Raw genomic sequence first — 72,089 nt, forward strand, 5'->3', positions numbered from 1 at the left:
ATTCAAAAACTGTTAGAAAAAAGCGATGATCTGTTAGGCGCTGAAATGACTCGATCTGAGTCCTTAATTGAAGACATAAAAAATCTTCACGTTAAGTATGAGGAACTTGAAAGTCATCATGAAACGCTCTCAACAACTCATGAAAAGCTTTCCTATGATTATCTTCAAAGGAAGCAAGATCTTGAGAAATTGAGAGCGGCTCATGAAGATCTTCAAAAGGAAAACGAGTCACTTCACGCCGAACAGATCAGTTCCGCTCAGGAAGGATTTGAACCACCATGTCTTAAATGCATTGAGCATGATAATGCTACTTCTGTTGCTGAATGTTCTACTGCTGCTACTGTTGCAATATCTTCAACTGTTGATGTGGTAACTAACCCCTCTGCTGAGGATACCACTGCTATTGCTGATGAGAATGCTAGGTTGAAGACATTGCTTGAAACAGGGATGTACAAAAGTCTTAAAGGGCATCAGACACTATGTGATGTCCTCAAAAGGCAGATTCTGAACCGAAACCCGAGGAAAGAGGGTGTTGGGTTTGTAAGGAAAATGAATGCTGATGGCTCTTACTGGAAACCTAAGCAGTACCCCAAAACCACATGGGTTGCTGCAAAGGAACCTTCAGCAGATCCATCCAATCTATCTGGCTTCACTTGTGCTAACCCCATTGTCATTGATGAATCCTTTGATGCAAACTATAAACTGTTTAAGAATCAGAATGGTGAAGTGTTTACCAGGTATATTGGTACTAACTGCAGGGATGGGCCGCCTATGAAGAAGATCTGGGTGCCGAAAAAGTGTTTGGAAAATCTTTCTGTGAATGTCATCATGACACCACAAGTGAAGAAGACTAACCCTAGACCACAGGCTTCATACGGTCCAAAGGCTTCATACAGACAGAGGACTCACCTGAGTCGCACTAACGCAAATGTTTTGCAGGGAAATCATACTCAGGCCTATGAATATGAGCGCGGTTCATCGAACCGCCATGTTCATAAGACCAAGGACTATTCTGCTTATTCTTATGAGTACTATTGTCCGCCTGCAAGACTTTTTGCTAGGGCTCCAAAGCCAAAGTTCTTAGAGGCTGCACTTAGACTTATTACTTCTAAGCCATCCTTGAAGATGTGGGTGGCTAAGAAAGCTTAACTCTCTTTTGCAGGGAAAGGTCTCCAGCAGAAAACCTAAATCATCTGACGCTATTGCTGGGGACCTTAAACATCTTGTAGGGCACAAGATCAAATGCCCGAATGGTCTTACTATGTACTTCGTTCCTGAATCGCTTGCTACTCTCCCTATGAGCCCTAATCTGGATCTAAGCTTTCATAACCCACTGGTTCGTCAAATGTTTTTGCTTCACAATTCTCTTCGTGAAGCCTATCCCCCTAACTGCACTATAGGGTATGACACCAGCGTCTTCAGAATGGATTACTGATAGTGGGTGTACCAATCACATGACTGGCAAAAGAAGCCTTCTTATGGACTCAACCTTACGTCCATCCAACAAGAGTCACATTACATTTGCTGACACTGGTAAAAGTAAGGTATTGGGTCTAGGTAGAGTTGCAATCTCAAAGGATCAACACATGGATAAAGTCATGCTTGTTGAATCCCTTGGCTTCAACTTAATGTCTGTCTCAATGCTTTGCGATTTGAACATGATCGTAATATTTGGAAAATATCGTTGCCTTGTTCTAATGGAATCTGACAAGTCTCTAGTGTTTGAAGGGTATCAGAAAGATGATTTGTACGTGGTAGATTTCTCAGCAGGACCACAGCTTGCCGTATGTCTTCTAGCAAAAGCTTCAGAATGCTGGCTCTGGCATCGGAGGCTAGGGCATGCCGGCATGAGGAACCTCCACACCCTTGCAAAGAAGAAGCATGTCATAGGCATCGAGGGCGTCAAGTTCAAGAAAGATCACTTATGCGGTGCCTGTGAAGCAGGAAAGATGACGAGGGCCAAACATCCCTCGAAGACAATCATGACTACTACTCGACCCTTCGAACTGCTCCACATGGATCTTTTCGGTCCCACTCATTACTCAACTCTTACTACTACTGCTTGTCTCTATGGTTTTGTCATTGTTGATGATTATTTTAGATATACTTGGGTGCACATAATCCTCTACAAGACTGAAGTACAGGATGTCTTCAGACGCTTCGCCAATCGAGCTATGAACAACTATGGCGCCAAGATAAAGCACATCAGAAGTGACAATGGCACTGAATTCAAGAACACTAGCCTTGATACATATCTTGATACCTTGGGCATCACACATGAATTCTCGGCCCCATACACGCCACAGCAGAATGGCGTCGTCGAACGCAAGAACAGAACACTCATTGAGATGGCCCGAACAATGCTTGATGAATACAAGACTCCAAGAAAATTCTAGCCTGAAGCCATTGATATTGTATGCCATACAATCAATCGTGTTTATCTTCACAAGCTTCTGAACAAGACATCTTATGAGCTCCTTACTGGCAAGAAGCCAAATGTCAGCTACTTCAGAGTATTTGGCGCCAGGTGCTGGATCAAGGATCCACATCACACTTCAAAATTTGCACCAAAAGCACATGCGGGTTTTATGCTTGGATATGGAAAGGATTCGCACTCCTACAGAGTCTTCAATCTCTTTCATTATAAAGTGGTTGAAACAGTGGATGTGCGGTTCGATGAGACTAACGGTTCACAAAGAGAGCACCTGCCAAATGTGCTAGATGAAGTTCCATCTAGTGAATCAATCAAACTAATGGGAACTGGAGAAATCATACCCTCTGAAGCTCAACCTGAAAAGGAACTTATCATATCCGCACCTGATCAACCTGAAGACAATGCTCAGCCTGAAGACAATCCCTCTAACAATGACAATGATCAGCAAGATCAAAATCTTCGCCCTATACATCCTCGTGTTGCCAATGAAGTGCAGATTGAGAGAATAATTGATAGGATCAATGCACTAGGTCCGCTCACTCGTTCAAGGGCAACTCAGCTAGCAAATTTCTGTGGGCACTTCGCATTCGTCTCAATAACCGAACCCAAGAAAGTTGAAGAAGCCTTCATGGAACCTGAATGGATTCAAGCTATGCAAGAAGAGCTTCAACAGTTTGAGCTGAATAATGTATGGGAACTGGTTAAGCGTCCTGACCCTCGGAAGCACAATATAATAGGCACCAAATGGATATACCGCAACAAGCAAGATGAGAATGGTCAAGTTGTCAGAAACAAAGCTCGTCTCTTGCTCAAGGGTATACTCAAGTGGAAGGGATTGACTTTGATGAAACATTTGCTCATGTGGCTCGACTTGAAGCCATACGCATACTGCTGGCCTATGCAAATCATCATAACATACTTCTTTATCAAATGGATGTGAAGAGCGCTTTTCTCAATGGCAAGATTGAAGAAGAAGTGTATGTTGCACAATCGTCTGGCTTTGAAGATCCAAAACATCCTGACATGGTATACAAGCTCAACAAGGCACTGTATGGCCTCAAACAAGCCCCTCGGGCTTGGTATGACACACTCAAACACTTCCTGAAGAGCAAAGGCTTCATACCTGGTTCCTTCGACCCCACTCTCTTCACGAAGGCATATGATGGTGAACTGTTTGTGTGCCAAATATATGTGGATGACATTATCTTCAGCTGCACCAATCAGAAGTACAGTGAAGAGTTTGGATATATGATGCAAGAGCAATATCAGATGTCCATGATGGGTGAGCTGAAGTTCTTCCTCGGTCTTCAAATACGACAGCAACGCAACGGCATCTTCATATCTCAAGAGAAGTATCTCAAAGATTGCCTGAAGAAGTTCGGTATGCAAGACTGCAAAGTCTTCACGACGCCAATGCCAGCCAAACATCATCTGGGTCCCGACAACAATGGTAAAGAGTTCGATCAAAAGGTATACCGCTCCATGATTGGTTCTTTACTTTATCTATGTGCATCTAGGCCAGATATTATGCTTAGTGTTTGCATGTGTGCTCGATTCCAAGCGGCACCAAAGGAGTCGCATCACTTAGCTATGAAGCCAATTCTTCGATATTTGGCTCACACCCCAACTCTAGGATTATGGTATCCAAAGGGCTCAGAGTTTGATCTGGTTGGATTCTCGGATGCTGATTATGCTGGTGACAAGGTGGATCGCAAGTCTACATCAGGCACATGTCATTTTCTGGGACGATCACTTGTATGTTGGTCTTCAAAGAAGCAGAACTGTGTATCTCTCTCCACTACTGAATCTGAATACATTGCTGCTGGATCTTGCTGCGCTCAGCTTCTGTGGATGAAGCAAACACTCAAGGACTATGGCATTCATCTGAAGCAAGTGCCACTCTACTGCGACAACGAAAGCGCCATCAAGATTGCCAACAACCCAGTTCAGCACTCGAAGACAAAGCACATTGAAATTCGTCATCACTTTCTCAGAGATCATGTTGTGAAGGAAGATATTGATATCATACACGTCAACACTGAAGAGCAATTGGCAGATATCTTCACCAAGCCCTTGGATGAGAAGAGATTTTGCAAGTTACGGTGTGAGCTAAATATCTTGGAATCCTCAAATGTCCTATGATCAGGCACACATCCTAACACTTATGCATATTGATGACTTAGATGTGCAACACACGAAGTAAGGTATATCTTCAATCAATGAAGACATACATTCTAAGTGTGAATACATTAATGTGGAATTTGACTTCGGAGCGCCACGATAATTGTGCGCCGTGTCTGGGTCTAATACTTCCTATACGGTGGGTAACGCCACCACCAAATGTTCTGTTTGAAGTGTTTCACTCATGGCGTTATATTTGCTATGTCTTCACATTTGGTTTGGCTTCAATCTCAACATGTCTTCATGGTTATCTTCACTATGTTGAATATATATATACTAGTGTTCTGTCCTCTACAGCATTCACTTATAGCTATGTCTTCTTGTTGAATCTTTTGAACTAAGTGAATGTGATCGGACCCTAACCTCTCTATGCTTCCTATCTCAAACTCTATCTCTCCAAATCATATGCATTCTATTGAAACCGTCGAATGTCTTCTCTGCGCCCTTGTCAGCAGAAGATACAGAGACAAACTTTAAGTCTGTTTTCAATGCTCATTCCTTCACTTGAAACCCGGAGAAGTGGGAACGACCACCCGACAATCCAGGCGTGCATGGGACGTGGAACAACCCCCGATATGCTGCATGATGGCCACGTGTTCCTCAGATGTGAATCGCCAGGGGCACCTGTGTAATAACACTGAGCCGCCCCTGTCCCTATAAATACACGCCTCACCACAGTCATTATCTCTTCTTCCACTCTCACACGAACCCTAGAGCCACCGCTAGCCCTCGACGACGCCGGCGACGAAGCGCTTCACTGCCGCAACCTCTCCGACGCCGTCTTCACGCCGACCGCGGACATCGTCCTCTCTGCCGTCGCCGTAGGTGTCCTCCGTCGCCAAGTTAGGGCACGGACGATCGAACTGCTCGGACTCCTCTTCCACTCCGTCTAGCAGTTCTACGTGTGGTAAATAAAACTTCCTTTTTACGGCCCCTTTGATCCTATAGATTCGTCACTTTCTACCACAAGTGGTTTTTGTTCACACATGTTGGATCCACTTCAAACTGTATCTCATAATATGCCTAGTATATTCACTTATGCTTCACAAAGTAGTTAGATTCCTCACTTGTACTGATCTGTGGATTCGTACAAATCTGGAACCAACTCCTTATCTATGAGTGAATGTCTTCGCACGATGAGGTCAATGTCTTCTAAACTGATTTATCTTCAAAATCTTCTGAGAATGCATATGACGTCTTCCCCTTCCCTCGAACCTTAATGTTGTCACAGGTACATGTCCGTGGGAGAATCCCTTGGTTCTCATAGTCTGCATTCATTTGCAGAATTCTTACAGTATCACATAAATTCTCCCGAAGCCAGTTCCTGTTTGTCCAGCAAGCGAAAGCCCTTGAAGCCTTTGAACGTATTGAAGCCATTCAATTTAAAGTTCATGGCTTCAGAGAAATCAGCAAGGAAGGGTGGCAGAAAGCGTCGAGGAGAAACATCAAGAGATCTGCCCGATGACCTCTCAGAGCTGTACAAGATAGATCCTAAAGAGGATTACAATCAGCGCAAGACACGAATCCAATGGATTCGACGCTATTGGGCAGAACAGTGGTTCAAATACAGATTTGTGACAAAGGAATATGCTGAAAAGAATGCCATCAAGCGACCATGGGGAGACATCCTCTACAAAAATCTTCAACCCAGGACCAGAGATGAAGCCATTGAACAAGGCTTCTATCCCTGCATGGTCCGTGGACCACAGCCTGCGGATGCTGACCCATCGTCACTGCTATGGTGTCGTGACGACAATCTGTTTAAGCGCAATTTCCAGTTTGCCCAAAACTCAGCGAAGCAGAACAAGAAGTCTTTGGGATTAGATTTCAACCCTGGTCCCTCTGCTCCCCGTGCCGATGGAACTCGTGAAGCTGAACCCAATCTTCTTGGGCCCTTCTACAACTTGGAAGGTCTCATCACTCACATCATAGTTCAAGAGACAGCCGTGCATGAGCCTGCAGATGACGCTGAATCAGATGAAGCGCCTGCAGCGCCGAAGCCAAAGAAGCAGCCTAAAGCTTCAAAGCCTGCCTCTGCTCCAAAAATCTCACGGGTGAAGCCACTGGAAACTGCACCTCCTGAAGACAGTGTGCAGTCTGAAGATTTGTCACGCATCTCCAAGCCCAAGAAAGTCAAGATGCCTCTGCCACACACCGGCCAAGAACTGACAGCTGCTGCTATTCTGCATAATGATGCCATTGATCTGTCCAATGATGAAGATCTTGCAGATGACGCTCTTGAGCAACTGATCAAGAGCAAGATGCTGCATATCCCACGGAGTTCTTCGTTGAAGACCTTGAGTATCTGCCAAGGACTATTTATCACATCATAAGGCGAACTCTCTGGCCAATCAAAGGACATTCTCCACATGCCAAGCTGGAAGGTGCAATGAAGACTTTGGTCTTCTATATTCTTCATGGAAAATGCTTCAATGCACATGACTTCTTCATCCGCCAACTTGCTGCATCAGGCTCTGATCTTTTTGGCTTGAAGTTCTACGCTTCATGGATAATGTGGCTGATTAAACTTCACTCCGCTATCTCATATCAGCCATCTGCTCGCAATCATCGGATCTTTCTGCGTGATGTGGATATGTATGTTGAAGACATTTATCCTGAGCCTGCCAAGGAACCACTAAGTCTTCAGAATGCGGAGCATCAAAGTTTTTCTCAGAACATTGAAGGAGTTGAAGCTGTCACTCGTGTGTATCCTTTGGCTGGAACTACACGTGCACCACATCCTGCCCTTACTGAAGCCATCGATAGCACAATTGCCCAACGACCTAAGAAGCGCACTCGTGTTCTCAACGACCGAGAGCTTCTGGTGGCTCTTCATCAGAAACAGGATAGGCATCATGACTGGCTGAAGTGCCAAATGCAAAGACTCTTGGTGGATGTCAACCGTATTCGCAATCTTGCCACCAAGAATGCCTTTGCTGCACATGAAACCTCTCGACGCACATGGAAAGGGCTGACGCTTATGTGCTCTGAAGATGATCTTCAAGAGGATGAATTCTCTGAACGCTTCAAGTTTGACTCCACACCTCCTCGAAGGGCAGTGCTACGCCAAACTCCATCTCTTGAAGACTCTAAGTTCTCTTCCTCTGCTGCAACTGTGAATGCCAGAGTGATCGAGGATGAAGACGATGCTACTTCACCGCCACCTCCTTCAGCACGCTTCGACACTGCTCCAAGTTCTTCTGCACCGCCGAACACCACCGACGACCCTACTGCTTCACCTACTCTTCATGGGAACGAGTAGATGCTCTATGTCTTCAAACCTTTTTGGTCCTTACTGACAAAAGGGGGAGAAGCATATGAGTTTGATAGTCTTCAAGCGGGTCCATATGGGCGGTTGCTTTATATTTTGCTTCGTGTTTACAACTCTCGTTTTGATACATTTGGATTCTTTGAGTTGTAACACTTAAACTCGATGGTCGTCTGCTACTTATTTGCTACTCCGCATGTGCGACGATAAATTCCACACTTAGATCATTTTGCAGACATCCATTTTCCATTATGCATGTCATTATCTTCACATACCTTCTCATGCATAATGAATTGTCATCATAAGTTGAAGAGGATCTCCACGAGTACAACCTGCCATGTGCATTTGCATTCCAAAAGCAAATTACTTATATGCACATCTTCAGGGGGAGCCCTTGCAACTAATGAAGACAATTCCTTTACAATTTCACATATTATATTCCCCGTTGAAAACTTCAACTAGTTTGTCATCAATCACCAAAAAGGGGGAGATTGTAAGTGCATCTAGTGCCACCCCTAGTTGGTTTTGGAGTATTGACGACAAACCTAGTTGAGGGACTAATGTGTTTGTGAGAATTGTAGGATAACACAGGTAGAAGTCCCTCATTGATTCGGTTTTCCTACCAGAGATGACCCCTAAAAATGTATGAAGACATTGATGTCAAAGGTGGTATATGAAGATATTCACATTGAAGACTATGACAAGAGAAGACATCGCATGAAGCCTATGGAGCTCGAAGACTTAGATCTTTCGTAGTTCTTTTTCTTCTTTGTTGAGTCATAGGAACCACCGTACTGTTAAGTGGGGTCCAAGAGAACCAGTCAGAATGACTGAAGTGATGCTTAACCAAAACCTATGTCTTCGAGTGAAGACTATGAGAGCGAATCTTGTTCAGAGTCAGACAAGTCAGCTTTGCTTGTAGCCCAAGTAAAGTTGCCGTGTGTGTTTGAAATCTGACCGTTGGAACACGTGTCAGTTCCTTAGTGACCCAGGGTCATTTCGGACAAATCAGGCCGGGTTGCCTAGTGGCTATAAATAGCCCACCCCCTACAACCATAAACGGTTGGCTGCTCAGAGTTAAAGTACGGCTTTTGTCGTTTGAGAGCAACCCACCTCAAAGCCTTTGAGAGAGAATTCCTTGCGAGGATAAAGCCCTAACCACCCAGAGTCAAAGAGTGTTAGGCATCACTTAAGTCTTCCTGTCTGTGTGATCTGAAGACTTATTACACTTGAGGACTGTGAATCCTCTAGCCGGTTAGCGTCGCATTCTGAGCGTCCAAGAGACATTGTGGATCGCCGGTGAACGAAGTCTGTGAAGGTTTGGGAGTCTACCTTGAAGACTTACCAGAGTGATTGGGCGAGGTCTGGGTGTCCTGAGCTGCGTGTTCAGGACTGGGTGTCTGGGACTGTGTGTCCTCAGGTTTAAATACCTAGCCGCCCTAACCAGACGTACAGTTGTCACAGCAACTGGAACTGGTCCAACAAATCATTGTCTTCAACGAGTCACTGGTTTCATCCTTCCCTTCCCTTTACTTACTGTTGGTCCTTGTGAAGTCATTGTATGATTGCTCTATCTTTTGTCTTCACTGAGTGACTGCGTGTTCTGTTTGGCTTCATAATATCTTCCTACATGATCCTTACTACCTAGCTGCTATTATTCATTATGCTTTCACTTCATTGAATACTTGACTATGGTTTACCTAGTGTAGTCTACCTTCCGCTGCATGGTAATAGGTTTATTTCTACCGTTTGTCTTCGAAACTTCCACGTCTTGAAGACTTTCTTAAAAATCGCCTATTCACCCCCCTCTAGTCGATATAACGCACTTTCAACATCAGGCCTGAAGGAGTTTAACGGATACAAAATCACTCGGCATTCCGAGGCAAATTTAAGGCGAGGCATAAAGTTTTTTCACTTCGCAGGAGGAGGGCTTGCAGGCTCGATGAACTCATCCAGATCAATCCCGTCAGCAATCTGAGTGGCAGCAACAATGAAGGTTTCCATGAATGATCAGAAGTCATGCCTCTTGGTATTGGCAACTTTGATCACTGCCAGCTTCTCTTCTCGGGCTTCCCTGCAGTGGACACGAACCAGTGACAGAGCCACGTCAGCACCACATCGAGCAGAAGACTTCTTCCATTCTTGTACTTCGTGAGGGACCTCATTGAGTCGAGTCATCAGAGACTCGAGATCATTTTGAAGCGTCGCCCTTGGCCAGAGTGCTGTATCGATGCGCAACACATCCACCTTCAGGCGAGCAAGGTCGCTCGTAACACTGGCAACACGGGATTCCAGTCGAAGCACGTTCATAGCAGCATCATCACCGACGGGAGAAAGGAAAGGGTCCAGACCTGTCTCGACCCACCCAGTCTCTTCTTCAAAGTTTTGACAGAATTCTACAAACCCAATGAAATAATGAGTCGACGAATTCCTGACGAATCAACGACTGTTAAACAGTTGAACAAAGGGAAATACCTTCAAGCATAAGGAACAACTTTTTGGCAAGTGCCCCCAGATAAGCCTCTAGGTCATTTCTCTTACGAGAAATGCCTTCAATCTTCTCATTCAGAGCAACTTTGTCCTTCTTTAGACGGGTCGCTTCTTTGTTGGCCTCGGTGAGAGATTCCTTTAGCTTGGCGTTGTCTTCCTCCAGTGCTCCGACTGAAGCCAGCTTCTTATCAGCAAGTGTTGTCTTTTCCTTAGCCTCCTTCTGCGTAGCTGCAATGTCAATATCCTTTTGCGCCAAGGCTTGCTTCATTTTCTCTGAAGAATGTGCACTCGGGTCAAGGAAAGGAACGAAGAGATAATTCGAGAGATGGTCAAGATAAACAGTCGACAGGTCGTTACCTTCCGTACCAGCTACTTTGTCTCGAGCCTTTTTCAAGTTTTGATTGGCCAGTTCCAAATCAAGGATGAGTTGCCTATGCTTTTCCTCGAATTTGGCGAACTTGGAGATAAGCTCACATGATTTCTACAGTCGACAAAAGATACATCAATGAACAAGATCAAAGATCATTCGCTTCCGAGTGAATAGAACTCTAAGACTACTGCAGAATCAAACATTCTACAGTAGTCTCGGGAACTACAACTAGTGGGTGCACTTATCGTGCCCCCACTGGTTTCTACTCGACATGGCCTGCCCAGATTGAGTAAAAAAAGAGAAAGACATACTCAGACCCCAACCAATTGCCAGCAGTCGACTGCGGTCTCGGGGACTACACCCAGTGGGTGCACTTAGCGTGCCCCCACTGGTTCGGATTCCACTCGACATGGTCCGCCCAGACCAAGTGGAAGAGTGAAACAATAAAGACATCAAACACCGAGTGGGTGCGCAGATGCGAAGTGCAGAATAACAGGAAGTTGCACAGAGAAAAGTTTTCAGGTAGCATATCCTAACAGAACAAGCAACAAGATAAGAGTTCAGTCAGAAGCCAACTTACCTGGACATTGGCTCGAAAGGCCGCACTGGCGTCATAAGCAGTCTAACTATTTTTGTGCACCACCTTCACTCGCTCCATCATTGTGCCAGCTTGGTGAATGGCTTCTGTGGTGGCGGCGGCCTGGCTTTCTGGAACGTGATGAGTGGTAAAGAATGGGGTTGACGGTGCGGTCGCGGCAGCTTGAAGTTCCGATACATGAGGCTGGATAGTTGAAGCAAACACTAGTGCAGTCGATGATGTAGGGCGTTCACTTGATACTGGAGCAGCGAAAGTAACAGAAGTCCGAGTCACATCTTCAGGCTGTTTGGTCACTAGTTCTGCCACCGGCACCGATTGGGACGTCTTACCAGTTGATGCCTTCTTACTCCTCCTAGGCCTCAGCGGCACGTCCTCGTCGTCATCCGAAAGATCAATGACATGAGGAGGAGCTGCAAAGAAGAGTTAGTTGTTGGAATTCAGTCGGTCAACAAAATGGCTGAGAAAGCAAAGGCAAGTTTGCAAAAATCATACCCGGGTTAGAAGTGACCGTGTCTTCTACGCCTTCGTCATCATCCCTGTAGGCAGAAGTCCTAGAAGTGGCAGCTCTGCAAGTTTCAAGATTCAATCGGACAAATGAGAAAGAGAGTCGACAACATAAATCCTCGATTGAAAAGTGGAGACAAGACACTTACGCAGAAGCGACGGGGACGTCAATCTTGATCTTGGGCAGGGCCTTCCGAGGCTTTGTTTCTGTAATCTTTTGCTGCTTCGGGGCCTTCTCAGTCAGCAGAGGGGAAGAAGTCCGAGTGCGCTTGGAAGTTTGCCCGGTCGACCTAACTACTTCTCCACGGACACTCGCTGGGCCGTGCTTATGTTTGGAACGCTTTTCGGTGCGAGGCGGTGACTCGACTTCCTCACCACTGCTCGAGTCCTCGCTTTCCTCCTCCTCTTCCCCTCCGTCAGATTGCCAATCCATGCTTTCACCTCCACTCGCCCCCCCTTCCGGGTCCTGCTCCTATTCTCCGTTGGGCATCGAGTACATCTCAATGAGAGGCTGAAAGACAACAAGTAGAACAAATGTCAGTCGATTGGCAAAAAGCAATTACATGATAGATCAAAAAACACTAAGAAGATAGAATTGGACCTTGTCTGGTTCATATGAGTTGTCGAGTGGAGGGATTCTCCTAGACCCCCTGGGGTTATCTTTGTTGCCAGTGATACCCCTCAACCACTGCTCCACCGTATCCTCGCCGACTTCTTCTGGGTGGATCCGAGTGGTGTCTTCGAGGTCCGAATACATCCACATCGGATGGTCGCGAGCTTGAAGTGGCTGAATGCGTAGTCTGAGAAAGACCTCCAGCAGATCCATGCCAGTCACACCATCACGAACGAGCTAGACCACTCGCTCGACCAGCACCATCACCTTCTCTTTCTCCTCTGGAGTCACTTTCAAGGCAGAGGGCTTCTCGACTCGAGCCATGGAAAAGGGGGGAAGTCCAGTCGACTTGCCCGGAGTTGGCTGGTCTCTGCAGTAGAACCAGGTCGACTGCCAACCTCTGACTGACTCGGGAAGAATCATGGCTGGGAAAGTACTTTTTCCTCTCATCTGGATCCCAAGACCCCCGCACATTTGGATCACGTGTGTCCTCTCATCAGTCGGATTGGCCTTTTTGACCGACTAAGATCGACATGTGAAAATGTGTTTGAAGAGGCCCCAGTGTGGTCGACAACCCAGGAAATTTTCACACATGGACAGGAATGCAGCGAGGTACATGATAGTATTGGGGGAAAAGTGATGAAGTTGTGCCCCAAAGAAGTTCAAGAAACCTCCGAAGAAAGGGTGGGGAGGCAAAGAAAAACCACGGTCGACATGGGTGGCGAGGAGCACGCACTCACCCTCCCGCGGCCGCGGCTCGGTCTCGCCCTCCGGGAGCCGTGCTGACTTATGGGGAATCGGTCCTCCCTCGACCAAATCGTCGATGTCGTCTTGCCGGATCGTCGACCGAATCCAATCTCCCTGGATCCAGTCGCGCGGCAGGCCGGGTCTCGATGAGGATCCGCCCCGGCTGGTCTTCTTCCCCTTCGCCTTCGCCGTTGCCTTCTTCACGCGCTCCAAGGCCGCCGTCTTCTCCTTCCCCATTGCAGCGAACGGAGCTTGAGCGGGCCGGCGGCGCAGAGAGCAGAGGTGGATGCGGCAGAGAAACAGAGAAGAAAGAGAGAGAGAGAGAGAGAGAGAGAGAGAATGGGGCGCACTGTGCAAAAACTCCAATCCGGCGCCTTATATGGGGCCATTTCCGAGTGGCTGACTTACGGGCCCGGGCGAACCTGTCAAATCCCGCAATAGTTGTGCGCGCAATACATGGCGAAAAAGGTGGCGCAGAGATCGAGGCGACCCTACCTAATCCATCCCGATTACTGCGGCCTCCTCCGCCCCGCACGCTTCCCAAAATTCGAATCCTGCCAGATCCGCGAGCAGCAGAGCAACCTGTCAGACGGAAGATTTTTTCTGTATCAACACTCGAAGATTTTCAGTAGAAGTTCACTCGACAAACTAAGAATGGATCAAGGCGGCTGAAAAAGAAGTTGAAGTCATCATGATTGTTCATTTGATCTCAGTAAGATGCTTCCGAAGCGCGAAAGTTGAGTCGGAGGTATTCACTCCTTCTCCACTTGAACCCTGAACCATTTGGGCGCTAATGATGTAGCTATGTACCTAGGGTAGGGTCATAGGCCTGACCTAAACACCCTCCCCTAGGACATCACCCTAAAACCAGAAGCATTCAAGAGATAGCATCATCCACACGACCAGAAGCATTCCACTCGGAAGACCCGAAGACACTCGACCGCAAGAATTATCACTCGACAGATAGAAGATCTAAAGTCACTCTACACAGCAACGGTCAGGCGTTTACTCCATAGACTTAATAATCATTTATGTCACTTTATTACTGGAGTTACCTGTAACGACATCTCTTTATGTACCTTAAACCCCTTGTAACGTGGGTTGGCCGGGGTCTGGGCGCACTCTATATAAGCCACCCCCGCCACTGGGGGGTTCGCACCCCCTGTAACACACACACACATATAATCTAGTCGACGGCCTCTGGGAACCGAGACGTAGGGCTGTTACTTCCTCTGTGAACGGCCTGAACTCGTAAAACCCGTGTGTACAACTTCGCCATAGCTAGGATCTTGCCTCCTCATACCTATCCCCCATTCTATTGTCAGTCTTAGATCCATGACAACCAACGACCCCAGGGCCAGGGCGGCTGCGGGCGCCAGCGACGGCGGCAGGAGGAAGGGGAGAGGTGGGGACTAGAGAAGGGAGACGACGATGCACGGCCGGTCGCTCGCAGGGGCGACACGGTCGCGAGAGGGTGTATGATCTACGACGGCGTCTTCGCACTGGCGGTTGGCACGGCCTGTTGGGGCGCACGCAATCGCATGCGCGAGCCCGAGGACGCAGTGCAGTTCCAATGTTTCCTGGGGGCGATAGATCGCCGGCGCGTCCCGTGGATGATCAAGTAGGAGAAACCCTGTTTGCATTGCGCATCAGGCAGCTAAATGTGAGACCAGCAGGCCCAGCGAGCAAAGCTCTGGCAGCCTCGCTCTACTAATACACACGAACCCCTCAAAGAAAAAAAACCCAATACACACAGAGCTATGAACCTTTTTTTCCTTTGTAGGTAACCCTCTAGTAAGATGGATGAAGGACTCTGTATATTTATCATCGCAGGGTTAGAAGAGTTTATATACATGGGAGCTCACGAGGAGTCCTGGTCTACTGTTACAACTGATCCAAGGATAATGCCGTTCGTGGCTACGTGGGCGGAGGCGACGTGCGCGGGAGCGTGGGCGCCGTAGGACTCGGGCCACCTCGTTGCACACATTGGTGCAGGTGCATGTCACGTTTCCAACACCCCCCGCAGCCGAAGCGTGGTGCTCGCCAACGTTGAGGCTGGAGCGAAAGTTGACGAACACGCTCGTAGGCAGCCCCTTGGTGAAGACATCGGCGAACTGCGATGTGGTCGGCACATGCAGGACACGCACCTCGCCAAGAGAGACGCGCCCCCGCACAAAGTGCAGGTCGATCTCGATGTGCTTCATCCGCTGGTGCTAAACGGGGTTGCTCGACATGTACATGGCGGAGATGTTGTCGCAGTAGACGACGGTGGCGCGTGATGGCGGTCGGTGAAGTTCGGCGAGGAGCTGGCACAGCCAGGACGCCTCGGCGACAGCGTTGGCGATGCCCCTGTACTCGGCCTCCGCGATTGAGCGAGAGACGGTGGTCTGGCGCTCCGAGGACCAGCTGACGAGGTTGGAGCCGAGGTACACCGCAAACCCGGACGTGGACTTGCGGGTGTCCGAGAACCCCGCCCAGTCCGCATCTGAGTACGCCGTCAGGTCAGTCGTGGCAGAGCAGAAGAAGTGCAGGCCGAGGTGAGTCGTCCCACGAACATAGCGGAGGATCCGCTTCACCATCTGATAATGAGAATCCCTGAGATCATGCATAAATAGACAACACTGTTGCATGGCATAAGACAAGTCCGGTCGGGTGAGTGTAAGGTACTGGAGGGCACTGGCGAGACTGCGGTAGAGGGATGGATCATGGAAAGCGGGTCCGTCGGTGGCAGAGAGTTTGGATGTGGTGTCAACGGGGGTGGAGACAGGTTTGCAGTTGAGCATGCCGGCGCGATCCAAGATCTCGAGCGCATACTGCTCCTGGGAGAGGTGGAGACTGCTAGAAGTGTGGTGGACATTTATGCCAAGGAAGTGGTGGAGTGAACCCATGTTTGTCATAGAGAACTCACGGTGTAGAGAAGCGATGATGGACTGGAGGAAGGCGGGTGTGATGGCAGTGAGGATAATATCATCCACGTAAATAAGTAGGTATGTCGTGTCAGTACTGCGATGAAGCGAAAAAAGTGAGGAGTCTTCTTTGGAGCCCTGGAAGCCGAGGGTTGAGAGGTATGAAGTGAACCGTGAGAACCACGCCCTCGGGGCTTGCTTGAGCCCGTAGAGCGACCGATTGAGACGACACACGTCCCGGGGGCGCGCCGCGTCGACGAAGCCGGCAGGCTGCATGTTGTACACCGTCTCGGTGAGATGCCCATGGAGGAAGGCATTCTTGACGTCGAGTTGATGTATGGGCCACGAGCCGCTAGTGGCGAGGCTGAGGACGACGCGAACAGTGGCCGGCTTCACGACGGGGCTGAACGTCTCGCCGTAGTCGACCCCGGCCTGTTGGGTGAAGCCGCGAAGCACCCATCGCGCCTTGTACCGTGCCAAAGAGCCGTCCGTGTTGAACTTGTGCCAGAAAATCCATTTGCCGCTCACCACATTAGCACCTGCAGGACGAGAGACCAACGACCAAGTGTCATTCTTCAACAGCGCATTATATTCATCAAGCATAGCAGCGGCCCAGTTCGGATCCTTAAGCGCAGCGCGGTAGGAAGAAGGAATGGGGCTGATGGGCGTGGTGACAGAGAGGCTAATGTGCTATTTTGGGAGAGAGAAACCGGGCTTGGGGGTGCAAGTTCTCGGGTGGCTGTACCCGGACGGCCCGCAGGGGTTGACGAGGCGGAGCTGGCGCGGCGGGACTGGCTGGCACGGCGTCCGAGGAAGATACGGGCGTACGGGCAGGAGCGGGATGTGGTGGGGCTGCACTAGTCACGTGATCCGAGGGGAGGTGAGGCACGGGGGGAGACAGGACAGCGACGGGAGGGATTCGGTGCGCAGGGGTAGTGGGACCGCGCGAGGTGGATGAACCAGGTGGCGTGGCGGGGTTGGCGCTAGGCGGATAAGGCGCGGGGCCGGGCGAGCGGCATGGGCTGGTTGGGCCAGGTGGTGGACGGAGGCGTGGTGTAGGGGTGGGGCGCGACACAGGAATCGACGGCGCTGATCCCGCAACTGCGGGAGGCAGAGCGTACGAGGTAGGTAGGATTGGGTTTGGCAGGGGGAGCAGGATCTGGTGTGGATGGCGTAGATGTGGCCTCAGGGGTGGCGAAGGGAAATTTGCTTTCATTGAAGACGACGTGTCGCGAGATATAAACGCGCCGTGTACGGAGGTCGAGGCAGCGGTAGCCCTTGTGTTCTAGCGGGTAGCCAAGGTGCACGCAGGGAGTGGAGCGTGGGGCGAGCTTGTGGGGAGCTAGGTGGGTGAGGTTTGGGAAACATAAGCACCTGAACACATGCAAATGATCGTATGTAGGGTGATGACCATGGAGAAGAAAGTATGGCGTGAGCTGATTGACAGCGGAGGAAGGGCGACGGTTGATGAGGTGGTTAGCAGTGTGGAGGGCTTCGACCCAATACTCGGGCGGCATGTGAGCGTGGATGAGCAGTGTGCGAAGAACATCATTGGTGGTGCGCAAGAGCCGTTCGGCCTTGCCGTTTTGCGGCGATGTATGAGGGAAGGAGAGGCGGAAGGAGACGCCGAGGTGGGAGAAGTAGTCGCGTAAGGAGTGGGAAAGAAATTCCCCGCTGTTGTCGCACTGCACACATTTGATAGAGAGGTTATATTGGGTGAGAACGTATGAGAAGAAACGTTGTAGCGTGGCAGCGGTATCACTTTTGTTGCATAGAGGAAAAGCCCAAGAATAATGCGTGTAATCATCAAGCACAATAAGGTAATATTGATAACCAGAAAAACTACACACAAGAGACGTCCATAAATCACAATGAATGAGTTGGAAGGGTGCAGTGGTATGAGAAGTAGAACGAGTAAAAGGTAAACGTGGTTGCTTGCCAATTTTATAAGATTCACACACGGGAGAACCTTGAGAGTGATTATTACATGAATCAAGAAAGTTTGAAGCTAAAATGGAAAGGGAAACACGACTGGGGTGGCCAAGCCGCAAGTGCCACAAGTCGCCATTGCCTGAAACAGAGAACGCCCGAGAGCCTCCATTATTCGGAAGAAACAGATACAAATCGCCGGAGCTACTGGACCTCATGAGGACCTTCCCCGTTGCCATGTCCTTCACAGAGAAGCCAAAGGGGTCAAAAGCGACAATACACCAATTATCATGGGTAAAACGACGAATGGAAATAAGGTTTTGTATAATGCCAGGAGAGATAAGTATGTCAGTAAGATGAAAGGGAGGAAGAGAAGTGGAGCCGCATGCAACTACAGGAAGCACGGAACCATTGCCAACAGTAATGCTAGATGGATAATAATGCGATGTGGGGGAGACAGTGGTGAGGGTACCTGATGTCCCAGCTATGTGCGAGGTCGCGCCGGTGTCCATGTACCACTTGGACCCGGAGGGCGGCTGCTGCACTTGCATGTTGGAACTAGGTGGCCAGCAGCGCCTGCTGATCCCACTGTGGTGCGGAGGAAGACGACCCGACGATAGGGTAAGCTTGGTGTGGGGCGCCAGGACGGGGGGCGAGAACACCCGCGGCGTTGGGTGGCGTCCAGGTCGCGCGCCACTACTGCGAAGGGGGCAGCAGGGCACCGAAGGGCGCAAAGTAGCCCATCCAGGGCTGCTGCGCCGGCTGACCACGCCCGCCGTTGGAGCTAGAGGATGCCCCGGGGTGACCACGGCCACGCCCGCCGCGCTGACGATCACCAGACGGACTTCCTGAGCCCCCGCTGGGGACGGGAGACTTGCCCTTGTCGGACGGCGTGGGAGGGGGTGCACGATCACCGCCCGGAGCGCCGCCGGACAAGGAGGACCCACCGTGGCCGACGGCGAGGGCAGTGGCGCCCGTGGCCCGCTCGCGCTCCGCGATGTCGATCTCCTCGAGGAGCAACCGCGACCGCGCCTGAAGGAACGTGGGGAATGGCTGCTGCATCGGCAGGAGCGTCGCCATGACGTGGAAGCGGCGACTGAGCCCGCGGATGAGTTGCAGGGTGAGCACCCGGTCCGTGACCGGTTCGCCCATGTCGGCCATGGCGGAGGCGAGCTGCTGGAGGCGACGACAGTACTGGGCGATCGTCATGTTGCCCTGCACCGTCGCGCGGAAGTCGGCGCCGATGTGGACGGCGCGGCCGGCGGCGTTGTTGCGGAAGAACACCTCGAGCTGCTGCTAGAGATGGTACGCCGTGGCCTCCGGCGTCTGGATGGTGTCGTAGAGGTCGTCGGAGATCGTCCCGCACACCCACAGGACGATCGTGATGTCGTCGTTACGCCAGGTGGCATCCTCGTGCAGCGGCTCGGCTTCCTCCAGGACGTTCTCCTCGATGCGGTATTTGCAGAGCATGTACCAGAAGAGGTGGCGCCATTTGGAGTAATTCCCGGAGTCGAGCGAGAGCTTGAAGGGGATGTATGAAGCGATGTTAATATGATGCATCGACGGGAGAGGCGCAGGGGAACCTGAGGTGGACGGATCACGAGCGCCTCAGCATGAGGACGCACGACGCGGAGAGGTTGCAGCACAGGGGGCATCATGGGAGCAGCATGAGCCCGGCGCATGGTGCGGGCATTCGGCAACAGGGGCGCCGGAACGGCGGGCGGCACCGGCTGGGCGGCAGCCGGGGGCGGCCGACTCGGGGTTGGGGGCGACTTCCGGCAGGATGAAGACGGCATCGGCGTCCCCGAACGAACGAGTGCGGCGAAGGGGGCGGTGGATGCTCATGGCGGAAGCAGGGAGGATCGAGAGAAGCTGATACCAAGTAAGATGGATGAAGGACTCTGTATATTTATCATCGCAGGGTTACAAGAGTTTATATACACGGGAGCTCACGAGGAGTCCTGGTCTACTGTTACAACTGATCCGAGGATAATGCCGTTCGTGGCTACGTGGGCGGAGGCGACGTGCACGAGAGCGTGGGCGCCGTAGGACTCGGGCCATCTCGTTGCACACATGGGTGCGGGTGCATGTCATGTTTCCAACACCTCTTACAAAGCGGGTCAAAGGAAACTACGCAACAAAGCTAAAGCGCTAACAATGTACAAGACATACATGCTACTTCTTTTGTTCCAAATTACTCGTCGTAATTTTAGTTCAAATAGAGGGAGTACTTGCCAGACCAATTTGACGATGATACGCTCGTGATAACCAACTCAACTAGGATGATACGTTTGTTGCGGTTTCTTTAATGAAAATCAATGAGGAGGCTTGTTGTCAGGGGCGGAGCCGAGGGGGGGGGGGGGGGCCCCTCAAGGCCCCTGCAGGGGCCCCCCCCCCCCCCCCAACGATCAACAATTTTAGTAGAAGTAACTAGTAATTATCAACAAGATTCGATCAATATACGTACTCGGCCCTCCTATACTCGAATTCTGGCTCTGCCACTGCTTGTTGTTTTAAGAAAAATAGAAAAATTTGGCAAACGAATCATGGGACTATGATTGCCCATTTTCTGTTTAAAAGATGAACAAAATGGTTGCACATGAAAAGAAGACGTAAGACAAGCGTGACAGAGCTTGAGATTTTAATAAACACCTACTTTTCGCAAAAAAAAACGATCACCTACAGGTCAACAGATCCACCATCAGATATGGCGAGGCGAAGCGCACGACCGTTTGCTCTTGTCGGATCTCGGGGAAATTACTAGTTAACGAGCGCTCCTTCGGAAGCCTCACAACGATCAATGTCACTTGACGCGCTTTCAGACATTCCTCACGTATCGTGTTCTGGGTGCTCTCTCCGCATTTTATTTTTATTTTATTTTTTCACACGCGTTTTTGGCTATTTAAACGGTTTTTCTTATTTTTTGATGTTTTGGTTTTCCACCTATCTTCCTTAACTTTTTGATAAAAAATTAAAAAAAAATTTGCGTGAAAAAACACGTTTTTTCTTTCACGAGAGTCATGGTTTTGCTTTCGCGAGAGTCACAACCATGCCTCTCAAAAATGAAAAAAAACACGTTTTCTGTTTTTTTTCCTCTTGCCAGAGTCACGGTTTTGTTTTCGCGAGAGGCACGGTTGTGCTTTCGCGAGAGTCACAGCGGTGCCTCTCGAAAACAAAAAAAAACACGTTTTCTTTTTTTTTTCTTTCGCGAGAGTCACGGTTTTGCTTCCGCGAGAGGCACAGGTGTGCTTTCGCGAGAGTCACAGCCGTGCCTCCTTGGAAACAAAAAAAATACGTTTCTCTTTTTTCTTCTTCCGCGAGAGTCACGGTTTTGCTTCCGCGAGAGGCACGGACGTGCCTCTTTCGAAAAGGGAAAAAACCCGTGCTTCCTATTCGGTTTTTCATCCGGTTTTTTTCGTGAAAAAAAGTTTGTCAAATCTATCAACATGTGATCTAGTTTTGAAGATCTCGATGCGAGGAATCCAACGGTGAAAGCGATTCGAAATTTGAACACATGAGTATAAAAGATAAAACATTTTAAATAAATAAATTTTAGAAAAAACTCTTATATTACGACAAGTGGCGCGCTATATATGCACTATTTATCGCAACCCAAAGAGTTGGAGTGATCTCGGCCGCTCGATACTTGGCAGTGGCGTGGGCCGACTGGGGCGAGCAAAGATAAAATACGAGGGGTTCCGCCTCACGGATGCCCGCGGGCCGTGGCCGCCTGCTGGGCTTCTTGCGCGGTTGTGTCCACGCTGTAACTTGACAGGTCAGTGTTGCTAAAAAAAAAAGACAGGCCAGTAAGGCCTCACCCCTTCGCCGTCGGGCACGGCGGCGGGGGTCGCCACCCACTTCGACTCCACACCAGGGCACCGCCGCACGCCCATCGATCGGGCAGCACCGGAGCTGCTCTACCGCAGTGATGTGCTGCCCCCAATTTCTCGTACAGCTCGGGTTTCGAGGCGCAGGCGCTGCAGCTCGCGGACAAGTCGAGGAACTGCCCATGGCGCGAGCGGCGAGACTAAGGTATGTCATGTGCCATTTCTACTCAGGTCCTCAGGCTCCAACTTGTGTGCCATCGCATGTAGTGTTGTGTTAGTCGAAAAACTCCGCAGATGCTCGGATGATTTGGTGGAACAAACAAGTACTTTAGATCTGAATCCACATGCTCGCAATAGAGAATGGGGAATAAAAGGCCGAATCCTTAGGCGGCAATGTGTACGCAGACCACTTTGTCTTAGGATTGCTGTGGACCTGATGTACGGGCACTAATTAATGGGCCACCGAGTTCTCAAACGGAAGGGGTTAGGTCTTGATGCACGAGCAGCTTCATGCTTGAGCACTATTACCGGTAGAAACGAGCAATATTAGAATCTGAAAGTCATACAATTACTAAACACCAGTTTACGGACGATCAATGGCAACACAATTAAGCAAATTACCAAACATTATCTAAGAGGATCCGACAAGAAACACACTAGGCGTCTCCCTTTCACCGTCCAGAAAAGAGGCTCGTTTGTGAAATCCCATTGGTATAGCCAGACTGGAAGGATATCCCCTCGTTTCTTGCTCTTGAAATCATCAGCCGGAACTGCCTTGGAATTTCAGTATCCATGGAGTCCGTATGTCGAGGGGTCCCAGAAACAGCTGGCAACCACACTTTGAGCCTTGAAGCAACCTCGGTCATGGTCGGCCTGTTGATGGCTGCGTTTTCGAGGCAGTTCATGGCCAGGTCCACTACACTCTGCAGGGAAGTGGCATCGTACAGATCCAGCAGTTTCTTGTCTGCAACATCGTGAATGCTGCCGTTAGCTATCTTTTGCCGCACCCAATTTGGTAGGTGGACAGCTTGAGGGTCCATAACTACTGGGGATTGGCCGGTGATGATCTCCAAGAGCACGATGCCGAAGCTGTAAACGTCTGTCTTGACAGTGAGTTGGAAAGTTGCATGGTACTCAGGGTCGAGGTAGCCAAGAGTGCCAGCAGCAACAGTAGATATGTGTGTGTGGGCATCGTTAAAAGCCCGTGAAAGCCCGAAATCAGATATTACCCCCACCATATTCTTGTCCAGAAGGATGTTTGGGGTCTTGACATCTCTGTGCACTATTGATGGGGTGCATGCCTTGTGTAGATACTCCAGTCCTGTAGTTCATTAGGACTCATACTTTATGAACACACACATACGTACATGACCTAAAAGGTAAACATGTAATTGAAATACAGACCTTGCGCAGCATCAAGGGCAATATGAAGTCGCTGTTCCCAGGTCAAACTATAGTCATCTCCTGCAATCAAGATGTACCAAATTAATGTAAGGGCCATCTGATACGTGAATTGTAGCACAAATACTGGGTTTTGCAATATTTGCTCATAATTTCCTAGATCGATGATGATTCCACACACAAATGATTAACCATAGCATCAATTTTTATGATAAAGAACCATAGCATCAATTAGCGCGTTAAGATCTAAGACCTGCATAAACAGTCACTTTGATCTTCGAGACCTCACTCCTTTTCATTCTCTTTACCAGAGCATTTTCATATACAATTCCAGTTAACAAGGGAACCTAGATATTGGAATTATTCTTTGAGTATTTATCTCTCTAGTTTCTTTGTTTCTTACCGCCGTTTGAAGGTGTACAAGTTCATAATTTGTGACTATCATGTTATGGTTATGACGTAGGTAAGAATTTATTTGTGGTATCCCCAATTTGTTAAGAATATGCAGCTCTAAGAATGCAGCTATGGTTGTCTCTAGCAGGAGCAATAACGGTTTAGGCAATCAAAGTACACCTTTACAAGAAAAAATAGTTTTGAAACTCCTGATTGCAGTACCATGTCAAAGCCAGAATAGTTTGATTTTAGAGTTTCTTTTTTATACTTATGACCAGGTCCTGTCAAAATTTACTTTTTATACTGTGAAGCACGGTATATTTGTAAAATTTGAAAAGTAGGTGATTCCGAAGTTCTTAATCAAAGCTATTGACATCTGGGTCTCGTGTAGTTATTGGATTCTCGAGAAGTAAAACCCTGAGCGGGTTTAGGTTTGATTGAATGATTCAATTTTACTGAGTTAAAGTACAATACATTAAAAAAAATTAAGAGAGAAACCTCCTTTTAAAAGCTGTTTAAGATTTCCTCTAGGCATGAAGTCATAAACGAGTGCAAGGCACTTCTTGTTCTGGCAATATCCTTGCAAAGTCACGAGATTCTTGTGATGAACTTTGGACAAGGTTTGCACCTGTGGTAATAGATATAGTTACCAAACATCCTAGAACTGAAGCCAGTTGTATCATTTTATTCAATATGGACTGTCGAATTGGTTTTAGGTGTTTTGCAGACCTATAGTTTTACTTTTGGATGACTTGTAACAAACATTGGAGTAATTGAGACTGTAAGCATATATGATGCAGAGAGCGGGGGTAATAAAGCTTCCAATTCCAAAAAAAAAAAGTTTCTATTTGAGAAAGTAATGTTATAGCCTAGTTGGCTTTGTGCAATACCTCAGGGAGGAAGTCTGTTGATTCTGATATTGATGTCTCCTTAAGCACCTTAACAGCTACCTCATCACCATTTTCCAGTGTGCCATGATAAACAATACCAAAACCTCCTTCTCCAATGATTGATTGGAAGTCATTAGTTATGAACTTCAGCTCTGCATACGTGAACCGTCTGATATCAATATGTAGGGGAGTCTCCTCCTCTTCATACATAGCATACTCTTTATCGTCTCCCGACTTCCCTGCAGAGTCAATAAGTTGTGCTTTATTTGAAAGTTTAGGTCTGAAGCTGCTTTCTAATGTCTACCACCTATCGCATTCATGAAAAGGAAATTTAGAGCATAGAACTTTGCTTTACCTTTCCAGTATAACTTCCAGAGTGTGCCCATCACTACTAGGAGGGACACCAGTACCACAGGAACTATCACTGCAATGAGCATGATGGGTGTGGTGCTCTTCTTCTTATTTGAGCAATACGTATCTTTGAATTTTGAGCATATAGGATTGCCTTCTAATCTAGTGGCATCATTACACACCATATAGGAAATATGAACTTATAAGATGTTAGCTATGACGGCTCTCCAGAATTATGATTAGAAGATGCCTCAGTTTTCTAACACGGGTAATGTGCTAAACATGTATGCACTCCGAAAGAACTAACTTCATGCTTTCTCATCTATGTATTCTAAAAGAAGAAACTTCATGGTTTGTAAATCAGATGCAGTTACTATGGTCTTTTTATACCTCTCCTATTGGTTGCCATAGACAATAAAGCGTTTATAGTTACTAGATGCTCGTACATGTAACTGAGGGCATGTTTGGATCAATGCAAAGCTCTGTGAAAGTGTGGCTTCACACACTTTATGTCACCCAAATTGGTTATCACAACTTAGTCATGTATACGACGTTCAATGGGTACAAAATATCCATGCTACTGCGCCTGACATAACAGCTCCTGGTGCAACAACAATACAACATGTACCAGCCTAACATGGGGAGGCGGCGAGTTAGTAGCAGTAGGTGGCAGAGGGGCTTTGTTACCCAAGTGGGGCTGCTGTGGCATAAAGTTAGATACTTGTGGCACACAACAAGTATAATACTCCCTCCGTTCCTAAATATAAGTCTTTTTAGAGATTTCAATATGGACTATATACGGAGCAAAATGAGTGTATCTACACTCTAAAATATGTCTATATACATCCGTATGTAGTTTGTATTGAAATATCTAGAAGGACTTGTATTTAGAAACGGAGGGAGTACCAACCAAACTGTGGCCGGAGGAAGTCCAACTTGTGAAACTCTAGTTTGGTAACGTGTGGCATAGTTGTTGTGCAAAGACTGTTGCTAACCCTTGAATTTTTTTCTATCAGGCTCAACCCTGTTTCTTTTAGTTTGAGTATCTATTATTTTTATGCAGTAAGAAAGTGCAACATTCAGTCAAAACAAAAAGGATTGTGCAATAGAGCATGCAAACCTTAAGTCAAGCAGACCAGCCTGATATCTTTGAAGAATAGAATGAGGGATTGGTCCATCGAGCTGGTTATATGACAAATCGCTGTAAAATAATAGTAAAACCATTATTTAAAATTTATATCTTGAACCAAATATTACAATCAACACAGAGACTTACAAAACTTTCATTGACTTCATTTCGTACTCTGGAATACCTCCTGTCAAATTGTTGTGTGACAAATCCCTACATGTTTTTTGTGCTTAGGGTCACAAAGATGTCAACATAATCTCATTAAGTCCATTAATATTTTGTGGTAGGTCACTTACAGGGTTTCCAGTGATACCATGTTCATGAATAATATGGTTAATCCACCTTTCAGTCCGCTGGTAGACAGATTTCTGCAAAAGAAAAATCGTGTAAATACAGATCTGTTAATTCAGTGATTGTTTGTCAGACTCTGTCCAATAATATAGTAAAGATGGCTGTGAGAGGCCGGGGGTTATCCTCCTTTTTGAAAAAAAATATATAACACAATGCTCTTAAAAAATTGAAAATATTGAATTTTGATGTTCAGCTTCCAAAATGTATATGGTACAAGTCCCTGTTAGGTTCTTACACTGCGACAATCCTCGGATTCGGGTTGCTCTTAGAGTAGTCGCAAGTCAAACCTTCCCAGGAATACTCTCTCGGTGAGCATGGATCACCATTCCAGTTTATTCGTGCCACACTGTAGTGCTTCTTGACTTCTTTCATGTATTTGACTACAACAGAAAAAAGAAAGGCAATGGAAACAGATAGAGCGGAATCAAAAGGCTGTATACGTTGGGTATGGGGGCTTATATACTTTAAAAGAGACGAAAGCTGTGAAGGAAGAAGTCACGAAAGTATTTCCTATGGGAGCATTATCTTTTTGTAGAACTGAATAAATTGCATTGATTCATTTCTCTAATATTGGATTGGCATGTATAAGATGGCCTATTTAGCAGTTAAGATGGAGTACTAAATCAGTTGGTTGATGAACTTGATGTATTTATTACTTTGCTGGTGAAAATCCTGACAATGACAAAATGGTTTTGGGGATCTCAGGGGTCTAGACAGTCAATAACATTTTTAAAAGCATTGATGATAATGTGAATAAACTGCCGGAGGTGTTCAAGCAGTTAAACCTACTGAATAAACTGCATGATGATAATGTGAATCTACCACAGGCACACACATAGTATATGTATACTTGGTGTCTTACCGTCTTTGGAGTCAGTGGTGAGGTTATCCATCCGGACGAGAGAGTACAGCTCGAACGCATTGATGAGCGGTGGGAGCACCGAGTTGTTGGTCTTGTTCAGGAGGAAGGAGGCTGCGGGGTTATGCAAGAAGCGCCCATTCTGGTGCATGCTGTCCACCTGGGATCGCGAAGGTGAGAAGTCTGGGAACAACATTTCGTCGCCGCTGTAGATGTTGAACGACCTATTTGGATTGTTGTCAACGACCTCGGCAAAGTGGAAGATCGGGAGAAGCTGCAGGTTCGTTGGGTCCAGGTTGGGACCCACTGCCACATTGATCTCGAAGAAGGAGTAGTTTGTGTCTAGGGTGCTGGCCTGCTGGAGGATGCCCTCTGGTACCTGGAAGGTGTTGTCGCCGGGTAGCCTCCTCACTGGACTGCTAGTGTTTAGGGTCATCCAGGGGTAGGTGTTGTAGGAGAAAGACCAGCCCTCCCAGAACCGGTCGTACGGGTCCAATGGATATCTGCTTCCCACATAAAGACATTAGTTTTTTATTAGTAGAAGCGATTGCAAGGATTCAGGAAACACAAAGACCAAATTTAAACCGTTGTACCGCTCAAATAAATAAATAAATAAGACATTGTCAGGCATAATTAAGATCAAGTTAAAAAAAGATCAAATCCAACATTATTATTATTGTTGATGCCAGTCTTCTCTCACCTTGTGATAAATTCAGTGGCTTGACCAAATCTGATCCGTCTAAAATAGCTGATTGACACCGAAGAATTCACAAAAGGGTACATCACATCTTGCAGTGGCCTCAGCTCCAACGAAGACATGAACGGTGTCCCTGTACCGAAGTTTATCAGGCAGACCAACAGGTTGTTGCCCGGAGCAACGGTGAGCACCTCCTTCCATATTGTGCTTGATGGATCCCAATTGGTCAAGTTCACCGCCTCCCAGACATTGACACCGATATGCAGCCCAAACCGAAAAACCGATCCGCTCATAGTACTGTTCAACCCATCATAGTTGCCATAAGTAAACATAGCCCTCACCAAAAACTTCTTACCAGTGGCGGATAGCAGCGTGTAGCAATTCCTTGAGCCCTGAGGGAAGCTCCTCAAGGTTTTTTGTTGCTCATTCGCGGCATCATCCATGAACTCTGTTGAAATCTTGTGGCTCAATCCACCATCGACAAATCGATGATCAGAATGGTATTGTATTCCTGTTGTGCTGTCCTTGTTGGTGCGTCTGTTTCCGCAATCGATGCTTATGAACCCTGCACAAGGAGAATATGTATCAGTTTTATGTGTTTCAAGTTTACGATCTAAGGAAAGATCACGACTAGTGTGACAGATACTCAGTAGATAATAATATGTTATCGCTAAGGCTTCAGTAAAGTGGGATTTCTTAAATTGCACTCCAAAGTAAACTAAAAAATGCAGTGGGGCACATTACCCGAAGTAGACTGGCCATAGACTCGGGTCATCATGAACAGCAAGGCCAAGATCCCCGTCAGTTTTCTACTTGCTGAGCAACTGAAGCTGATCACCATGGTACTCTTGGGTTCTTGCAATGTTTGCAAGTGGTCATGCAAAAAATAAGCGTTTGTGTTTCTCTGCTACAAATGTACTGTCTACGCAGTTCTGTTCATGATTCTGTACGTAGTTATATAGCAGAGAAACACAACTTAGTACTATTTGGATTAACTTGGCCTCGGCGCTCGATTAACAATGTGGATGAAACAAAACGTTCTGTTCATCAGTAGGTAGCCTTTTCATCATGTAAGAAATGCAACTTGCATCTCACCTAAAAACTGAAAATGCAACTGGCCAAGTTGTCATGGAGTTTAGTTTGACTGGATCTGCGCTAACGTACTGCCCATCAGCGTCATAACGAAGTCCCAGCTCAAGATTGATGCATTTTTTCTTGGCGAATACGCATAGCATGCGTATCATCCATTTAAAGAAGAGGACGGCGAGATGCCGGTTACGAGATGGGTTCATTTTTGGCGAACCATGCATGCGGCTTGCTCCTACAGCGATGAACCAGTCTACTGTGGTAAATTCAACGAGAGTAACAAAGTGTATATCAGTAGATCAGTAGTTTTAAGACAAAAAGAAGAGGGCAACTTGCAAGACCAGTTCGTCGACGTTGGCCAAACCCAGCGAGACCTAACTCCGCTGACGTAAGAGTGAGCGACAGCACGCATGCCGGCATGCGTCCCCTCAAGCTGTGAAATCTCAATTGGTTGTTTTACCCGTGAATTTTCCATCAGCATGCGGTTGGGCAATGCATGTCGGATTCTGATGTTTCCTGGGGAGGACGCAGCGCACTTCCAGTGTTTTGTGGACCAGCAGGCCCCGCGAGCAAAGCTCTGGTAGCATCTTGCAAAGCGTTGTTTCAAAAAGAAAAAGACCTCTTGCAAAGCGGATCAAAGAAAACTACAGAACAAAGCTAAAGCACCAACAATGTACAAGACATACGTACATGCCAGTTTACAGACCGATGAGCGGAACTCAAGCTGCAGGTGGAGGTGGGACTAAGTGGGACTAATTATCCCATCCCACTTAAGTAGCATTAGTGGACTCTCATTGGATTTGAAAAATATTAAGTGGGCTAGCCCTATTAGCCCATTGGGACCCCACCATAACCCACTATTTACTTGAGCCTTGAGTTTGTCTCAAAAAAAAAACTTGAGCCTTGAGTGCCCAGCCGAGAGTGGATAGAGCAAGCCGCACGAGTGCACAAATTCCAGGCGGCGGCGGTGCTCCACTTCGCCGCCGCACCTTCTTGGCTACTCCTCGCACCACCACCTCACACCTTGCCCCTCCTCTGACTCAGACGTTCTTCCTCTTTGCCTTGCTCCGCCGTCCCCATCAAGAATCACCGGTCCCTTCTCTCCAACTCGGGAGGCGCCGCAGCGTAGCAGAGGTACTCCGAGCGCCGCTGCTGATGGACGCCGTCGCCACATCCCATCCTCTTTCGCCTCGCACTCAGGTCCTTTCGGCCTCCACTGCCTCGCATCTTCTACCCCGGTCGGACGCGACCCCTAGGTCATCGGCTGCAGGTAGTCCATCTGATTCATTCAGGCTCGATTCATGTTTCTCTTTCTGTTAAGAGTCAAGACTCAGATGCTGATGGATTGCTCGTGTATTCAGATGTTTGCTTTCCTTCCAAGTTCAGAGTCAAGATTTACTAAAATTAACTTTTCCCCCTTCTGTTTCTATTAGAGATGTACTGATTCATGAAGAGAAAATTTGTAGTCTGTAACTGGCAATTTGTGATAATACAGCAGGTTCTTTCCTTCTTAGTCCATGTTTTTAGTTGCAAATGCATTTGTTAAGTGGGATCCCACTTAGTCCCACATAATTTATGTTAGTTTTGGTGGGGTGCTCACTTCTTTAACACCAAACCGTATTGGGACTAGGTGGATTGTGGTGGGACTCCCACCTACAGTCCCACTTGCAGCCTGAAGCGAAAGCATAGGAGTGGCGGAACCACAACCAGAGGCTTCGAAGAAGCTGATCCAAAGCAAACTTGCGTCACGTACAGAAAAGCATGGGGTTTCATGACAGAGGCCCCCACCGAACTACCGCCGAAGAGAGCCCACTGCCCTCTTGCTCTGGACCGTGGAGTGGGAACCATGTGGGTGTAGTTTTGACGAGAAAGCTTACGACGAGGACCCGTGTCGAGGATAGGGGACAAACAAAACCACCAAGCGATGGTGCCAAAGAAGCATCGGGTCAAGATCCAAGCCTTACCCCCTGCCCCGCGTCGCTCCCCCGCGGGCAACCCAAACCTAGCCGCCAGAACCTACCCCCACCCGCTCCCTCTCCCCCCGCCGCCGCCGGCGGGCGCCGCCGGGCAAAGCCCGTGCGGTGCCAGTGGCGGCGGGATCTCCTTCGCCCTTGGCTGGAGCGGGGGCCGCGGGGGGCCTCTTCTTCGCTCAAGACGGCGGATCCCGGAGGCCGGCGTGTCGGATGGCGCTGCTGGAGGCGGTGGCGTGGGGCAGCGCAGCCGCTGGCCGGTGGAGGCGCGTCGTCGTGGCGGAGCGCGCGTGCCGGTGGCGGCGCGACGTTTCTCTCGTGGCGGGACTCGTCTTGGCCAGATCTGCGGCTGCTGGTGGAGGAGGATGGCAGCGGATGCGCGACATGGAGTCTGGCAGGGCAGCGGGCTTGGACAGAGCTGGCAGTAGTGTGGTGGTGTGCTTGGGCAGTGGCGGCGTCATCTGGAGGCAGCGTAGCAAACCCACGGCCAGGCTGGTGGTGGCGGCGCTGCAATGGCTCGGCCAAGATGGAGTCTTGGCGAGCAGCGAGTGGCCGGCCTCCTCTGCGCGGTGTGGTGATTGGCGGGGCTCTCTCGGTGGCGCGGCTTGGTTCTTCGCGGAGGAGCGGGTCCGTCCGTCGCAAGGCCAGCCTTTGGAGTGGGTGTAGGCAGTTGCGGACGGTCATGGACCCTGCCGGAGGTGGGGATGGCTGTAGTCTCTTGTTCAGGCTGGGAGTTGGTGCGGTGGCCGGGTTCTTCTTGGTCATGCAGCCGGTCGTCGGTCCTCAGCTTTGCGGCTACTTCGACTTAGAGTTGCGGTGGCGGCGGTGCGAGGCAAATTGGACGGTGTAGCCCATTTCCAGGAGGCGTGGTGATGTGCGTTTGCGCGGATGAAAATCCTGCTTGGCTTATGCCGGGCCGGCGGCGATGGCACCTGTGGGTGTCATTTCCTTCTTGAAGGCGTCGCCGAGGTGTGTGCGCCATGCCCCTCGCTCACTTGGAGTTGGTGGCTGTCTCCGGGCAAAAGCCTCGATTCGATGTTGGATCGGCACATTGGCGGCGTCCTCGACGTCGTATCTCTGTTGGGAGCTTTGTGTGTGGAGACATGGTCAGGTCCTTATTGCTCTCCTCCGGTGTTCGTCGCTGTCCTCTGTTGATTCTTTGCGGCGCTATGTACGCTTATCGCTGGTGTTTTCAAGTAGGTGCTTCTCTTAGATTGGAGCAAGTCCCGCCTTCCACTTGCCACTTCCTCTTAGGCGCTCAGAGTGGATGGTGCGTCGACAAGCGATGTTTTATGGAAAGTGGTGGTCTTCGGAGGTGTCCGGCGTCGGTCGACACGCAGTGTGTGTCAGCTGAAGATAGGCTCTTCTGTGTTGTAGCTTGCTTTGCGGTGTTGTCCGCTTGTAATCTTGGCCGTGTGTGGTGTGGTGTGTGCTACGCTCGTTGTTCGCAACGTGTGGTAGCTTCTTGTAATTTCATTTCTGCCTTTTATAAAGCTATGGCACGTCTAGGCGTACTCTCGAAAAAAAGATCCAAGCTTTCCCAGAACAACACCATCACTGCGCTATTAGGACCTGGGTGCTCCCACATCTCGCTCGCGAGGGGTGAACTGGCAGGAAGGGGAGGGGAGGACCACGACGGTGCCCCCAGGAGGGACGCGGCACCTGCAGGCGTTGCTGACGCATGCACCAAAGTGTTGAGCTTTTGCTCGGTACATCCCACTTGCCTTGCCGAGAAATCTGGTCATTGAGCCCCCGCCACAAGGGAAGGCCCACCATGACGGGATCCGGGACACCTAATCTAGACCTAGGCACAATCACCACAAACGGCAAACCTCACCACCACCGCTTCCCTCATCATCCACATAGTCAAGGGGAGCATCCAACACCACTGCCATGTAGCTCGTCGGAGAGGTAATAGTGCAGCCCACCTTCTATGTCTACCTCCCCGGTATCCAAGAGCCCGAGCCACTGCATTACCCCCAGCCCTCAATGTTCACAACTATTGGAAGATACCGCCAGCCACTGATTATCGAAGATAGGACACCGGTTGTCAGAAAGGGGACGGGAAGTGACTCCCCCCATCCCCCATTGATCAACCACCCGACCACGACTAGATCTGAAGACCGACCCACGTCGGTGACTTCGCTTGGCCCGGTTTACGCAGGGGAGGTCATTGCATCTCACACCGACCGCAGCCCCATGGCTCACAGCCAAACCAGCGAGAGGGTCATTCCTCGCCGACGGCCAAGAGATCATAGGGTCGGATCTGGGCTGAGGGAGACAAATGAGGTGGCCGATGACCTTAACCGATGTGAAGGGGAATGTGCTACGCAACAACAAAATATCATGCACGAACATGTGTAGGAATGATATGTCCATTTTGCATCATGCTTTTATATCGATATTTATTGCATTATGGGCTGTTATTACACATTATATCACAATACTTATGCATATTCTCTCTTATTTTATAAGGTTTACATGAAGAGGGAGAACGTCAACAGCTGAAATTCTGGACTGGAAAAGGAGTAAAATGCATTAGTGCACCCTAAACTTGCTGGTTAGGACCAAAACGGTCCTCAAACTCTGAAACTGTACTAGTACGGTCCTAATACTTGTTCATACAGTGCTCATACGGTCCTTCAATTTGATTCACAGGTCCTGGCGTACCTGAAACATACGAGTTCGCTGTACAGAGGCTGGCCACGTCAACGTGGGGAAGTAAACTTTGTGTTCGGCCCCACTAGTCGTACAGAATTTCCCATCTGCCCTCATCTGTACGAGACTCGTTCTCTTCTTCCCCTGTTTCGAGTCAGGAGCAGGGACGCGAACACGCGGTGGAAGGGACGGTTGATTGGCACCTCTGCCGGTCCATGCGAGCAGCGGGGACGGTGGAGGAACGAAGGGCCGCACTGCAGTAACTGCAGGCGGCGGTGCACGGCAGCGATGGTCGGCCCTGTACAACGCCATGAGAAAGGGGCGGCGCCCTCGTACGGTGAGTGTCAAATTTCCCACATAGCTGTGAAAATTTGCCCCTGAAAAGTGTTTTCCACTAGATTAGGCAGTTGTTTAGCGATCCCCCATGATTTATGCATTGATTTGGTGGCATTTGACGTACATTAGGCTAGGGTTTACATATTTGTAGGGTTTATCTCAAACTGAATGTCTCAATTAGTTCAATTTTGCTCTTTTTGCAGCGGAAGACAGTGACTTTTTCACTTTGGAGTTCGTTCATGGAGGATTTTTCCATGGCAGTGGAAGAAATAGAGCCTATCTGAATGGGAAAAAGACTTGTTATGATTTTTGTGAAACTGGGTGTGTATGCATGAAGATGTTTGAAGATTTGGTAGAGCATATTGGGTATGAGACGGCTGGTAGGGTTTCCATGTACTGGTTGCTACCTGGCTCTCAATTGAATGAAGATGGTGCAAGGCTATTATCGAAGGAAGAAGAAGTTTGTATTGACATTGTGAGAATGGTAAAAGGAGGGCACCGATACTTGATGATTTTTCTGGATCATGGAAACAACTACAATGGTGGACGAGGATCAGCGTGGGATGTCGTGGTTGGCACTCCACCGACATTTTTACCTCCTGTTATCAGTCCTAAGAAGAAAATCATGGGTGATGTTAGTAGTGAAGAGCAGAGCACAGTGGATGGCAGTTATGTTGACGTCAACACTATATGTGAGGCCAATGAATTTGCAAGCAATGAGGAAGTTGTTAGGTTGAGGCCAAGAGCAAAGCAAGGTGATGTCAATGAAGAAGGATGTGACGGTGATGATGATAGTGAAGATAGTGATTATGTTCCCGAGATTGTGGACAGTGATTACGATTTGGAGGATGGTGATGAGGACTTGGTGCAGGAGCAACTACATTCTGTTAGTGATAGGAAAGGGAAGCAAGTGGTTGAGGATTGTAACTCTGAAGATGAGAAATTAGAAGCCCCGGAGTCAGACGAGGATGAGATGAAGTTCAATTTCAAATCTTTTACGGCAGAAGATATGCATGATCCAAAGTTCCATGTGGGTCAGCTATTCTCATCAGTTGATTTGCTAAGAAGAGCAATCAGGGAGTATAGTGTGAAAGAGAGAGTGAGCATCACATTCCCAAGAATGATAAAAGTAGGATTGGAGCTAAGTGTGAGGATGGATGTCCATGGTATCTTTATGCCTCATTGGACAAAAGGACAAATTCAGTTATGGTGAAAACCTTCAACAGTGTGCATCATTGTAGCAAGAAGTGGCAAGTGAGGGCATTTACTGCCAAGTACATTGCTAACAAGTATGTGGAGAAAATAAGAGCTAATGAGAGGATGACCCTCAAGGGATTGGCAGCACTTGTGCAGGAAGATTCCAACATGACAATTAAAAGAGGGAAGCTAGGGAGGGCCAGAGGACTAGCTTTCAATATTATATATGGAGATGAAATAGCACAATACAACAAGTTGTGGGACTATGCAAATGAGCTGAGGAGATCCAATCCAGGAAGTACATTTTATTTAGACCTTGTTGAAGATGGCCAGTTTGAGAAATGCTACTTTTCCTTTGATGCTTGTAAGAGGGGTTTCCTATCAGCTTGTAGGCCTGTTCTTTTCCTCGATGGTTGTCATTTGAAGACACAATATGGAGGCATCCTACTTAGTGCAGTAGGAATGGATCCCAACGATTGCATAATTCCTATTGCACATGCAGTGGTTCAGAGAGAAGATACAAAGGCTTGGAGGTGGTTCTTGACAACTTTAAAGAAAGATCTTGGTATTGTGAACAATGATCTTTGGACTATCATGTCCGACAAGCAAAAAGTGAGTGTGTCTTACCTAATTTTGAACATTTTCATATTGTACATGGGCTGCATTTAAATATTATTAACACTTGCTTTATGAATTTACTTATGTCAGGGTCTAATAAAGGCAGTGAAAGAACTGTTTAGTGGTTCCCCACATAGATTTTGTGTCAGGCATCTTTGGCAGAATTTCAACAAAAATTTTAAAGGTGAGGCCCTCAAAAACCAACTCTGGAAATGTGCTAGAAGTAGTACCGAAGGGAAATTTAGACATAACATGAATGAGATGTTAGTTCTAAACAAAGAGGCACATGATTGGCTAGAGGAGTTGGACCCTCCAACATGGGTTAGGGCATTTCAAAATGAATTCCCAAAGTGTGATGTCTTGTTGAACAATAACTGTGAGGTGTTCAACAAGTATATATTGGATGCAAGAGAAATGCCTATAATCAGCATGTGCCAGAGGATTAAAGGACAACTAATGGGAAGAAATCATAGCAAGCTGCAAGAGGCCTTGAAGTGGCCTGGTACTATATGTCCAAAGATAAGGAAAAAATTGGACAAGAATGTGGAATTTGCTAGAACTTGCTATGCTTCACCAGCTGGATTGGGAATCTTTAACGTCAATGATAGAGGTGTAGACTACGGGGTCGATTACCAGTTGAGGAAGTGCAGCTGTAGGAGATGGGATTTGTCTGGCATTCCATGCAGCCATGGAGTAGCTGCTCTTAGATATGACAAAATCAATCCAGAGGATTATGTTAAGTCATGTTATTCTATTGCAACATATCGCAAGGCATATGAAAACATTATTATGCCATGCCGAGATATTAGTGAGTGGAGCAAAATGAATGGCAGAACTATCGCACCACCACCATTGGTAAAGCAGAAAGGAAGGAGGAGGAAGAACAGGAGAAAACAGCCAAAAGAGAAACAAGGGAAAAAAGGAGTAAAAATTACAAGGGCAGGGGCAATAATCCATTGCAGCTATTGTGGAGTTGCTGGCCATAACATTGGTGGTTGTATGGACTTCAAATTAGGGTTAAAACCAAAGAAAAAATCTGAAAGGGTCAGAGTGAGGGCAGAGCCTGATGTTTCCTCCTCCTCGGATGAGGAAGAAGCAGTTGTCACTCAGGTGAGGCCCTATATCTAGCTTCATGATCTTCATTATGTTACTAATTATATGTTTCAACATGTAAAAATTGCCATGCTTTTACTGTTTGTAGGAACAGAATCAGCGGACAGAAGGTTTAATTCAAGAGCCAGTACATTTGTATCAGCCTGAGATAATTAATATTTTAACACAGGAGGTACTTATAGTAATTTATTTTCATTACACATAGCAAGTTCATGTACAAATGTTTCATGTATGATCCTCAAAATTGAGTTATATTTCAGAGAGAAGCAAGCCAGAGGGAAGCAAGCCAGAGGGAAGCAGTCCATCAAGGTCCATTACCAAATTCTGTTTTCATAGAGGAGCACATCATGTCTCAGCCACCAGTTATCCCTACTACTGCAACAAAGGAGGGCAATGTTCACAGGAAAAGAGAGGTTCTAGCATTGGCAAAGCTGAGAGCCGCAGCTGAGAAAAGAGAAGTTGCAGACCTAGCAAAGTTTGAAGCAGCAATGGCAAAGTTGAAAGAAGAAGAGGACAAAATTAAGCTTGCAGCTCAAAAGAGAAAGGAAGAGCTGGAAGCTAAGAAACAAGCAGCCGAGGAAAAGAAAAAAACTATACTAGAGGAAAAGAGACTTGCTGCAGAAGAGAAGAGAAGAGCTACTGAGGAAAAAAAGAAAAAAGCCCAAGAGGAGAAACTTGAAATGGCAGAGAAGAAAAGGCAAATGATGGATGAGAGAAAAAGAAATGCAGAGATAGAAAAACAAAAGAAGGCCGAGGAGAAGAGAAGGATTGCAGAGGAGAAGAAAATGATTGCAAATACAAAATACCAGCAGGAGGAGGCAGCTTTTCTGATACATCAAGCAGAGGAGTTTGAGAGGCAGGAGAGTTGGAGAAAATTTAAGGAGGCTGAGGAGGCTGCAAGGCAAAATGCTTGGGAGCAGCAGAACAATCAACAAGACACAACAAGGAATGAAGAATGGGAGCTGAGAAAGAGGAGAGCTGAAGAAACAAACAAGAAAGCCATGGATGACCAAATGGCAGATCAAGTAAGGAAGCAAGTCGTGTTGGAGGAACAAATGAAAGAAAGAGCTGCAGGAACTAGTTCAAGGATCGAGGAGGCAAGATTTAATCCTTGCGTTGTTCAAGGAAACAAGACAAAGAAAAAAACTGCACCTACCAATCAGAACATGACATGTTTTAAGAAACCTAGAAAGGTTAACATGTTCGACGAATTTAGGTAAAGGGATGTGAAGTTTGGAATGATCTTCATCTCTTTTTGTGTTTCTGCTTATGATCAGGTGCAAAACTTGTAATGGCAATGTTTTGTTTATGATCATTGTGTTGATCATGAAGTGTAAGAGGTGTCTTCTGATTAGGAAACTACTATTGCAGACCATGTGTTATTTATACTGTGGAACTTAATTACCCAGTTTTTTCAGCTGCAAAAATCATGTTTATGTGTGCTTTAATTTGTGTGAATCTCTTGTTTCTGAGCTTCAACACTTTTTATTCTCATTCAGCAAATGCTTTATATTTTAAACAGTGCATTGTGCCAGTAGCGGTCTGTACTGTTATTCTATTCCAGTTCTATAAACCAAAATGCAGTCAACATCGTTGATTTTGTTTCGCCATTTACATTTAGCAAGTATTGTTCATTTTCATGCTAAAATTTCACAAAAATCTAGTTCAAATAAGTTCATTTCATTTCACTCATAAACTAAAATCACAAGTTGCTCCATACATACAACAATTGGTTTACAAAAGCCATAGCAACTTGACACACACAAGTACATGATCTTCATGCACTGGACACAGAAACAGGACACACACTTGATGCACTCCTCAAAGAGCATCACCTGAGCCGTCATTGCCATCCACACTACCCAGCATTGTGGTGAACTAATGGGTCGTGTTGCACTTGTCTGACGACGGGAAGTATAGCGACAGGTCACCTCCATGCCCACCTCTGCGGCAGGACAGTGCACTTCTTCTCCATGGCCGCCAAAAGCGCTGAGCGTCACCGCTGAACTACCATCGCCGACAGCCGTCGCGAGCACCAACGAGCTCATCCAGGGAAGCCGGCCGCGGAAGGAGAACGTGGCCGGTCTTCGGTCGGAAGCACGGCTGACGACGGGCGGGGCAGCGACGACTACGCCCGACGGGAGAGACGATACGAGGCTGCCGCCCTCGCCTGAGACCGAGCTCACGGTCACGCTCGCGCCACCCATGGGTGCGGGAGTTCGGCGAAAGGAGGTATTTTGGGCGGCAGTGTGGCGCCGGCTACGCGAGTACGGCGGCGGATGGAGGGATTTGGGCGCCGCGGGAGTGTGCGAGGGTTAGGGATTTGAGAGCGTATTGGGGATTTCTGCCCACCGGAGACCAAGTCAACTGACTAGTGGGCCCTACGAACGCTGACATGGCCAGCCCAATACGCTCTGTACAGCGAACTCGTATGTTTCAGGTACGCCAGGACCTGTGAATCAAATTGGAGGACCGTATGAGCACCGTATGAACAAGTATTAGGACCGTACTAGTACAGTTTCAGAGTTTGAGGACCGTTTTGGTCCTAACCAGCAAGTTTAGGGTGCACTAATGCATTTTACTCACTGGAAAAGGAACAAATATTAGAGACCTATTCTGCACAACTCCAAAAGTCATGAAACTTCACGGAGCATGTTTTTGGAATATATAAAAAATATTGGGCGAAGAAAGTATCAAAGCGGGGCCACCAGCCAGCCACAAGGGTGGAGGGCGCGCCCCTCGACCTTGTGGGCCCCCTGGCAGGCCTTCGGTGCCCATCTTTGGCTATATGGTGTGTTTTGACCTGGAAAAAATTAGAAGAAAGCTTTCGGGACAAAGCGCCGCCTTCTTGAGGCGGAACCTGGGCAGAACCAATCTAGGGCTCCGACGGAGCTGTTCTACCGGGGAAACATTCCTCCGGGAGGGGAAATCGTCGCCATCGTCATCACCATCGATCCTCTCATCGAGAGGGCTAATTTCCATCACCATCTTGATACGTCTCCAACGTATCTATAATTTATGAAGTATTCATGCTAATATATTATCATTCTTGAATGTTTTACAATCATTTTATAGCAACTTTATATCATTTTTTGGGACTAACCTATTGACCTAGTGCCCAGTGCCAGTTGCTGTTTTTTGCTTGTTTTTACATCACATAAAATCAATATCAAACAGAGTCCAAACATCGTGAATTTTTTTGTGGATTTTTATGGGCCAGAAGACTCCTGATGGGCTAGAGCAGCACCTTGGGGGTGCCCCGAGGGGGGCACAACCCACCAGGGCGCGCCAGGGCCCCCTAGCGCGCCCAGGTGGGTTGTGCCCACCTCGGTGGCTCCTGTATCCCTTCTTTGCACTATAAATTCCCAAATATTCCGAAACCCCTCGGGGTTAACCTAGATCAGATGTTCCGCCGCCGCAGGGCTCCGTAGCCACCGAAAACCAATCTAGACCCGTTCCGGCACCCTGCTGGAGGGGGGAATCATCTCCGGTGGCCATCTTCATCATCCCGGCGGCCACCACAATGAGGAGGCAGTAGTCCACCCTCGGGGCTGAGGGTTTGTACCAGTAGCTATGTGTTTAATCTCTCTCTCTCTCTCTCTCTCTCGTGTTCTCGAGATGCCACGATCTTGATGTATCGCGGACTTTGTTAATATAGTCGGATCATATGGTGTTTTTCCCTCTCTATCTTGTTGAGATGAATTGAGTTTTTCCCTTTAAGATCTCGTTGTCATCGGATTGAATACTTTTATGGATTTGAGAACACTTGATATATGTCTTGCAATTAAATACTCGTGGTGACAATGGGGTATCGTATTGATTCACTTGATATATGTTTTGGCACTCAACTTGCGGATTCCCGCTGTGACATTGGGGTAATCTATGCATAGGGGTTGATTCTCTGGTAGAAATCTTGGGGCACTCTTTGTAGTTCTTTGTGTGGATTGAGTATTATGAATATGAATATACTTTGGTGTTATTCTAGTACGAACTCTAGGATAGATCGAACGGAAACAATAGCTTTGTGTTATTTTAGTATGAACTTTTGAATAGATCGATCGGAAAGAATAACTTTGAGGTGGCTTTGTACCCTACAAACAATACCTATCTTTTGTTCTCCTCTAATAGGAACTCGGGAGTGATTATTTGTTACACTTTGAGGGATAATCATATGATCCAACTATGTTAGCACTGTTGAGAGATTGCACTAGCGAAAGTACGGACCCTAGGCCTTGTTTTTAAGCGTTGCAACACCATTTTTGTGCCCGTTTACTATTTGCTACCTTGTTGTTTTTATTTATTCAGGTTATAAAAATACATTTCTACTATCCATATTACACTTTTATCACCATCTCTTCGCCGAACTAGTGCACCTATACAATTTGTCATTGCATTGGGTGTGTTTGGGACACAAGAGATTTCTTGTATTTGGTTGCAGGGGCGTTTGAGAGAGACCATCTTCATCCTACACCTCTCACGGGTTGATAAACCTTAGGTCATCCACTTGAGGAAAAATTGCTACTATCCTACAAAACTCTGCGCTTGGAGGCCCAACACGTGTCTACAAGAATAAAGTTGCATAGTAGACATCAAGCTCTTTTCTGGCGCCGTTGCCGGGGAGGTGAATGCATGAAGGTATATCTTTAGATCTTGCAATTGAATCTTTTAGTTTCTTGTTTTACCACTAGTTTGGTTTATAAAAAGAAAACTACAAAAAAATGGAATTGAGGTTGCATCATATTATTCATCTTTATAATGTATTTCGTGAAAATGATGGAAATGAAAATTATGCTCAATTGATAGAAGAGGAATTCAATAGAATGGTTGGTATAAATGATGAGCATCATTGCAATGTTGTTGGTATGAATTCTTTGAATATCCATGATGCTAATGATATGCAAAGCCATAAACTTGAGGATGCTATATTTGATGAATATGATATTTTTAGTCCTCCAATCTTTGACGAGAAAATATATTATGATGATTGCACACCTCCTATTTATGATGATTATATTGATGAAAGTGGATTCGGAGATGTCATGACTTTATTTGATGATGAATCCACTATTTTGGAAGAGGTTGCAATTGATTATGAGAACAAAGTTGCTATTCATGATGATGGTGATGACATGTATGCTACAAAGAATAATGATAACTATGAAACTTGTCATCATGATTTTAATTTTCAATCTCATGATAGTTATTTTGTTGAGTTTGCTCCCACCACTATTGATGAGAACAAGTTTGTTTATGTGGAGGGTAATAAAAAATTTATGCTTGTGTATCATGAAAAGAATGCTTTATGTGATAGTTATATTGTTAAATTCATTCATGATGCTACAAAAAATTATTATGAGGGAGGAACTTATACTTGTAGTAATTGCAATAATATCAAGTTTCCCCTCTATGTGTTGAAAGTCTTGAAGTTTTGCTTGTTTTGCCTTCTTATGCTAGTTAATTCTTGTTCCCATAAATTGTTTAATCACAAAATGTCCATCCATAGGAAGTGGGTTAGACTTAAATGTGCTTGCCATATGCTTCATGATGCTCCTTTTGTGTTTCAATTCTTATATTTTATGCGAGCATCATTAAAATCATCATGCCTAGCTTAAAAGGCATTAAATAAAAGCGCTTGTTGGGAGACAACCCAACACTTTTATCTACTGTTGTTGTGTGTTCACATGATTAGGCTACTGTAGTAATCTTGTTTTATAGCTTTTGTTTCAATAAAGTGCCAAGTAAAGCCTTTGGGATCATGTTGGGTGATAGTTGCTTTGATCTTGCTGAAAAACAGAAACTTTTGTGCTCAGGAAAATAATTCTTATTTTTAAAAGAAGAGTGTTATTGAGTTGATTTTTTGCAGAAGATTAATATACAAATTGCTCATGTGGTCTTAAATTTTCATAATTTTTGGAGTAGTAGAAGTATGGTTTGAATACAAATTACTATAGACTGTTCTGTTTTTGACACATTCTGTTTTCAATGCATAGTTTGCTTGTCTTCTAGTTTCTATGGCTTATATTGCTCAATATAAATTGTGGAAATGATATGCTACAGTAGGCTTTGTGTGAGAACAATTATGAATCTTTTCTTTGACAGTACCAAAAGTGAAATGGTTTGCTCTTTATCATACTAACCTATCTCACAAAGTTTCGTTAAGTTTTGTGTGATTGAAGTTTTTGAGTTTTGGGCGAAACATCGATATGAGGAGAATAAGGAGTGACAAGACCCTAAGCTTGGGGGTGCCCAAGGCACCCCAAGTTAATATCTAAGGAAGATCCAAGCAACTAAGCTTGGGGGATGCCTCGGAAGGCATCCCCTCTTTCGTCTCCAACATTATCGGTAACCTTACTTGGAGCTATGTTTTCATTCATCACATGATATGTGTTTTGCTTGGAGCGTCAATTTATTTTGTTATTATTTGCTTGCTTTTATTTAGAATAATGTTTTGCATCTTTTATTTCAATAAAAATATCAAGTATAGCCCTTGACATGCTTATTTTGCTAGTATACATGTTGCTGTTTGAAAACAGAAAGTTTACCGCTGTTGCAAAAATTCCCCAGAAAAGTCAGTATGTGATAAAATGTTGAAACTTTTTGCACAATGATCTGTGATAAATTTTCTACAGTGTGTTAAATTTTTATATTGTTTGGAGTTGAATAAGTATTCATACTTTTGCATTCTTTACAGACTATACTGTTTTGGTAGATTGCTGTTATGTTTGCATTGTTTGCATATGTTTGCTTGTTTAATGATTCTATTTGAGAATAGAAGTATTAAATATGCAGAGACATTTAGTATGCAATGTTGAATAATAATTTAGGTGGTTTGCTACAGTAGTGAATGATAAGGTTTTTGCATTGGTTTATACTAACTTATCTCATGAGTTCTTGTTGAGTTTTGTGTGGATGAAGTTTTTGAGATTTAGGAAAACCGTGATATAAGAGGAATTAAGGAGACACAAACGCTCAAGCCTGGGGATGCCCAAGGCATCCCAAGATAATATTTCAAGAAGTCTCAAGCATCTAAGCTTGGGGATGCCTCGGTAGGCATCCCACCTTTCTTCTTCAACAATTATCGGTTAGTATCGGTTGAGCCTAAGTTTTTGCTTCTTCACATGAGTTGTGCTATTCTTAGAATGTCATTTTATTTTTATTTTGCTTGTTGTTTTAATAATATACTTAGATCTGAAAGTTTTTAAATAAAATAGAGTCCTCAAATAGTTGCCAGGGAGGCTAAGTAAGCGACATTCACATGCCATCAACGAAGCTCTTTTCTATGTCATTTACTCTTGTGCTTCACTTATATCCTATGAGTAAATTGTTGGATAAATTGAATGTCATGGAGTTGAAATCATATCATGCCTAGTGGTAGCTTCACATTGGGTTTAGAAAGTGAAGTCTTTTGAGGCTTGACAATCACAATATTGGTCATACAAGCAATTCACGAATAATTAGTATAAGAGAAATTTCACATATAAATACACTATCATGGAAATCTTTTGTGATTGTGAGCCCCCATCAAAATATTATATGCCAAAATTGTTGACGTTGGACAAGGAAGACAACATAATGGTTTATGTTTGTTCATATTCACATAGAAGTTATATTGTCATAGATCCTTCAACATGTGGTGCTTGCCCCCATCTTTGCTAGCCAAAAAATCCGCACCAAGTAGAGATACTACTTGTGCATCCAAAAACCCTTAAACCCAAATCTTATTTTCAAGAGTCCACCATACCTACCTAAGGATTGAGCAAGATCGTTCAAGTAAGTTGTCATAGGTGCAATAAGGCAATAAAATTGCTTCTAAAAGTGTAAGATCATTTAGTGTAAGAGAAAATTGAGCGTTGTACGAACTTGTGATGGCAAAGCAATAAAAGTGACGGACTGCATAATAAAGGTTGCTATCATAAGGGGCAATATAACGTGACATTCTCTTGCACTAAGGGGTCGAGCATACAAACAAATAAGCGCATGGCAACCTATGCTTCCCTCGGCGAAGGGCCTATCTTTTACTTTTATGTATTTACTTTTATGCAAAGAGTCAAAGTTTTTCTCTCTATTCCTTTTTATTTTTCTCTTTTGGCAAGCATCATGTGGCGAGAAAAGATCTAGGCACATATGTCCAGTTGAATATGGGTGGCATGAGTTATTATTGTCGACATCACCCTTGAGGTGAATACGTTGGGAGGCAAAACAATAAGCCCCTATCTTTCTATGTGTCCGGTTGAAACGTTTTTCTCATGTGTACAAGGTGAGTGTTAAAAATCATAGAAGACTATATGATGGTTGAGTATGTGGATCTCTTACTTAAATTCTGTTGAATAAGTTGAATTGCAATTGCTTGGTGACTAAGAACATAGGTTGTTGGGTTTCAAAAGAATTCATTGTTTGAACCTTAACATGTGAATTGGTTGCCACTATAACACGAGCAGTTTCATAAGAAAGAATTGTTGTTATGATGCTAGGAAAAGTGATTGAAATTATCATTGATCAAACTTGTGCACTTTGCTAGCATTCACACTTCATAAATTATTTCTTTTATCATTTACCTACTCGAGGACGAGTAGGAATTAAGCTTGGGGATGCTGATACGTATTCAACGTATCTATAATTTATGAAGTATTCATGCCAATATATTATCATTCTTAGATGTTTTACAATCATTTTATAGCAACTTTCATTTTTTGGGACTAACCTATTGACCCAGTGCCCAGAGCCAGTTGCTGTTTTTTGCTTGTTTTTTACATCGCAGAAAATCAATATCAAATGGAGTCCAAACATCGTGAAAATTTTTGTGGATTTTTTATGGGCTAGAAGACTCCCGATGGGCCAGAGCAGCACCTGGGGGTGCCCCGAGGGGGCACAACCCACCAGGGCGCGCCAGGGGGCCCTAGCGCGCCCAAGTGGGTTGTGCCCACCTCGGTGGCCTCCCGTACCCCTTCTTTGCACTATAAATTCCCAAATTTTCCGAAACCCCTTGGGGTTAACCTAGATCAAAAGTTCCACCGCTGCAGGGCTCTGTAGCCATCGAAAACCAATCTAGACCCATTCCGGCACCCTGCCGGAGGGGGGAATCATCTTCGGTGGCCATCTTCATCATCTCGGCGGCCACCATGATGAGGAGGGAGTAGTCCACCCTCGGGGCTGAGAGTTTGTACCAGTAGCTATGTGTTTACTCTCTCTCTCTCTCTCTCTCTCGTGTTCTTGAGATGTCACGATCTTGATGTATCGCGGGCTTTGTTAATATAGTCAGACCATATGGTGTTTCCCCTCTCTATCTTGTTGAGATGAACTGAGTTTTTCCCTTTGAGATCTCGTTGTCATCGGATTGAATACTTTTATGGATTTGAGAACACTTGATATATGTCTTGCAATTGAATACTCGTGGTGACAATGGGGTATCGTATTGATTCACTTGATATATGTTTTGGCACTCAACTTGCGGATTCCTGCGGTGAAATTGGGGTAATCTATGCATAGGGGTTGATGCACGCACTACAAAAAAATACACTTTCGTGATGATATGTGTTTGTCACAGTAGGTCACGTTTTCTGTCATGCATGTACATCCATGACAGAATCAAGATAGTCATACTTGTGCTATCGTAGAAGTGTTCCATGACATTACCAAAATTATCATCACGGAAGTGTCCACTTCCATGACGATAAATCGCGCGTCACAGAAGTGCTTTCGTCAAGGGTGACCGACATGTGGCATCCATCGTAACGGAACACCGTTAAGCTATCGGATCCGGTTTTGGATCCGATAACCCGTTAATAGCCCCGACCAATGGGGATTTTCCAAGTGTAAAATCATCATTGGCTGGAGGAAACACGTGTCGGCTCACCATTGGGACAGATGTCATCCATTCATTGGACCCAAAGCGCCTATGATACGCCGACATGTGGCACGGCCCAACAAAGGCCCATTCCTGTGAAAAGGCTGGCCCATTTGACTTGGTGATAAGGTGGAGAGCCGGCCCACGGCAAGCCTGTTAATGGCCTGTTCGCATATAGCCCATTTACAGCCCGCTATCCTAGGGCCCGTTTACGGCCTATCCGAATTAGGCCCAATAGCGTCATCTGGGCCGTCCAATATAATTCCAGCCCGTTTTAACTTCCGGCCCATGTATGGCACATGATGTCTTTCGGCCCATATGAGGCCCTTAGTAACCCTCGGCCCCTTAACGGCCCGTGGTAAAATTGGCCCGTAATGAACAATGTATCACTTTATACCCATTAACAGCCCATTATTCCGTTGGGCCATTTCCAGCCCATGATATCTTTCGGCCTTCTCAGGGCCCATTTATTCTTGGGCTCATTTCCAGCATTCGGTTACTTACGTCCCGTTACTGTCATTTTCTGCTTGTGGGCCAAATTCAGCCTGTGGTTACAGTCGGCCCGTCTGTGGCCCGTTAATACGTTGGGCCGTTTTCATGTCGAAAAAAACCCGTTGGGCTGTTTTCATAGAGTTATCAAATACGGCCAATAAACATCCCGTTATTGTCCATGAATAGTACGGCGCATGATTGGCGAAATGACGATACACCCCGTAGAAGGCCCATGGATCCTATGGCCCGTAAAGGCCCATGGATCGTACGACCCGTAGAAGGCCCATGGATCCTACGGCCCGTATAGAAGGCCAATGGATCCTATGGCCCGTTGAAGGCCCATGGATCATACAGCCCGCAGGAGGCCCATGGTTACAACAGTCCATGTGCTGCCATGATTATTTTGGCCTAGTTTCCAAAAATAGGTTATTGTGGCCACTAGAAAAACACAGAAAAAGAACTGCAGTGACTACAAGCAAACAACTAAACAAGACAATAAGGAAATAAATAAGCAAGCAATTAACGCTAGCCTATTACCTCTATTACACATATTACATCCACTGGGCATCAACGTTCGCCACCAGTGCAAATATAGGGAACAAAGCAACATATTACATACACTGGCCATCAAAATTGGCCACCAGTGCAAATAAACGCGGCAGCAAAACAAGAGCATAACTGAAACAACTTCAGAAGAGCTCAAGAAATGTGGTATCCACCATGCTGGCAATAAGCTTAGCAAGCTTATTAGCTTTGTCCTGTTTGGCGCTAAAATCCTCCAACGCTTGCTGTTGCACCAGAAAGTATGCATCTGAATGCTCCAGGGACTCCCACAGTCCTTCCGCTTCTTGTCGCAGCACAGCTGATCGATGTCTTTCAGCTTGTAGTTGAGACTCAAGAAACCAAACTGATTCAGACAGTGAGTTTGAATAGCTTGTGCAAGCGGCAGTGGCCAGTAACTCCAACACTAAATCAAGACAGGACTTTGGGGTTGTCTCACTGTCTTCGAGATAGTCTTCCTTAGCTGTTTTATCAGCTTTGTTGGAGACCAACAAGGATGTGTCACTATCCTGAACCTTATCTGCATTACTTCCTTTACCATTGCTTAATAAGGCACTCTTCCCCAATATTCTGTCAGCATTCTAAAAGAAGAAACAAGCAGGCACATAACAGTTTAGCATGTACTAGTATATGAAACTCATTTCGGTGAACCAGTTCATTAGTAAGGTGGACAGGATTAAACTACCAAGTTTTCTATCGCCAAATACTAGTACATAATAAAAGCATCAAACAAACATATATCTATGTCCTATGGCCACTGCATTGTCTTGCCAAATCAAAATAGAGACACGGTTCAAATCATATCAGTTCAAGACAAAGCAGTAGTGAAAGAATACAAAGCGTGGGAAACTACACGACACAACAAGATTTCAGATGGATACCACGGGTCTACATGTACAACAACACTATTGGCTCTGTTGTGATGCTAGTAATGTGCATGATATGAGAAGTCAACTGTATACACGATTGAAATTGAAATCAACAGAGCTATTGAGAAGAACAAGCCTGTTAAAGAAACATGCGTGAGCATACCTGCTGTGCCATTGAAGTTTCGATTGGATCCTTCAATTTAAAAATAACTTTGTATGAGTAAATACAGTGATACAAGAGCAAAGCAGTATGCACGATAGCAATCATAGTTAAAAAAGGCACGCCTAAGCGAGCGCTTAAGCACGCCTAGGCTCTAGGCGTTGGCGAAACGCATTGCGCATAACTATGCTTAATCTATGCATAACTACGTATAAGCATGCGCTTTGGTCAGTAAAGTGCAAGGCGGTAGCAAAACTGACAATTAACGCCTAGCGCTTTTTTGAACTATGATAGCAATGGAATCTTAAATTAGAACAACTGTTCTTCAGGTTTAGGTACTTGTTCTACATGAACAGAGTACAGTAAGACGCAAGAATATAGTACTTAAAATAGAAAATGAGCTCATAGACCTTAACACATTCTTGGTTCGGGACCAGTACAGAACAAGGCGTTCCCAGTCATCGTCCAGTAAATGTGTCTCAGGAGAACGTAAGGGAATTTGATGAGTTTCTTTGCCGGTGAAGTACGTTTTCTTCAGGTAATTCTGATACTGCCACCAAGCATTCTCGAAGATAGCAGAGGTATTAGCACAGGTTACCTCATCCCGAGTTTCCAAATCGGTCCTTCTCTATAGAGAAAAATGGGAAAATTTGCTGTTTATAACCATCATGGAGGTAGGATGTATGGGACAAAGCAAAGTAATTGCCATGAATAACATTATTTACACATAACTCCTGGACAAACACCTGCAACTAGCATTTCCTTCATCTTCGGTATAATATTTCCAAGATGGGAAGATACGCACATATGATTTACCAACATCAAATGCGATAGATGCTAAACTATGACTAGCTGGTTGTGCTTCCTCCATAGGAATAGGCGTACTAACTGGTGGAGTTGGGGTTCGTCGTGGTAGTACTGGCCCTTTGGGCACTGGAGCTGCCTTACTAACTGCTCTTGTTTGGGAGCTCTGTGGTGGAGATGGTGTTGTGTCAACAGGAACTGGGTTACTATTTGCTGGGGTTGGGGTTAGATTGGGTGAAGCTGGTTCTCTGTCCATCGCAGTAGGGGCACAATCTGCGAGAGTTTGGGTTATGTGTGGTAGGGCTGGTTATCGTGAATGTACAACCGGGGTGCTATCTCCACCAAGAGGTAGCACGGTTTTATTTGAAGACCGTGTTTTTAGTCCGCTAGATGCTGGCATCACCCGCTCCAATTCAAATGGCTGATAAACAGGAAACATAGTTGAATGTACAGACGTTGTAGGAGAGACAGATGCAATAGATAGTGTGGAAAAAAGAGGGCATGAAATAGTTGACATGTATATTGTTTAACTAAAACGGATAGCATGACATAATTTCACATATATGATGTCTATCTAAACTGGACATCATAGCATAACATAATTCAAAGATATGATGAATAACTAAACATGATCGCAAGACCTAATTCACCTACATGTTATCTAAGCAATCAAGATCGCATCATTTAATTCACATATGTGACTTAAACAGAGGGCATTAGATATGATGTCTGAACTAGGAACATGGTGTTGAATATTGTGTATATGATGTCTAATCTATGCAATGCAAGACAACATATGCATGATATGAGCAGTATAACCGTGCCAAGTTAGAGCATACACCTCGGTGGGGGAATAGGACTGGTCATCTGTCTCTGAATCCATCTCTGAGGAGCTATCGGGACCCAACAAGAGATCTACTTCGATAGGTAGCACTGTCTACGCTGAAGGCCTTGTTTTTACTCTAGATTTTTCAATCTCCCACCCAAATGGCTGATTCATGGGAAGAGTAGTTTAATGTACAAACATTGTCGACAAATGGAAATGTAATGAAGAAAAGGATGGGCAAGATATCATTCAAATATATGATGCCTGGTTAAACAGGATGGCATTGCACATTTCACGTATATTATGGTTGTCTAAAAGACATGAGACTGCATAATTCCCATATATGATATAGAAACTAAACATGTCGCATTACAGAACATGTCTAAACTAAGCAGATGACATATGATGTCAAAAGTAGGCACTGCAAGGCAACATATGCATGATATGACTAACATCATCATGCCAAGGTAGAGCAAACACCTTGGGGGGTAAATAGGAGTGGTCAGCGGCGTCTGAATCTGCCTCAGAACAGATATCTTCCTCTGGATTACAATCTGGAGAGGGGTGGGGAGGGTTTGCCATTGAACCCACCATGGAGCGATGTCTGCATGACATTGTATTGCCACGCAAAACTCTTCTCTTTTTCTCTACATGTTCAGCATGACTGTGTACAATATCTGACATGCATATGAAAAAATATGGTGAGATTATGTAAGGAGAGCATGCATAAATTTAGAGTGATGGTAACAACTAGTGGATGGATCCAAAAATAATGATAGTAGGCTGATTATTGCTTTAATTTAATAAAAAGACAGATGATGATTGCTTTACTATTTGTTTCCCACCCAAGATGAACCACATAGGCATACCCTAGGTGAGCCAGATATTAGACAGAGATACTATTCATTGCTTCATCGATATGTGCCCCACAACTAATTTAGAACTCAAGTTTGAACATTAATTTGGACCTGACTTGGAGTCCAAGAGGTGAACAGGACGATAAAGTAGCAGGTAATTTTAAGCAATGCATAACATAAGCAGAAACAAAAGAGTGCGACCTCTCTTGTGGACCCGTGTACTCCTCAGGTTCATCTGTTGAGTCGATGATGGTGATGCGTTGCGGTGGGTGCCGACGGCAGGGAAGGAGATCTGAGGCGGCGAAAGACAGTCAGGAGTCGTGATGTCTGGTTTGGTGGATGTTTTTGTCAATGGAGCAACTCAGTTGAGTTGGACGACGTCGCGACAGGAGCAAGACAAACCACTCAAAGTTCCCTTCGACACCTACCTGTAACTGAAGTAATTCTGTAAGGGCTCATTTGGCTTGCATGATTCTAAAAACGCAGGGATAAGAAAACACCGGAATAGGATAGGAATGCACATGGTAAACAGAGCATTTGTAAACACAGGATTTCTGTCAACTTGAGTGTTTGGTTTACAGGAATTGGAAGAGCAGAGGAATGCAAAGAAACATGGCCAAAATAAAGTGAAACCATATGAAAGCGTGTATAGTTAGAATGTTATTCTACCACTAATGCACTTGGTCTTGTTTTCATGCATAGGATTTTGAAAAGTAGGTCCAGGTGGATGTTTTGCTTCATTCCTTTCAACAAAATGCATGAATAATTGAATAGTAGAGTGCCATTGGAAAATTCCCTATTGCTATGTTTTTCTGTTGAACCAAAATAGCCCTAATGGATCGACATGAATGTATAGTAATAAGTGATGCAACAAGTGTACAACCTCTTTGCCGTAGCCGTGTCGACCTCAGCATCATTGGGTTGGTAGCTGAAGCTGTTGAGGCAGAGGTGGCTGTCGGAGGTGTGGAGGAAGATCTGAGGAATCTGTAGACGGCGTCCATGGCACTGCTCTGTTGTGATGGATCGTTCTATTGTTGGAGCAGCCCCGGTGAGCCGTAAGACGTCAAGGCTGAAGCAGCACAAGACAAAAATCGTCAATCTCAGGTGGGATTCTAATAGCATCTCCAATAGATGATGTAAAATAGATGTAAAATTTACATCACCAAAAACCACCTGGCTACAACAGATGAGGTAAAAACTGTTGACTCTGAACTTAACTGTCAAAACTGAAATTTACTGTGGAATCTGAATGTTAATGTCGAAACTGAACGCAATGGTAGCAGAGAGGCACTTGACATGTAGTTTAGGGAGGGCCTGCAGTTCATCTTCAACCTGCACCCCCCTGAGCCGCCAGCCATCACCGGCCGAACCGCCGGCCCTAGCGCCGCCTCGCCGCCCCGAAACAACTCCCCACCGCCGGTCCGCCGCCGCCCCGGTCAGCCCTATAGGCCCCCGCCTCCACCCTGAACCCTAAGATAGATAGTGGGGTACCTCTCCGGCGAGCCCCCGTCCCCGCTGCAGGTGGTTCTTCCTTTACTCCGGCGAGCACCCCCACTCCCTGAAAATTGACTGACCCAAAAGTCGATTCAATTGACTGAAGTGTAGCTAAATCAGAGCAGAGCAGCAACACGAGCGAGGGGGAGAGCAGCAGCAGCAGCACGAGCGAGCGAGCGAGAGCCGGAGCAGCAGGAGTTGGGCGAGCGATCGATCGAGCAAGAGCCGAAGCAGCAGCAGCAACGCGAGTGAGTGAGCGAGCGAGAGCCAGAGCAGTAGCAGCAGATCCGGCTGGTATGGACGCCACCACCGAAGGGGCCTCGCACTAGGGGAGAGCCACCGTGGAGATGTCACCCGCGGCGCCGGCTTCAAGGTAGCCGCTCCATGGGGGTGCGGGATGGAGCACCGTCGGTGCCGGGAGGTCGAGCTAAGGAGAAGTGCGATGCGATGAGTGTACAACCTCTTTGGTGGCGCCGAGTAGGCCTCGGCTTCGTCCGAGGAGTCAGTGAGGATGCTGCGGTTCCGGTGGAGCAGGTTACGGCAGCGATGTGGGGATGGAGCAGCCGCGATAGACAAGGCGATCGTCGGAGCAGCTCCTTGGAGGTGGAGGACGGGGCGGCTGAACCGGTGGGACGACAAGATGGATGACGGATCCTTGTCCGGGGAGGTGGACGAGGTACGTCGAGCTGTTGCGGTGGACGACATCGTCGGGGAAGAGGCTCTGGCTGGGCAGCGGTGAGGTGGCAGACGGAGGAGGGTGGGATTTCGCGGCTGGAGCAGAGAGGTTATGGCGGCCTGGGATTTCGAATGGCAAAAAGGAGGCAATGGGAGAGGGTGAACCATGACTTAGGGATGCACTTGTCCAAAATGTAGGGTGTGTTACAAAATTACCCCGCACCGATTTGAACTAGCGGCCCTTTCGGCTCAGGGTTAGAAGGGGGATTTCACATGTCGGGATTTGGCGGCTGGAGGGAGTTCTCGCGCGCGTTGTAATTTTGGGATAGCAAGGCGCGGGTTGTGAAGGCGCCAGTTTTGGGAGCACGATATTTGAATTTTCAGGATATAACAAGGCGCGGGTTGAATTTTAGGGACAAGCCTAACGTGTAATATTGTACTTGTATGTACCAAATCAATTCGCACTTCCCTCAACCAAAAAGAAAACGAAAAAAATAAAACTATTCACACCACACAAAGAGAGAGTCTTGCCCCATTTTACTATAAAATATTGCTATTTAAAGCTACTCATACCAACAATTTAGTGCAATTAAATGCTATTCGGTAGTATGAATTCATTTTATGTCCAATTAAAATTTTCCGCTTGCTGTATAATGCATGTATCCTACTCATATCAACATTTTAGTGCATTCCAAATGTCTATACTACCGCTGCAATTCGAACTAAATTTGAATTCGTTTCTCTATTTCAATAACAATCTACAATCATGATTGTTGCCAACTTCAACCATCATTCGTGTATTACCTTAATAACACAGCACATGATAACTATAGAGATAGATATGAACTATGTGTACTACATGAACTCGAATTCTATTTTTTGAATACACTTGATGTTGATTCCAAATAATAGTACATTTGATGTACTAACTATATATTCATAATCTAAACCATGTTCCATACATGTACACCGTGTTTATCACACATAGTATAGTGCCCCGCCCCCTACATTATGACAAGTATATAGACCTGAGCTGCAGAAGCCACACATTAGACCAAATTATGATCAATGTTCCATATGTTATACGTCGTACTAGCAAGATGCCCATGTGTTCCACAGAACATCAACATGATCAAGGGGAGGCCTAATTTGCAAATATGGAGAGGTGTGTGGGTATCTTTTTTCAAAATTGCCATAGTTTCCTTCCTATCTGTCAGATATAAATCGGACGGCCTATATTGCAGGATGGCACCATCATCAACAACTCCATTTTTTATAAGAGTAGAGATAAAATATATTATATGTAGTATAACATGTTCATAACCACACCATGTGTATCACCGTTATATATGTTCACACATGCGTTGGTTTAAAACACTATGATAAATTCTTCAAATTTCTGAATTCGCTTTTTATAATGAAGTATGATCCTCTATTCGTCTTTTACACCCACACAATCTTCTTATCTTTGTAGCTAGCTAGCGCTAACATTCTCTCGTGCATGCAGACACCCGCATCCCTCTAACCCTCCCTCAGCATTCTCTAGCTCCATTGCGCAAATTTGTCTTTTCACTTTAGGTCGTTCACCCACGGTGTGTGTAGGCCCCCAGCTCCTTCTTTACGACACACATCGATCGATATGCCTCTCTAGCCAGGTGTGCCTAACACAAAACACAAGCTTGCCCTCTTCTCTTATCACCGTCCATGCCTCACTCCCACCACTCTTTTCATCGATCTCGTACTCGCACACTTCTCCCCCTCGATATAGTATGACTCTCGCACCACCTCCTAGATGCATACCTCTCTCTCTCTCTATCCTTCTCCTCGTGCCTCATTTGTTTCTAACACACACATGCATGTATACCGATCGATCTCCGAACATATACCTAGGTCGACTATAACTATTCCCCCATCGATCGACTGTAACGCCCGGATAATCGTGCTACAGTAATCCAACGCTAATCATGCCATGTCACCACGGTTACTGTTGATAACCTACCGTTAGTCCAAAACCGAGTCAAATTCAAAAATTAAAATAAAGTTAAATTATAAAAGTTTTCAAAAGTTAAAACAAAAATGTTCGGGCAGTGCCATAATTTGCATATTTAATTATGGTTTAATAAATATATTTTTATAAAGTGCCTAAGTGCTTTAAACTAAATAAAACAAAAAGGGGAAATAAATAAAAGGAAAAAAGGAAAAGACAAAAAAAAGAGAGAAACCCCCTGCCCCCTGGGCCTCGTCCCAGCAGGCCGGCCCATTCGGCCACACACCCAGGCCACCAGGAGGCCCACCCCGCCTACCTTATCCCCCCCCACGACCGAAACCCTAACCTACCCCACCCCCACTCGCACCACTCCCCCTCCCTCGTCTGGATCTGGATCGAGGGATCCCGATCCCCTCGCCCCTCTCCCCCGCGCGTCCGCCGTCGCCTGAAGCCGCACCGACGTCGCCGCCACCGCCTCGCCGGCGTCGCCTGTCCCCGCCGTCGCCTACCCGTCTCCTCCCCATGCCTGGCCTCCTCGTCCTCCTCCCCGAGTAGCTCCCCGCGCCCCGTTGCCCGGTCCCTACTCCCCCTCTGTGAGCGCGCGCCCTTCCTCCTCCTCCTCCTCCTCTCTCTCGCGACCTTGCTCGCTCACCGCGTCGATCCGGCGTCGCCGCGCGTGCACGCACTCGCCGCGCGCCTCGGCCCTGCTGCTCGCCTCTGCCCGCCGCTGCACTGCTGCCTGCCGCCGTCCGCAAGCACGCCGCACCCGCCGGCGGCAGCCCGTCCCCGCACGCCTCCCTCCCCCCGTCCTCCGCGCGTGCCCGCCCTTGCCGTTTTCGCCATCGCCGCATCGGCCATGGCCTCGGCCGCAGCCCCCGCGCGCGCTCGTCGCCGTGCGCAGCCACCGCGCCCGCCCGTGCTCACCGTGGCCCCGCACCACCACAATCGCGTCACGCGCATGCCGCGGCTCGCCGTCGCACCTCACCTGTGCGCCTCGCGCGCACGCGCTCGCCGCGCGCCCCGCCCGCTTGCTCCCTCTGCAGCGCGCCACCGCCCCCTGCTTCCCCCTCGACACGCTCGCCGCGCACGCGCCCGGAGTTCTGCTCCCCTGCGCCCGCTCCACTTCCTCCGCGCCCTGGCCTCACCCACCTGCGCCCAGCCGCCCATGCCTACTCCCGCCGCCACTCCCGCTGCTGAACGGCTCCGCCGCCCTATGCCACTCCGGCCGGCCGTGCCTCGCTGGCGCCAAACGCCGAGCCCAACCCCGCGGCTGGCCATGCCCAGTGCCCAGTCGGGCTCACGCCCGCACACGCACCGCCCTGTGCCCGCTAAGGCCTCCGTGCCTTTGACATGTGGGGCCACCCCCAGAACATTTAATAAAAAAAGAAGAATTAGAAAATTAATTAGAAAAATATTAATTAAATAATTAATTAATTAACTTAATTAGATCTGTTAAATTAACCTAATTAACTCTGATTAGATAACCTAATGATTAATTAACTAGTTAATTATGTTTAGTTAAACTGTGACTATGACAAGTGGGACCCATGCGTAAGTTTGACTAAGTCAACAGGACTGTTGACTGCTGACTAGACCTGCTGACTGTGCTGTTGACCCAGTCAATGGCCCCATCTGTCAGGTTGACCAGTCAACCCCTGTTGACTGCTGACATCAGCATGATGTTAATTTAAATAATTAAATAAATTCCAGAAATTAATAAAATCTTTAGAAAATCATATCTTTTAATCTGTAACTCGGATTAAATTATTTTCAACATGGAAGTTGCTTAGAACGATGAGACGAACCCGGATACGCATCCCATTCGTCTGCCACGCGTCCCTAGCATAGCGAACACGCAACTTTCCCCCTCCGGTTCATCTGTCCGAAAACGCAAAACACCGGGAATACTTTCCCGGATGTTTTCCCCCTTCACCAGTACCACCTCGTACCGCGTTAGGGCACACCTAGCATCACGCTTTGTCATGTCATGCATTTGTTTGCATTATATTTATTGTTTCTTCCCCCTCTTATCTCGCTAGACACCGAGATCGACGGCGCTGCTACCCAGTACGACTACGGTGTTGACGACCTCTCTCTCTTGCCAGAGCAACCAGGCAAGGCCCCCCCTTGATCACCAGATATCGCCAACTCTACTCTCTATACTGCTTGCATTAGAGTAGTGTAGCATGTTACTGCTTTCCGTTAATCGTATCCTGATGCATAGCCTGTCCTTGCTACTACTGTTGTTACCTTTACCTGCAATCCTAATGCTTAGTATAGGATGCCAGTTTATCATCAGTGGCCATACATTCTTATCCGTCTGCCATGCTATACTATCGGGCCGTGATCACTCGGGAGTTGATCACGGGTATATACCTATACATAATATATGATACTTGTGGTTACTAAAGACGGGTCGGCTCATAGGAGTACCCGCGAGTGATTCACGGATTGGGTCCGAAAGGACGTTTGTCCCGACGGCCCTCTGAGTGGATCTTTGTGGCGAAGCGATAGGGTAGGTTGAGACCACCTAGGAGAGAGGTGGGCCTGGCCCTGGTCGGCGTTCGCGGTTATTTCAAGATAACACGTTTAACGAGATCTTGGTATTTGATCTGAGTCTGGCTACTGGCCTATACGCACTAACCATCTACGCGGGGACAGTTATGGGCACTCGACGTCGTGGTATCAGCCGAAGCCTTCGTGACGTCAGCGACTGAGCGGCGCGCGCTGGATTGGACTGGAACGCCTGCTAGGCTAGGTCTGCTTTCGGCCGCGTTCGCAACATGCAGGTGTGCAAAGGGCGATGGGCCCAGACCCCTGCACCATAGGATTTAGACCGGCGTGCTGACCTCTTTGTTGTGCCTAGGTAGGGTTGCGACGTGTTGATCTTCCGAGGCCGGGCATGACCCATGAAAGTGTGTCCGGCCAAATGGGATCGAGCGTGTTGGGTTATGTGGTGCACCCCTGCAGGGAAGTTAATCTATTCGAATAGCCATGATCTTTGATAACAGGACGACTTGGAGTTGTACCTTGACCTTATGAAAACTAGAACCGGATACTTAATAAAACACACCCTTCCAAGTGCCAGATACAACCGGTGGTCGCTCTCTCACAGGGCGACGAGGGGAGGATCATCGGTTAGGATTATGCTATGCGATGTTACTTGGTGAACTTACCATCTACTCTCTTCTCCTACTGCAAGATGGAGGTTACCAGAAGCGTAGTCTTCGATAGGACTAGCTACCCCCCTCTTATTCCGGCATTTTGCAGTTCAGTCCACATATGATACCCCCTTTTCCAATTGATACCAATGCATACATTTGTAGTGTATCTCCTTGCTTGCGAGTACTTTGGATGAGTACTCACGGTTGCTTTGCTCCCTCTTTTCCCCTTTCTATACTCGATTGCTGCGACCAGACGCTGGAGCCCAGGAGCCAGACGCCACCGTCGACGACTACTACTACTACTCGGGAGGTGCCTACTACTACATGCAGCCCGCTGACGACGACCAGGAGTAGTTTAGGAGGATCCTAGGAAGGAGGCCTGCGCCTCTTTCAATCTGTATCCCAGTTTGTGTTAGCCTTCTTAAGGCAAACTTGTTTAACTTATGTCTGTACTCAGATATTGTTGCTTCCGCTGACTTTTCTATGGTCAAGCTCTTGTATTCGAGCCTTCGAGGCCCCTAGCTTGTAATATGATGCTTGTATGACTTATTTTTATTTGTAGAGTTGTGTTGTGATATCTTCCCGTGAGTCCCTAATCTTGATCGTACACGTTTGCATGTATGATTAGTGTACGATTGAATCGGGGGCGTCACATCGACGTGCCTCACAAGTTATGTCTCTCCTTTCTCTGACAAAGGACGATTGGTCTTCCTAGGTAGTTATGTCTGCTTACCACATCCATATCGCTCCCCCGCTCATCATTCGTGCATGCCTCCTGACCCGTCTCTCACACGCACATGCACAGACAGCCAACCATCCCTCTCTTATTGATATTGCAGGCATGCCCTCCGGTTGTCTAGCAAGCCTATCCCACCATTTGTTAGAAGCAACTCCACTACCACCCCCTCCAACACTCTAGCTCTATCTCTCTCCCAACCTTATTCCTCTCCTACACATATGCATGGATGCCAATCGATCTCCCTTAATACATGAGGTAGGCCTCTCTCCTCCTCCACACATATACCAGCCATTGTACCTCTATAGTTAATTAGGCCTCCCTCCCCCTCACCACACACCGATAGTCGAGCGCTGTAGGTAGGTATCCATGCCACAGAGACAAACTGCACCTATCCCCTCTCACGTTCCAGTAGGCCAGCCACTCTATATCTTTGACGTGGGCACACACAAATTTGATGGCACTCTTTATCGATCGCACGCGCACACACACACATCCTCCCTCTCTTCGATTCTATGAACACCTCAAGCCGATGATACCTCCACTCTCTTCTTGTGGATCGCCCCCTCTATATATATGATATATCCAGGACTCTATTTCACACACATTGCATATGTTACATTTTTTATTGACCCCACCCCCCAAAAAACTCTCACGAACCCACACACTATATCTATCTATGTTTGTATCTCTCTCACACAACCCCACGTAGGTGGTGTATGTATACAAGAAGAGAATAGGTGCTCCGTGCACGTACTCACGCTTCGTGCCTAGCCACACCCGCGCGGGTACACGGTGGAGCTCATTTCTGTACGAAATGGCAGCCCACGTGCTAATTTGAACGCGTGCAGCGGTTGTTTACCTACGGAGGTCGTGTACCACGCGTGGTTTGTCTCTCTTTAGAGTATCTCACAATGGAGCCTGCCTGGTTTGTCTCTCTTCAGAGTAGCTCACACAAGGCTGCGATGGCCTCTCTCTCTCTCTCTCACCGTTGGTCACTGATCCGGCCGCATCCCGTCCGCCGGCGGAAAGGGAGGACATGCATCGTTTCTCCATTTGACGGCGCCGAGGCAGCACGTCCCGATCTGCAGTACACGCCATTCTCTCTGACCAAGCTCTGACATGGTAGGGCCTACGCCACCTGCTCGCTGCCGCAGTATGGGCAGATTCCGCCCGCCGCCACTCACCTAGTTACATCCCGATGACCTCCAGGTATCCCCTCCGGCCTTGCTCCACTACCCGTCTTCCCATATCACTGCATGTGGATCTTCCATAGCTCTTTGCCCAAAACGTAGCTCGTCCAGCGTGCTTTCCATATTGCAATCTCGTCCTCACACCGTTTTAGACAAACACAACTGTGTTGTTATCTTCCCTTAGGACAAGGAATATGCTTCTTTTTTGTCGCTGCATGTGTCATCAACTGTTATTGGCCAGTAATTGTTTCCTTTCTACCTCTTTTTTGCAAACAGGGCTATCCATTTCACCTCGTTGCTATTGTGACCTTTTGGTGAACTGCACAAAATCACTTTTTTCTTAAGAGTGTTTTGTGCAGTTCTGCCAAAATGTCACATGGGCAACGTCTCTACATTTCATTGCGACTGCACAAAGTGAGATTGGTTTTGCTCTATCATCCTCATCCAACTTCGAGCCTAATCTTCCCCAACTAGTTAGTCTTAAGAGAGACTGCAAAGGTGATCGGCTTCTATTTGTGTGTTTATTGTTTCATCAGCAGTCCTCTATTATCGTAATCACACTTAATATCTCTGGAACAGGGATGCTCAGCTCGATTTTAGTGGAACTACACAAAATGATCGGAATGTTGCATGCTCCAGACAGCTACTTTTTTTCCCAACATGCCTTGTTGATTTAGACAGAGCTGGGGGGACGTTGCTGCCAATGAAAGCATGGATCAATTTTAATTTAACACCTTCTCACAACTTTGTCTTCAGTTGTGATGTAAATATTAGCTCTGATTAGCAAGGAAGTTAGTTTTTTATTGTTTCCGAAAGAGCATCGATGGCAAAACACACGAAACAAAAGCTGAAAGCTCACACCATTGTACAATTTCATGTCGCTGGAAAATTATTTGTATAGTACGTCAATTATGTAACCAAATGCTGGAAGCTTGATAGCATTGCCAGAAGCCTCTTCAGCATCCGGGTCCATGTGCCATGCACAAAATTATACTCCTTCGTTCCTATATATTTGTCTTTTTACAAATTTCAAATGGGCATATTTTAGAGTGTAGATTCACTCATTTTGCTTCGTATGTGTACTCCCTCCATTCCTAAATATTTGTCTTTCTAGAGATTTCAACAAGTGACTACATACGGAGCAAAATGAGTGAATCTACACTCTAAAATATGTCTATATACTTCCGTATGTAGTAGTCCATTTGAATCTCTAAAAATACAAATATTTGAGTAGTCACTCATTGAAATCTCTAGAAAGACAAATACTCCGGAGTATATTTAAGAACCGAGGGGGTAGTGCACAGCCGCATGGGAGACTCAGACTGGTCGTTGCGCCGCATTAATAGTGAGTAATGAGTAGTCAAATCATAAGCCACACCTTTCCCACTGTAAGTTGCTCGGAAGAAGCAACCATCAATACGCTCTTCTTTGAATCCGCTCATACTACTCCATCTGTCACTGTTTATAGAGCGCGCTTCAGAAAAAGAGAAAATCTCTGGGACCAAGGCAACTAGCGACCGGCCTGAAAAATAGCATTGGTAGTTATAGCACGGCATCTATTACTAGAGGAAATAATGTGTACACACATGCATGCAGTGCTTCCACCCCGGGTACACACATGCATGCACTTACTCCACTCCGTAGTACTACATCAAGAGAAAATTGTGGTTACCATGCCCTAATTAATTGAGCATTAAACCAAACGCATCTAAAGTCTCTCTGGTGGTGGAAATGCATTGAGAGAAATGCATCATAATGAAGCGCGCCCTGTAAACTGTGACGGAGGGAGGAGTAGTATGAAGGTGCAAAACAAAGTACGCGTATGGCCAGTCTGTCAACGCACCTCCTCTTGGCATATCACTGACATGTGGGACTGGAGTGTGAGCAAACCGATCTCAATTGACGACAAAATGGCCAACCTTCCGTTCCTTGAGAGAGACGAGGAGCGAGAACACACCGACGGGCTCGCATGGAGGCTAAGATATATTCAAGCATGGTTGATCGATATCATCATTACATGTTGGGCTGCCGTTTTCCGCCCTTCTCCGGAATAAATGTGTACTTTATCAGAGATTAAAAAAAGAGTACAAAGGCTCCACCATGCGGTTCTAGTAGTAGTACTACTCGTACTACTAAACCTTGTGCTTGGCTCTTAGCCTCTTGTGAAGTTGAACAATGATGGTACTCTGCACGTTCGGTACCATAGTGTATGCCTCTGGCAATCTGACACCGAATAAACTGATGCATGTACACCGCCTGGGCGAGGGTACGTTGCATTAGTCAAAAGGTGTAAGCGAGCTTCACCTTGTCCTGCAAGCTTCTCCTTGTTCTACAAGTTGACGGCACACACCAACAAGTAGTGCTAGTCCATACTCCCTCCTTTCCGGTTAATATGGCTTAATCTTTTTTGTGGGTAAATGAGAGAGCTTTATTCGTATATAAGCATTCTTAGGATGATCAACCAAGACACTGGTCACTAGGAAGCGAGGTACCCCGCAAAAAAAGTAGGAAGCGAGGTGTTTCATCAAGCCAGCTCTCGACCACATTCAAAGTGCAGCAAGCACGGTTCGCACAAAGATGCGCCGCAAGGTTTGCTAACCTGTTTACATGCTGAATAACAAAAAAGAGGAAATATTACCAAGTGCTCCTATTTGTAATAGGATATGAGCCAGAATTAAGCGAGAATTGTGGCGAGTGTTCCATGCAATCAACTTCCATTATCACATGCGAGAACCCTCGAAGAGAACCAAATGTGTTGAAGATTGCTTTATCACATTTTAAAAATATAATAAGAGTGCAGATGCTCCTCCATCCGGTTCCTAGTACTACCTCTATAGACTATAGTAGTAGTAGTACTAGTAAACTTTGCGCTTGGCTGTTCACCTCTTCGGGAAGTGCAACAATAATAGTACTAGTAGTATAGTGTATGCTTCTGGCAATCTGACACCGAATTAACTGTTGCATGTCCACCTCCTGAGCGAAGGACAGCTTGCATTAGTCAAAAGTTTCTCCTTGTCCTGCGAGCCACCGCACGCAAGCTTCTCCCATCCTGCAAGCTTCTCCTCGTTCGGCAAGTTGACGGGACACAACAAAGTAATGCTAGTCCATACTGCCTCCTCTTCGGTTAATATGGCTTAATTTCAAACAAGATAAATACATTGTCTGTTATTGTATATTTGTAAAAATACGGCCAGTGGACTTCATAATACGCTCATTACGCTAAATATATACATTTTCCGGTGTTTATACGGTCACTAGCTCACCCTGGCTGAGTATGTGTGTGCATGCACGTGTAGGTTGAGCACTTGAGCGTGACCGTGTGTGTTCCGTCGTGTGCTCGGACATGCATGCATTAGGGCGTCGCGCGCGTTTTTGCGTCCATGTGTACGTGTGACTATTGCATACACGTAGGGGGAGTACGTGTAGGGGCCACTAAAGGAGCAGTCAAATCACACAGTAAGTTAGTCGGAAGAAGCAACCATCATTTCACTCTTCAATGACACATGCGCAATATAAAATGGTTGATATGGAGAGAAAAAGAAAAGCACTATATATACACTAGCAGGAGCCTAAGCTACAAGCCTGCTTGCTTGGGTTGCTCTCTTCACAAGCATAGAACGACGGTGGCCACACCGCTGGTCACATATCCGGTCTGATCCCGCAGCTGGGGGAAGGGAACAATGTTGTGCGTAGACGCGGTCGACATCGGCGAGGGAAAAAATCCACAGTCGGTGCGTCCCAATCAGGGGTCACCGCGGTATGGGCCGATGCCACGTCCCAACCGCCCTTCTAGCTACAGCCCGACGTCCCAGGTAGTCCATCTTCCTTTTGGAGCCGGCTTGCTCCACTGTCGCAGCTCCACACGTAGCTCCACCTCCATGTTGCTTTGTTGGTCGAAAAGGAATGAAAATGGAGTGGAAAGTTTCCGTTTTTCCGGAGAAAAAATGGAAACGGAGAGAAACCAACGTTTCGTTTCGTTGGATTGCACCATCGAGCAAAACCAGCATTTAAATCACGTCTGTCATGTTCGTGTCTCACCCTCCTCCAGGGCTCGACCGCACACGGTCGCTCAGCATGCCACTCACAGCAAACCGAGTATACGATAAATTTCCCGCCTGCTTGTCGATGGATCACGCCATGGAGTACTAGTACTACCGGAAGAGATTGACGAGTTGGGGAGGACAGCTAGCTATAGCACAGACTCCCAAGAACTTTTTACATGCATGTTGTGGCTGGCTATTGAGACCTTTGAACGCGGAGCAGTCGCGTGCACCAGGAAGCGGCACGGGCGACGCTCTCTCGGCCGGCACGCCGCTTCAATGCCGGCGCCAGTGAGAGGTCGCGTCCGCTCTGGCCGGGCATGAATGCGGCACTGACCGTTTCGGGCGGGAAGCACGCGCGGGTGATGAAGAGGGTTCGGGTTTGTAACGAGCGGCCGTGGCAGCGGTCCGGACGCCCGCAAACAAGAGATGTTGTACGTTAATATTGCCGCGCATATAATTAACAACGTAAATAATGTGCCAGTTGGACAAATATGATTGGAGATGGAAATGGAAATGGAATTTCACGTAAACACGGACATGCATGTCTATGTCTATGTGTGTGTGCGCGATAACTCTCGCGACCTGAAAGTGGGGGCGTGTTTTTGATTGAGTTTTCTTTCTTGGTACGTTAAAAAATTGTCTGCCAGTTTTTGTTTCTTTTTTCCGGGAACACATGTATTCTATTTAAAACCAATGCTATGGAGAGATTGTTTTACTCCATTATAGCCTCTTGATTGATAGAATTTATCGCGTCTCGCTCTCTCACCCTCTCCATATCAAAACAAGATGACAGTGTCCAAACTATCTCTCTCCTCATCGGTGGTCACAGATCTGGCCGAATCCCGTCCGTTGCGGGAGGTGAGGAGGTGCAGCGTTGACGTTGTCGCCGTCGGCGATGGAGGAAGCCGATGCGCACCGTCCTCTCGGAGCCGGCGCTGGCGCGGATGAATGTCCTCCGCGCCCTTGTTCGCTGCCGTCGTGTGGGCAGATCCCGCCCGCCCGCCTAAGCGACATCTCGCCCACCTCAGGTATAACTTCTTGTACTGGTCCAGCTCCCTAGGTCGCTGCATGCAGGTTCTCTTTTATGCGACTACTCCCTAGCTCCCCATGTATAGTAGCTAGGGTTTGTCGGTTGGTCCAACATCACCTACTATTATAGAGGAAATGCCACTCGAAATGTTGTCCTGATTTATGCCTCGGTGGAGTTATGCATTTTGTTTCGACAAAAAGTACATGGTGGTTGTGCGGTCATTGTCCATATGCTCCTATTGCTGCTGCTAATCTAATACTATCACTGGTTAAATGAAGAAATGCTTTTTTTCTCGGGTATCCTGGTTTAGTTCCCATCAAGATAATCATGATGCTACCGTTTTTTGGTGTACTTTTCATAATTCTTATTTACAATTGAGATGTCCTTGTTAATCTTATAAAACAAAGTAACAACACTATATCCCTTTTTTATATATTTTTGGAAACAACGATGCGTATCTCCATACCCGGGCATGTCTTCCTCAATTTTAGTGGAACCACACAAAATTGGATGGCCATTGTTGTTCCGCCTCACTGTCCTTTGCCACATGGTTCTTCCTTCCTCGAGCTTGAGTATTGAGAAGAAACAGACCACAGTGAGGATTTGTCGAACTGAAGGAAATATGCCCTAGAGGCAATAATAAAATTATTATTTATTTCCTTATTTCATGATAAATGTTTATTATTCATGCTAGAATTGTATTAACCGGAAACATAATACATGTGTGAATACATAGACAAACAGAGTGTCACTAGTATGCCTCTACTTGACTAGCTCGTTAATCAAAGATGGTTATGTTTCCTAACCATGAACAATGAGTTGTTATTTGATTAACGGGATCACATCATTAAGTGAATGATCTGATTGACATGACCCATTCCATTAGCTTAGCACCCAATCGTTTAGTATGTTGCTATTGCTTTCTTCACCACTTATACATGTTCCTATAACTATGAGATTATGCAACTCCATTTACCGGAGGAACACTTTGGGTGCTACCAAACGTCACAACGTTACTGGGTGATTATAAAGGAGTACTACAGGTGTCTCCAAAGGTACATGTTGGGTTGGCGTATTTCGAGATTAGGTTTTGTCACTCCGATTGTCGGAGAGGTATCTCTGGGCCCTCTCGAAAATGCACATCACTTAAGCCTTGCAAGCATTGCAACTAATGAGTTAGTTGCGGGATGATGTATTACAGAACGAGTAAAGAGACTTGCCAGTAACGAGATTGAACTAGGTATTGGAATACCGACGATCGAATCTCGGGCAAGTAACATACCGATGACAAAGGGAACAACGTATGTTGTTATGTGGCCTGACCGATAAAGATCTTCGTAGAATATGTAGGAGCCAATATGGGCATCCAGGTCCTGCTATTGGTTATTGACCGGAGACGTGTCTCGGTCATGTCTACATTGTTCTCGAACCCGTAGGGTCCGCACGCTTAAGGTTACGATGATAGTTATATTATGAGTTTATGCATTTTGATGTACCGAAGGTTGTTTGAAGTCCCGGATGTGATCACGGACATGACGAGGAGTCTCGAAATGGTCGAGACATAAATATTGATATATTGGAAGCCTATGTTTGGATATCGGAAGTGTTCCGGGTGAAATCGGGATTTTACCGGAGTACCGGGAGGTTACCGGAACCCCCCGGGGAGCTAGATGGGCCTTATTGGGCTTTAGTGGAAAAGAGAAGAGGCAGCCCATAGTGGGCCACGCGCCCCTCCCCTCCCTTGGTCCGAATTGGACAAGGAGAGGGGGCCGGCCCCTCTCTCTCTTTTCCCCCCTCCAAGAGTCCTATTCCAACTAGGATTGGGGGGGGGGAATCCTACTCCCAGAGGGAGTAGGACTCTCCTGGCGCGCCCCTCATGGCCGGCCAGCCTCCCCCCTTTAGTCCTTTATATACTGAGGCAGAGGCACCCCAGAAAAACACAAGTTGATCCACGTGATCATATTCTTAGCCGTGTGCGGTGCCCCCTTCCACCATAGTCCTCGATAATATTGTAGCGGAGTTTAGGCGAAGCCCTGTTGCAGTAGTTCATCAAGATCGTCACCACGCCGTCGTGCTGACGGAACTCTTCCCCGACACTTTGCTGGATCGGAGTCCGGGGATCGTCATCGAGCTGAACGTGTGCTAAAACTCGGAGGTGCCGTAGTTTCGGTGCTTGATCGGTCGGGCCGTGAAGACGTACGACTACATCAACCAAACGCTTCGGTTGTCGATCTACTAGGTATGTAGATCACACTCCCCCCTCTCGTTGCTATGCATCACATGATCTTGCGTGTGCATAGGAATTTTTTTGAAATTACTACGTTCCCCAACAGTGGTATCAGAGCCTAGGTTTTATATGTTGATGTTATATACACGAGTAGAACACAAGTGAGTTGTGGGCGATATAATTCATACTGCTTACCAGCATGTCATACTTTGGTTCGGCGGTATTGTTGGATGAAGCGGCCCAGACCGACATTACGCGTACGCTTACGCGAGACCGGTTCTCCCGACGTGCTTTGCACAGAGGTGGCTTGCGGGTGACAGTTTCTCCAACTTTAGTTGAACCAAGTGTGGCTACGCCCGGTCCTTGCGAAGGTTAAAACAGCACCAACTTGACAAACTATCGTTGTGGTTTTTATGCGTAGGTAAGATTGGTTCTTGCTTAAGCCTGTAGCAGCCACGTAAAACTTGCAACAACAAAGTAGAGGACGTCTAACTTGTTTTTGCAGGGCATGTTGTGATGTGATATGGTCAAGAGATGATGCTGATTTTTATTGTATGAGATGATCATGTTTTGTAACCGAGTTATCGGCAACTGGCAGGAGCCATATGGTTGTCGCTTTATTGTATGCAATGCAATCGCGATGTAATGCTTTACTTTATCACTAAACGGTAGCGATAGTAGTGGAAGCACAAGCTTGGCGAGACGACAAAGACGCTACGATGGAGATCAAGGTGTCACGCCGGTGACGATGGTGATCACGACGATGCTTCGGAGATGGAGATCACAAGCACAAGATGATGATGGCCATATCATATCACTTATATTGATTGCATGTGATGTTTATCTTTTATGCATCTTATCTTGCTTTGATTGACGGTAGCATTATAAGATGATTTCTCACTAATTATCAAGAAGTGTTCTCCCTGAGTATGCACCGTTGCGAAAGTTCTTCGTGCTGAGACACCACGTGATGATCGGGTGTGATAGGTTCTACGTTCAAATACAACGGGTGCAAAACAGTTGCACACGAGGAATACTCAGGTTATACTTGACGAACCAAGCATATACAGATATGGCCTCGAAACACGGAGACCGAAAGGTCGAGCGTGAATCATATAGTAGATATGATCAACATAGTGATGTTCACCAATGAAACTACTCTATCTCACGTGATGATCGGACATGGTTTAGTTGATTTGGATCATGTGATCACTTAGAGGATTAGAGGGATGTCTATCTAAGTGGGAGTTCTTAAGTAATATGATTAAATTGAACTTAAATTTATCATGAACTTAGTCCTGGTAGTATTTTGCAAATCATGTTGTAGATCAATAGCTCGCGTTGTTGCTTCCCTGTGTTTATTTTGATATGTTCCTAGAGAAAATTGTGTTGAAAGATGTTAGTAGCAATGATGCGGATTGGATCCGTGATCTGAGGTTTATCCTCATTGCTGCATAGAATAATTATGTCCTTGATGCACCGCTAGGTGACGGACCTATTGCAGGAGCAGATGCAGACGTTATGAACATTTGGCTAGCTCAATATGATGACTACTTGATAGTTTAGTGCACCATGCTTAACAGCTTAGAATCGGGACTTCAAAGACGTTTTGAACGTCATGGACCCATATGAGATGTTCCAGGAATTGAAATTAATATTTCAAGCAAATACCCGAGTTAAGAGATAAAAGTCTCCAACAAGTTCTATAGCTAAAAGATGGAGGAGAATCGCTCAACTAGTGAGCATGTGCCCAGATTGTCTGAGTACTACAATCGCTTGAATCAAGTGGGAGTTAATCTTCCAGATAAGATAGTGATTGACAGAATTCTCTAGTCACCATCACCAAGTTAGTAGAACTTCGTGATGAACTATGATATGCAAGGGATAACAGAAACGATTCCCAAGCTCTTCGTAATGCGGAAATTGACGAAGGTAGAAATCAAGAAAAACATCAAGTGTTGATGGTAGACAAGACCACTAGTTTCAAGAAAAGGGCAGAGGGAAGAAGGGGAACTTCAAAAAGAACAGCAACCAAGTTGCTGCTCAAGTGAAGAAGCCCAAGTCTGATCCTAAGCCTGAGACTAAGTGCTTCTACTGCAAAGGGACTGGTCACTGGAAGCGGAACTACCCCAAGTGATTGGCAGATAAGAAGGATGGCAAAGTGAACATAAGTATATTTGATATACAAGTTATTGATGTGTACTTTACTAGTGTTTATAGCAACCCCTCAATATTTGATACTAGTTCAGTTGCTAAGATTAGTAACTCGAAACGGGAGTTGCAGAATAAACAGAGACTAGTTAAGGGTAAAGTGACGATGTGCGTTGGAAGTGGTTCCAAGATTGATATGATCATCATCGCACACTCCCTATACTTTCAGGATTAGTGTTGAACCTGAATAAGTGTTATTTGGTGCTTGCGTTAAGCATGAATATGATTTGATCATATTTATTGTAATACGGTTATTCATTTAAGTAAGAGAATAAATTGTTGTTCTGTTTACATGAATAAAACCTTATATGGTTACACACCCAATGAAAATAGTTCGTTGGATCTCGATCGTAGTGATACACATAATCATAAATTTGAAACCAAAAGATGCAAAGTTAATAATGATAGTGCAACTTATTTGTAGCACTGCCGTTTAGGTCATATTGGTGTAAAGCGCATGAAGAAACTCCATGCTGATGGGATTTTGGAATCACTTGATTATGAATCACTTGATGCTTGCGAACCATGCCTCATGGGCAAGATGACTAAGACTCTGTTCTTCGGAACAATGGAGCGAGCAACAGATTTGTTGGAAATCATACATACTGATGTATGTGGTCCGATGAATATTGAGGCTCGCGATAGGTATCATTATTTTCTGATCTTCACAGATGATTTGAGCAGATATGATTATATCTACTTGATGAAACAAAGGTCTGAAACATTTGAAAAGTTCAAAGAATTTCAGAGTGAAGTGGAGAATCATCGTAAAAAAAATGAAAGTTTCTACGATATGATCGCAGAAGTAAAATATTTGAGTTACGAGTTTGGTCTTCAATTAAAACAATGTGGAATAGTTTCACAAACTCATGCCACCTGGAACACCACAGCATAATGGTGTGTCCGAATGTCATAACCGTACTTTATTAGATATGGTGCGATTTATGATGTCTCTTACCGATCTACCGCTATCGTTTTGGGGTTATGCATTAGAGACAGCTGCATTCACGTTAAATAGGGCACCATCTAAGTCCGTTGAGACGACACAATCTGAACTGTCGTTTGGCAAGAAACCAAAGTTGTCGTTTATTAAAGTTTGGGGTTGTGATGCTTATATGAAAAAGTTTCATCCTAATAAGCTCAAACCCAAATCGGAGAAATATGTCTTCATAGGATACCCAAAGGAGACTGTTGGGTACACCTTCTATCACAAATCCGAAGGCAAGACTTCTGTTGCTAAATTAGGAGTTTTTCTAGAGAAGGAGTTTCTCTCGAAAGAAGTGAGTGGGAGGAAAGTAGAACTTGATGAGGTAACTGTACCTGCTCCCTTATTGGAAAGTACTTCATCACAGAAATCTGTTCCTGTGACTACTACACCAATTAGTGAGGAAGCTAATGATGATGATCATGTAACTTCAGATCAAGTTACTACCAAATCTCGTAGGTAAACCAGAGTGAGATCCGCACCAGAGTGGTACGGTAATCCTGTTCTGGAAGTCATGTTACTAGACCATGACGAACTTGCGAACTATGAGGAGGCGATGATGAGCCCAGATTCCGCTAAATGGTTTGAGGCCATGAAATCTGAGATATGATCCATGTATGAGAACAAAGTATGGACTTTGATGGATTTGCCCGATGATCGGCAAGCCATAGAAAATAAATGGATCTTCAAGAGGAAGACGGACGCTGATAGTAGTGTTACTATCTACAAAGCTAGAATTGTCGCAAAAGGTTTTTCGACGAGTTCAAGGTGTTGACTACGATGAGATTTTCTCACTCGTATCTATGCTTAAGTCTGTCCGAATCATGTTAGCAATTGCCGCATTTTATGAAATCTGGCAAATGGATAAACAAAACTGCATTCCTTAATGGATTTACTAAAGAAGAGTTGTATACGATGCAACTAGAAGTTTTTGTCGATCCTAAAGGTGTTAACTAAATATGCAAGCTCCAGCGATCCATCTATGGACTGGTGCAAGAATCTCGAAGTTGGAATA

At 46.3% G+C, this 72,089-nt stretch overlaps 2 protein-coding genes across 4 annotated transcripts; one reads left to right on the forward strand and one right to left on the reverse strand.

The window, feature by feature from the left end:
• Positions 1-21,772: 21,772 nt before the first annotated feature.
• LOC125545094 lies at positions 21,773-39,512 on the forward strand. Of its 3 annotated transcripts, none has more exons than XM_048708958.1 (7): positions 21,777-22,072; positions 33,470-33,554; positions 33,653-33,989; positions 34,192-35,797; positions 35,894-36,913; positions 37,005-37,088; positions 37,177-39,512. In XM_048708958.1, exons 4-7 carry the CDS (start codon positions 35,195-35,197, stop codon positions 38,134-38,136), a joined length of 2,667 nt encoding a protein of 888 aa, XP_048564915.1. In that variant the 5' UTR covers positions 21,777-22,072; positions 33,470-33,554; positions 33,653-33,989; positions 34,192-35,194; the 3' UTR covers positions 38,137-39,512. The 3 variants fall into 3 exon arrangements, with proteins under 3 accessions (XP_048564916.1, XP_048564915.1, XP_048564917.1); XM_048708960.1 differs by having other exon boundaries at positions 37,011-37,088; XM_048708959.1 differs by lacking the exons at positions 33,470-33,554; positions 33,653-33,989 and having other exon boundaries at positions 21,773-22,072.
• On the reverse strand, positions 22,079-30,214 carry LOC125545095 (senescence-induced receptor-like serine/threonine-protein kinase). The gene is made up of 12 exons (XM_048708961.1): positions 28,683-30,214; positions 27,942-28,503; positions 27,245-27,744; positions 26,618-26,762; positions 26,328-26,399; positions 26,179-26,244; positions 26,023-26,103; positions 24,907-25,064; positions 24,552-24,790; positions 24,160-24,289; positions 23,272-23,331; positions 22,079-23,188 (listed from the first exon to the last, which is right to left on the reverse strand). Exons 1-12 carry the CDS (start codon positions 28,777-28,779, stop codon positions 22,539-22,541), a joined length of 2,760 nt encoding a protein of 919 aa, XP_048564918.1. The 5' UTR covers positions 28,780-30,214; the 3' UTR covers positions 22,079-22,538.
• Positions 39,513-72,089: the final 32,577 nt, after the last annotated feature.

This window comes from Triticum urartu, chromosome 3, assembly GCF_003073215.2.
Source record: "Triticum urartu cultivar G1812 chromosome 3, Tu2.1, whole genome shotgun sequence".
NCBI classification, from domain to species: Eukaryota; Viridiplantae; Streptophyta; class Magnoliopsida; order Poales; family Poaceae; genus Triticum; species Triticum urartu.

Coding starts and splice junctions, on each gene's coding strand:
- LOC125545095 (XM_048708961.1), bottom strand. CDS start 28,779: ATGGTGATCAGCTTCAGTTGCTCAGCAAGTAGAAAACTGACGGGGATC. Junction 26,104..26,178: donor ATGAAGTCAATGAAAGTTTT/GTAAGTCTCTGT, acceptor ATTATTTTACAG/CGATTTGTCATATAACCAGC. Junction 24,791..24,906: donor CTGGAAGTTATACTGGAAAG/GTAAAGCAAAGT, acceptor TTGACTCTGCAG/GGAAGTCGGGAGACGATAAA.
- LOC125545094 (XM_048708959.1), top strand. CDS start 35,195: ATGGTGAAAACCTTCAACAGTGTGCATCATTGTAGCAAGAAGTGGCAA. Junction 35,798..35,893: donor TCATGTCCGACAAGCAAAAA/GTGAGTGTGTCT, acceptor TACTTATGTCAG/GGTCTAATAAAGGCAGTGAA. Junction 36,914..37,004: donor AAGAAGCAGTTGTCACTCAG/GTGAGGCCCTAT, acceptor TACTGTTTGTAG/GAACAGAATCAGCGGACAGA.